The following is a 72,089-nucleotide window of genomic DNA, read 5'->3' as shown; positions in this document are numbered from 1 at the left end:
GACGGTTTCGAACCCTAGTTATTCTCTACTCGGATGTCAGAGCCATGAAGCTCAAGGCCCCAAGGCCCATGCTCTTACTTGGTGTGATCCACTGACTTCCTTGGTTTTCAGATACATGAAGGAGACGGGAGGATGCAGGTGGCACTCATTTTGTTCATTCATTCATTAACTTTATGTGGTTAATGAAAACCAAAAAAACAAAATCAAAACTGTGTTTTAAAAAGTAATAAATATTTGGTCACATGTAGTGGCCTTATTCAAAAGCTTTAACAATTTCATTAGTCACGCAGGCGTGGCCTGGACAGTTGGACTGAAAGCAATCTATATGAACATAAATTAAAAGCATCTACAAACCATAACAAAAAAAACCTTGTAACATAAGACTGTGTCTAAGTCGGTAAAAACTGCACAAGTAAAACCATAGTTACAAACTTGGAATCACAATAAACACTAAACATGGTCCAGTTAATCATGCCATGCAGCAATGTAATAATTGCAAGACTGGGGGATTATCATGAAGCCAATTTAGTACCCGTTCCAACACATTTATGCATGTTGTGGATCCTTCATTACATCTTCTAATTCCTTTCCTGTTGAATAGTGTTTTGTGGGCATGAGTTATGGTCAGCTTAGAGTTCTATGCATAAAGGCATGTGAAGGTAGTTCTCGAGACTACAAGAGTTTTACGGATGGTAGTTGGACCACAAAATGCACAAGACTGGTTGTTAATTTTCTGAAAGATTATTTTGCAGTGAAGGGAGGGGGTGCAATTTGGGTCCCAAGAAATGCAATGTTTTTTGACGGATGTGGTAATCAGTCACTTGAAAACTGCTGTATATTCACCACAAGCTAATCGGCTTGTAGAAAGGATGAACCAAGTGGTGAACTCCTCTGTTCCAGTGGTGCTGGATTCTAGGTTATCTCTGAAGGATATTCTTAGAGAGACTTGGTGGACATTTTGCACTATGCCTAACTATGTAACATTTAAGTCGCTTTTTAAAATCTTGAAGGGAAGAGTGGCTAGCTCGAAGTTCAATCCAGTTTGGAATTTTTTTGGGCAGAAATGTGAATAATGTCACTACGGAGATGAGAAGTTCCCTGCGAATGAGTTATCAATGCAACTATAAAGTAAGTTATGATTGCTAATACTCAGTTGAAAACCAGAAATAGAATGTAGATGTATAATGTAATGTATGGGTGAAGAAATCTGGTTGGGAAGATAAAGTGTTGACCCAATTTCTGGGTCTCTTTTCCTTTGTGTCCATTCGGAAAAATGCAGTCACTGTGGTTCTGGTGACACTTGGAGTATGTCAAGATAGATGAAATACTTTGACACTAATGTTTCACAAAGTAGAAATGACTCTGTGCTTCAGAAAGAAAAACTAGATGGCATGCTGCAACCGGTGAGTGGGTGTGGTATTCCAGTCTGCAGAAAGGATATCTCTCATGTGAGAAAAGGACCTGCACATTATGAAGATTATATAATGTATTGATCCCTTTAAGCATAGAGCTCTAAGCTGGCCATCATAGTTAACTCATGCCCACACACAGAGCTTTCAAGCAACAGTATCTCTGAGACCAGTACGAGGGTAAAACAGACAATGCAATTCTATCTTATATTCACATCCTATACAGCTTTGCCTCCCTTCGTTGTCTTTCTTGCTTGCCTGTAATTCTTGTAGGGGAAAGAGCCAAAACCTTCAATGTGCAACACGATGTTTTAAATGATAGGGTAGTTGAAAAAGAAGAAATGGTTGAAACGTAAACTTGGAATAAGTAGCTGCAATCATCTACAAAAATGCTGGTTAACATTGATCTTACGTAAATTGAATTTATGGGAGACCGGTTTAGACTTAGTGGTCACCAACTAATTTAATTTATACAACATACATGATTCTTATTTTAATCGGTAAGTTGGACGAGGCTTCGCTTAGGTATTGGCTTAGGTATTTAATATTTGGCTTGCTTGAAGACAAGTTAGGGTTCTGATCAGAGGTTTTCAGTGGTTCTAACCAAATAAATGATGTCAAGGTGCCCGCAAGTAATACTTTAAATTTAAAATGAGTTTTAAGAAAGATGCTTTATAAGTCTGTACTGTTCTACTCAATTTAAATTCTAATCGAGATGGGCCTGGGCCTGACATGTAGAACCAGAGAGACCAAAGAGCAAATGGCTTTTCTGCACCTCCAATCTCCATCTGCATCTCCCCTGTTAGCAGTGGGTCTCTGCAGACTTGCACTGATGGGGAACTGAAGGGGAAACGATCAAGCGGCGCTCACAGATCCGGTGTTAGGGTGAACCCAGCTTTCTGACCACAATCCACATCCGGAGAGAGCAGCTTAGGGTTACCAGGGGAATGGAAATGTGTATTGGGTGGTGCAGGATGGTGGCATAAGACCAATTATAACTTCAATTTGTTTTTAATATTGGGACTGGGTGGGCAGGAGCTTCGCTGAAGGTGAAGTGGGACAATCGCAGATCCTGGGTATTTGTGTTTGTGTGCATAGTAGGGTGGGGGGTCACAGGAATGCAAGTATTTTTAACCAAGGGGAGGCCTAGTACCCTCCCCAGGTTAAAAAAACACTTGACCACCCACTGAGGATGGCCGGACTTTCAGTTTTTTTGCAGTATTTGCTTGAAAAGGTTATGGCCAGAGAACGCTGGAGTGAGAGGTAGGAGACCGGGCAAGTATTCATTTTAAAGTACTGCTAGGGGAAGGACCCCTCAGAAATGTGAAGTCATGTGCATGACTACACATGACTGCTCCATACTGCTCCATACTTGAGCCATGGTAGCAAAATGGGAAAGAGGACTTTTTTTTGGGGGGGGGGGGCATACTTAGCACAGCAGTGTACATGAGTAGCTGTTAAAAAGGGTCGATTTTTCACCTCGGGGGAATTACAAGTTACATCATACAACTTGAGCTTTGCTATTGTTGCCTCCACAATTTCACTTTGGAACCCCTCAGTAAAAACTACCCTGTTATTGAAAGCCACACATCTATAAATCTACATGTCTTTGGGGACACCAGGTTTCCTACAACATAATTATGGGGTTACCTTCAAAATGCATATGTTAAATTATTTTAGATCTCAAGTATGGTTTTCTTATGTACAAACATCCAGGTCTTCCTTTACACCAACTGAAAGAGTTGGCATCTTTAGTGCAAACTGATGGCTATTTTTCATGATACAACTACTAGTGAGGGTGGCCCATCACTTTCTTCTTTCCTTCCCACCATCCACTGCTCCTGCCCAGGAGAAGGAGGTACATTGATACTTGGCAGCAAACTACAAGATTTGATGAATGTTTAAAACTCTAACAAAAACATGAGTTAACAAATATCCAAATACCTTTGGAATTCGCAATGTCCAAATGTGGTCCCGTACTTTCAATGACAGTGGATTTCATTTTATTAATTAACAGTTATTTTTAATTTATTTATTATGATTTTTTTTATTATTAATTACATAAATTATGTAATAATCATTTATTATAGTTACATTTCAGGTGAGGGTTCTGGGTTTGTGGGGTACAGGGTGGGAAAATAATTAAGTAATTATTAATTAATACATTATTAATTTATTATTCATTATCAGAGTGATTTTTAATTATGTACATTATAAAATACTAAATTATGTTAGTTATATTTTACTGTAGTTGCAGGTTTTTAGGTTTGTACAGATATACGGTAGGAAGTTTTTATACGGTTTTATATTTTCTCTAACACATTATGATTATGCAAATATGTAATGTGTTTGATGTGAAGTAGTTTACCTACTGTTGCTTAGATTAGAGTGGGAATACTAAGGGCATCATTATGAGTTTGGCGGTCCCACCATGAGACAGCCAAACTCACGGCTAGGATGCCACCATCATGGTGGTGACGTTCCTCCCCCAGTGTATTAAAATGATCCTGTCGGGCTGACTGGCGGAAACATTGTAATATACAATGTTCCTGCCTGGCTGCCCAGTGGGAACGGTGTTAGGATATTGGTCTTGAGCTCCTTTTAACACTCCAGCTCCCTAAGAACGCGCACTTTCTGCAAAGCAGAGAGTGTGCATTCCAACAGTGTTGAGCATGGGAGCTCCTGTGGCCCCCAGCACTGGCTTTCTGCCAGTCTTTTCATGGTGAGTTCTCCGCCATGAAGAGGCTGGCGGAACGAGGGCTTGTAATCAGCCAGGTGGCGATGAGTTCAGCACCGCCATGGCTGGTTACAGGCCCAACTGCTGTCACTTCATCAGGATCGTTGACCCTGGCATGGACGGTGGTCTTTAGGCGGGTCTGCCACCAATCTTGTAATGTGGTGGTCAGACCACCACAGCCACGGAGGTCCGACTGCCACTACAGGGCTGGTGGTCCTAGGACCGCCAGCCTCGAAATAAGGCCATTAATCTTACCCCTACAAAGTCCCATACTTTCCCACTTGTTGCTTAAACTGGATTGGGAATAGTAATTTTAACCCCTCCAAAGTCTAACACTTTCCCTACTGATGTACAGATCGGAGAGGGACTAGTTACCTGTCTGAAGTCCATTGCTTTCCTCACTATTGCTTAGATTGGAGTGGAAATAGTACTTTGATCCCCTCTGAAGTCCAATGCTTTCACTACTGTTGCACAGACTGGCTTGGGAATACTAAATTTTACACCTCCAAATTCCAATGCTTCTATACTGTTGCACAAACTGGAGTGGGAATAGTAAATCTTACCCCTCCGAAGTCCACTGCTTTCCCCACTGTTGCTTAGCCTGGAATGGGAATAGTAATTTTAACCCCTCCGAAGTCCAACAGTTTCTCTACTGTTGCACAGACTGGAGTGGGAATAGTAAATATTACCCCTCCAAAAATCAATGCTTTCCATAATGTTGCACAAACGGGCGTGGGAATAGTAGTTTTAACCCCTATGAAAACCCATGCTTTCCCTACTTTTAAATAGACTGGAGTGAGAATTGTCATTTGAACCCCTCCAAAGTTCAATGGTTTCCTCATTGCTGCACAGACTGTAGTGGAATAGTAAATTTTAGTCCCCCCAAGTACATCGCTTACCATATTGTTGCACAGAATAATATATTTAACCCCCTGAAGTTATACAGTTTCTCAACTGTTGCTTAAACTTGAGTGGGAATAGTGTATGTATTATTCTCATCCTTAAATACATTTTACTGATATTGGCCCTCAAAACAATCCTGGCGGTCGGTGATAAAGTGGTGGTAATATCGCCAACAGGCTGGCTGTAACTACAGCCAAATTATGACCATGGCGGTGCGAACTCAGGTAGACAGCCACTTTACCACACCGACTGCCAGGGTGGAAACAACAGCCACCATGGCGGTAGCTGCCTACAGCAGGGCGGAAGTCAATGTTCCACCCACCATTTTAAGACACAGTATTCCACCACCTTTTCTGGGGCGGTACCAACAACATCAAAAGACTGGCGGAAACAGATCTCAGAAGGGAAAGGACTCACCTTTGGAGACACAGGGAAGAACCACGCCACCATGGAGCCCGAACTTCAGATATTCCCTATGATATTCTACGTCCTGCTCCACCATGAACACCAACGATGGCAAAGATGACCACGGCGAGTACAGCCGCCTAGCACGCAGGGGAGGGAGGGAGGAAAAAGAGAGTGACACACCCCCGCACCACACACCCCAACACCATACACACAATCAGCTGCAGTAATAAAACATATTTACCCCGTACACTTTATGAATTTTACAAGGACAACAGGAATGTGATAAAGTGAGTGTAATAATATGAATACAGTAGAAATACAAAAATTCAAACTAATGGTATATACACATGTACAGTTCAAGGGACACTGCCCAGTCCTCATTGTGCGTGGGCCACAGGGCCACAGGCTAAAGTCCAAGGCCCCACTTGTCACCTGCAGCAACATGGAGAGAACATTGCAGAGACATCAGTTGCAAAATAGGCAGGCACCTCAGGGGGACGGGGAACCTCAGCCGGCAGATGGAACAAGACCACTGGTCCTGGAGGGGGCAACGTTCCCTGTGCTTGGTCCTGGGGAGTGCAAGGCCACAGTCCCTCGAGTGGGTGACTTGCCCACTGGTTCAGAAGGGGGCAACATGCCCTGTGCTTGGTCCTGGAGAGTGCAAAGCCACAGTCTCTCGAGTAGGTGACTTGCCACTGGTTCGGAAGGGGGCAACATGCCCACTGCTTTGTCCTGGGGAGTGCAAGGCCACAGTCTCTCATGTGGGTGACTTGCCCACTGGTTCTGTGGGGGACAACATGCCCATTGCTTTGTCCTGGGGAGTGCAAGGCCACAGTCTCTGGAGTGAGTGACTTTCCTACTGGTTCTGGAGGGGGCATTGTGCCCTGTGCTTGGTCCGAGGGAGTGCAAGGCTACAGTCTCTGGAGTGGGTGACTTGCCCAGTGGTTCTGGAGGGGGCAACATGCCTTGTGCTTGGTCCTAAGGAGCGCAAGGCCACAGTCTCTGGAGTGGGTGACTTGCCCACTGGTTCTGGAGGGGGCAACATGCCCTGTGCTTAGTCCTGGGGAGTGCAAGGTCACCGTCTCTCAGGTGGGTGTCATACCCACTGGTGCTGGAGTGGACAGGCCGCACAGCAGACCATGGAGACAGGATTACATACCATCCGCCGGCGGTGACGGCTGCTCAGTGGAGGTGGTGGTGCTGCTGGTGGGGGGAGGCTCCTGCCCATCCCCTGCAACCTTGGACGGCTGCTCAGTGGAGGTGGGGGTGCTGCTGGGGGGGGGGGGGGGAGGGCTCCAGCCCATCCCCTGCAAACTTGGAAGGCTGTACAACCATGGTTGGTGGTAGGGGCTCCATCAAGTTCCTATCCCAGGCCCCTTGGTCTTCCTGCCTGCTAGTGCAGGCTCCTTGCTCTTCCTGGCAGCAGGGGCATCCTTCTTTCTCTTCTTGTCTGCTGGTGCAGGCTCCTTGGTCTTCCTGGCAGCTGGGGCAGGCTCCTTTGCCTTCTTGCCTGCTGGTGCAGGCTCCTTTGTCTTCCTGGCAGCTGGGGTAGGCTCCTTTCCCTTCTTGTCTGCTGGGACAGGCTCCTTGGTCTTCCTGTCAGATGGGGCAGGCTCCTTTCCCTTAAGCCTGCCTGGTGCAGGCTCTTCACCTTCAGGACATGTGGCCTGGATCCTTTACCACCACAAGTGGGTGTGGTGAAGACTGGGCCCGTGGACTGGGTGGCTGAGGTGCTTGGCTGGGTTCTTCCAAACCTGCCCATACGTGCAGGACGGGAGGGGGGTAGGGAAGAGGTCAATAGTGGATAGGAGCAGTTTTTTAGGGACATTGGGGTGGGAAAAGGATGAAGGAATGGGAGTGGAGGATTCGGGAGTGGTTTTTGAAGGTGTCTGTCTGATGCTTTTGGGTGTAGGTGCATGGGTTGTATGCTGTTGTGAGGTGGATGGCTGTTGGGTGTCTGAGGGCTTGCGTTTGTGTACTTTAGGAGGCAGGGACATACATAGTGGGAGAGGACACAGGAGACATGTGCATGGCTGTTGTGGAGGTGTCTGCCAGTGAGGTGTGTGTTCTGCTTGGTATGGTGATGATGCTGGTAGTGGATGATGATATAGTGCATGCAGGTGTGAGTGTAGACGGAACTGGGAGGGAGGTGAGGAGGAGGAGGGTGAGACAGTGGAAATAGTGGATGTTGGTGTGTCTGCATCTGGATGATGTTTGTGTGAGTGCCTGTGGGATGAAGTATGGTGCTTGTGCTTGCCTGTACCACTTTTGTGTGTTGTCTTGTGTGCATGCTTGTCTGTCTGTGTGCTTGGGATGGGTTGGGGTTGAGGAGAATTGGCAGTGGAAGCCGGAGGGTGGAAACAGGGACAATGGCTGCCATCAGAGAGGAGGCCAGAGCCTGGATCGATCTCTGTTGGGCCGCCAATCCAGTGTGAATGCCCTCCAGGAATGCATTAGTCTGTTGCCTCCGGGCTTCCAGCCTCTGGATGACATTCACAGTGGTTGACTGCCCTACAGGGATGGATCTCAGGAGGTCAATAGCCTCCTCTCTCAGGGCAGCAGGGCTCACTGGGGCAGGCCCTGAGGTGCCTGGGGCAAAGGAGATGTCCACCCTCCTGGGTGAGCGGGCACAGGCAACTCGCAGAGGGGCTGCTGGGAGGGCAGTGCTGGTATGGGGGTGGCGGCTGTACCTGTACCTGGAGTGGTCACAGAAGTGTCCGCCACCACCAGGGAGCTTCCATCGGAGGAAGTATCTGTGTCAGAACTGTCCCCTCCAGTCTCTGCTGTGGTGCTCCCCTCACCCCCCTTTCCCACTGGTGCTCTCAGCGTCTGTGGACTCTGCCTCCTGGGTCCTGTGGGACGTAGCTCCCTCCATTGCCAGTGCTACTTCTCCTCCACCAGTCGATGCTAATGCACATAAAGACAGGATGACAAAACAGAAAGTGGGGAGGAAAGAGAAAAAGGATACACTGGGTCAATGGCTGCACCAACACCACCGTTGGAGTACACAGAATCCTCACACACAGGGAGTATGCCATAGCACTAGCAAAGAAATAGCTTGCCACCAAGGCATGGGGAGGGGGCACACACCACCAAATGCTGCACACCTGGGACCCAAGCAGCCCTGACCAGTAGTGGACGCCTGTGAGCTAGGTAGCAGGATTATCCCTTCAGAACCCTAGCCACCAGGGTACCTACGCTGCAATGTCAAGCCTGGCGTAGGGGCATCCACACATCCCCCACCAGGATACCACCCTCCCGTGTGTAAGTTGTAATGATGGGCAATGTACTCACCCCCTTGTGGCTGCTGTGATGCCCTCAAGCGCCCATCCAGCTTAGGATAGGCCACCGCCAGTATGCAGGCCATCAGGGGGGTCAGGGTTCAACAGGCACCCCTTCCTCATTGGTAGGCAATCCCCAGCTGGGCCTCTGCCATCTTCCGTGCCCAGCATCTCAGGTCCTCCCACCGTTTGCAACAGTGGGTGCACCGCCTGCCATAGACCACCAGGGTCCGCACCTCCTTGACGATGGCACGCTATATTCCCTTCTTTTGATGGGCACTGACCTGCAGAGTCAATACAGACAGGAAAATATAATTAGACAAAAAGTCCTGCCTGTTACACTTATGGCCCACCGGACCCCTTCACATCACCATTTACACACACATGGCCCAGCACACAACCTATATCCCGCCCAGAGGACATCCACCCACCCCCCCTTACATGAGGCCTTCACACACACCACTCCATGCATTCATGCCACAAGCATCGTGCCCACTGTGTACTCACCTGTTGGTTTAGAGGCCCATACAGCAGTCACTACTGGGGTAGTACCCCATCCACCAGTCTCTCCAACTCCTCCGAAGTGAAGGCTGGGGCCCTTTCCCCGATCACATGGTCCATGGTAGGTTCCAGACAAAGGTCACAGCAGCACATGCAGTGTAGGTCCTCTCCTATGGAAGGTCAGATAACAAGTGAGGAATCAGATAGGAAATAGCAGTTACGTCTGCGGCGTTGATCACCATTAGCCACTGTAACCCATAGGGCTAAATGTTAACCAATGAGGAGTTGCACAGCGGTTCCCGACCGCCTCCCGCAACGGCGCACAATGTTAGCGGAATTACCTCACTTCCACCTGGCCCTCCACACAGGATAGGCGGATGCCATTTCGGGGGGGCAGGCCCTGGAAAATAGCTGAGTCACTGGTAAAATTAGGAGTTACTGGACAAATCGCACTGACTCATTACAAATTAACAGTATGCAAAGTTCTGTTGTAGCTCCATTGTTCAATTTGTGACCGGCTCCTCACTCTTTTGCCCCATAGATACCTACCGCTGTGGATGAATAGGAGATGGAGACATACCCCCGTGTACAGACCCCTGGTGGACTTGGCAACACTGGACGACAGGCCCATAATAGTCACCTATAGACTTGACAGAGCCACAATCGCAGAGCTGTGTGCCCAATTGGAGCCTGACCTGATATCTGCTATGCGTCACCCCACTGGGATCCCCCCTCTTGTGCAAGTTCTATCAGTGCTCCATTTCCTGGCAACTGGTTCTTTCCAAGTGACAGTGGGCTTGGCAGAAGGAATGTCACTACCAATGTTCTCAATAGTGCTGACAAGAATGTTGTCTGCCCTGATTAAACACATGTGCAGCTACATCGTTTTCCCCCAGGTAGAAGATTTGGCCACAGTGAAGGCCAAGCTCTATGCAATAGGACATATCCCCAACATAATTGGGGTGATTGAAGGAACACATATTGTATTTGTCCCTCCCGCCAGAATGAACAGGTGTTCAGTTATCGGAAGAGTTTCCACTCTGTGAATGTACAAATGGAGTGCTTGGCAGACCAGTACATCTCCCACGTCACTGCTAAGTATCCTGGGTTGGTGCATGATGCCTTTGTCCTGAGGAATAGCAGCATCCCAAATGTGATAGGCCAACTACAGAGGCACAGGGTGTGGCTAATAGGTGAGCCCTGGTTCCCACCCAGTATATGTTGGTGTATGGGTATGGTGTGGACCATACGGGATAGTGTGTGGCTAAATATTGTTCCTCAATAATTGAAGGTGACTCTGGTTACGCAAACCTAGCTTCTGACCCCTGTGAGGAATGCCAGGACCAGGGCAGAAGAACGTTATAATGAGGCACTTGGGCAAACCAGAAGGATCATTGAGAGAACCTTTGTCCACCTTTGGCCAGGTTCCTCTGCCTCCATGTGACAGGTGGATCCATGTGCTACTCACCAAAGAAGGTCTGCCAGATATTGGTGGCATGCTGCATGTTGCATAACCTGGCCCTCAGACGCCATGTCCCATTCCGGCAGGAGGAGGAGGCTGGAGATGCCCATGTGCCAGCAGTGGACCATGTGGACAGTGAGGATGAGGAGGCAGGGGATGAAGACGAGGACAACAGGACATCAGTGATCAGGCAATGCCTCCAATGACACACAGGTAGGACAGTGTTACTTCACATTTCAATTACATTTCTGTGGCACTGGCATGCTGATATTTCCCACTTCTAGGCCCACTTACTGCTCTGTCAGGCAATTCATTTTGCAGATGTTGGTGACCTCACATACACTCCGGGTGTAATCACTGCAGCAAGCTACAGGTCATTCATCTATGCTCATTTTCTGTACAATTGTATTGCATTGTTTGTACCTGTTTCAATGCATACATAATTGAAAAACATCACATAATCTATTGAGGGGCAAGTGCAAGGGGATGGGGTTATGATGGAGGAAAGTCCAGGGTGTTGTTCCAGTCTGTTTGTAGCACTGGTGCATTGTCCAAGGGGACATAGGAAGGGGAGCAATGGCAGTTCAAGGTGGACAGGGTGACTGAGTGGGACACAAGGGTGACAATCAGGAGAGGCTCATTTCCTGGCGGGAGTCTTGGCAAGTGTCTCGGGCTTTTGTCTGGATCTCAGGGAACGTTTGCGGTGTGGTTCTCCTTCTGCAGCAGGAGGGGTGCTAATGGCCTGTGAGTCCTGTGGCGGGGCCTCCTGCCCACTAGCGGCAGCGGAGGTGGAAGGCTGTTCAGATGCCTGGCTCGTGGCAGGGGCCCACTGTTGTGTGACTGCCTCCCTCATAATGTTGACCATGTCTGCAGGCACCCCTGCTATGGAAATCAGGGTGTTGTTGATGGCCTGCAAGTCCTCCCTGATCCCCTGGTACTGTCCCTCCTGCAGTCGCCTGTTCTCCTGCACATTGTCCAAGATCTGGCCTATCGTGTCCTGGGAATGTTGATAGGCTCCCAGGATCTCTGCAAGTGTCTCCTGGAGAGATGGTTCCCTGAGCCTGTCCTCCCCCTGGCTCACAGCAGTCCTCCCAGTTTCCCTGTTGGCCTGTGCCTCTGTCCCCTGAACCGTGTGCCCACTGCCACGGATCCTGGGTCCCTGAATGTCTTGGGTATGAGGTGTGGCCTGGGGTCCCTGTAGAGGTGGACACACTGCTGATTGACGTGTCTTGGGGACAGAGGTGTGGGTACGGTGGGTGGGTGCTGTGGTGGTGGTTCCTGATGGGGGAGGCTCTGTGGTGGCGTGTGACTGGGCCTGGGTAACCGGCTGTCCAGAGGTCCCTGATGGGCCAGGTTGGTCATCCAGATCATGAAGACCAGAGTTGCTGTCATCACTGTGGGCCTCTTCAGTTGGGGGACTGGATATTGCTGGCACCTCTTCTCCACTGACATTGCTGGGATACCTGTGGAGATGTAAATGGTGTGTTATGGTTTCTGTTTCTGATATATTGTGCTTCCGTGGCTTGCCCTCTTTGGTTGTATTTTCCCTGGCAGCTTTCACTTGTGTATGTTGGTGTATGGTGGGATTGTTAGTTCTCTGTGGTGTGCATACTTTAGTGATGAGTGTCCATGCAGGGCTGTGAGTGGTATCCTTGCATTGGTTGAGCATGCAGGGCTTAGCATTGGGATAAGTGAGATGTGATGGTGGGGTGTGTGGGAAGATGTGGAGTGATGGAAGTGAGGGTAAGGGTGGGGGTATGTGCTGGCCTGCAGGTAGGGGGTTGTTTGAAGTAGAGAGTTGACTTACCAGACTCCAGTCCTCCTCCTACTCCAGCCAGGCCCTCAGGATGCAGGATTGCCAAGACTTGCTACTCCCATGCTGTTAGTTGTGGGGGAGGAGGTGGGGGTCCATCACCAGTCGTCTGTACAGCAGGTGTCTTGCTGCTATGGAACGTACCTTCCCCCGTAGGTCGTTCCACCTCTTCCTAATGTCATCCCTGGTTCTTGGGTGCTGTCCCACGGCATTGACCCTGTCCACGATTCTCTGCCGTAGCTCCATCTTCCTAGCTATCGATATCTGCTGCACCTGTACTCCAAACAGCTGTGGCTCTACCCTGATGATTTCCTCCACCATGACCCTTAGCTCCTCCTCTGTGAAACGGGGGTGTCTTTGTGGTGTCAAGGGTGTTGTGTGAGGTGTGTAGGTGAGGGTGTGTTGGGTAATGTGTTGGGGTGTGTGATGTTGAGAGCATGAGTGGTGTATAGGTGTGTATAGTGTGTGGCTCTGGGTGTGCCTGTGGTCTTGATGTCTCTCTATTGGCATTGGTTTGGAATGGTAAAGGGTTGTGAGTACTGTGGGTGTGTGTTTTATAGTGGTGTGTGTATGGGTTTCAGGTGTGTGTTGTTTGAATTGTCCAATGTGGCGTTGTTTTGTATGTGTGTGTCCATTTTGAGCGCGGCGGTATGTACCGGCAATGGTTTACCGCCGTTGAATGTCCGCCGTGGTGATTCGTGGGTCATAATGTGGTGGGCGTAGTTCTGTTGGCGTAATGGTGTCAGTTTTGATACCGCCAGTTTATCACTGACCTTTGGTGTGGCGGATTTGTGTGTATGGCTGAATACTGATGGATTGGTGTGTGTGTGTGTCATAATATAGTGAAAGGATATCCGCAGTGGTAAGTCAGCGTGGCGGTAAGTGGGATTTACGGGCAATGCCATAATGAGGGCCATAATGTTTGGAATTTAAAAAAAATATTTTTTATGTTTTATGAAAAAAACAATATATAGCTGACATATTTACATTGATAAATGTGCTTTTTATGGTCGTACATTTATAGAATTAAACAAAAAATTAATATATGGTAAGGTCTATATTTTTAACAATTTTTGCACTCATTATGGAAGGAGAATGCATGGATGCCTTCGTATCAGAAGGGGGTGAGTCAGGAAACACGCTTCTTGATTTTGCTAATTGAGAGCTGATGGAGCATTGATAGCGTAATGGTTTGGGTGCACCAAGATGCAAGTCTATACCCGTGGGTGTTGAGTTCCCACTACAAGCTTGGTTCCAGTTTTAGATCAATATGTTTGTGACATGAGATTTTTTCATCTTTCTATTCTAGATGGTAAAATGTTTGCATATTCTGTTTGTAAAGAGGTCGAGATTATGAGAAATACAACCAAATGTTAATGACATTTGTTATAGACCAAGGCCAAGATTCTGCGAGTATGATTGAATAACCATCACCAAAACAAAAATATAAACAGCGCAGTATAATAAGAAAGAAATCTCTTCTCTCTCAATTTTCGTTACAATAGATTTAAACTTTCAAAAAATTCACATATGAACACAAAAACAGAATAATCACGAATATTTATTCTAATAGCAGAAAAAACTCTAAATAAACTTCACATAGGACATGGAACACAAACGACCTGAATAGACACAGACAAGACATAAGACAATGTACATATACACAACAAATAAAACAGATTCCATCAAACTACTGATATTTACTTAATATTACACAAATACATCAAACTTATAAACACATCTATAATATATCACACGAAAAAGTAAGAATTCTACAAAATATCCAACAAATTAAAGAGATCTAAATGCTCCTTTTTGTCCACAGATTCTGTTCTTCACAGTCTTTAAATAATCCTACAATTTATTAAAAGTTTTCATTCCAATATTCTTCCATAGGCTTTGATCACATATATCCCAACAATTTTTATTTATATTCAAAGATCTTTAGACTTGTTGAACACTGAAACTTGGATAGCAATCTGTTTGCCAGCCAACAAATTCTGGTCACACAGCGCAGTAGACAAAAATGCTGGGCTGTGTGATGAGAGAGCAGGAGAGCTCCATATTCACATAGAAATGGCACTCACCTCACCTATCCTTAGCTCAGGTGCTGATTTCAGCAGCCGTGAGCCACACACACACACCTTAGCACCATAGTGCTAGGGTGTGCATGAGTCTAGCATAGGTTTTGTACAAGAAGGGTACCTTCCCTTTACAAAATACTTTGTTAGACAAGTGGAATGCTTTTCCTACATGTATGTGTGCTGTACAATGCAGCAAAGTCGGAAAAGCCGGGATAAATAAAAACATTTCTCAATTTGATGTCTGCTTTTCATTGGCCTTAATATTTGGTGCTGAACCCTTTCTTCTGATATTTCGGAATAGGGTTTAGCACCAAAAATCATGGGTGGTAGCACGGGTACACCCACGCCCACCCATGTAACTCCCCCCTTGATGCAAAGCAATGCAAAGCAGTGTGTTTGTGCTGCTTTGCATTACTTTGCCACACAAACCAGTACAAATACCAATTTGTGCTGGTTTGTGACTCACAAAAAAGGTTTCGCATCAGTTTAGTGTCACAAAAGTAATGGTAACCTGATGCTAAACCTTTGAGAATCAGGGCCCAAGTGGCAATGTAAATGGGATGGCCACGTTTCGTGAGGGTCTCGAAAGTGACTCAGTTTTGGGATTTTGGGACACCTGCTCAGTTTGAATTTGGCCAAATAGGCTCTTTGTGTCAGTTGGGTCTTAGTTAAGACCAGTATTGAAAAGGACGGAAGGTGTAGAAATGGTGGTATCTGGTGGTCAGTACGGGAGAGTGGCAGCGTAAATAAATATGGTACGTGTTGATCATTAGTAGGGAGTTGGAGATGCTATGTGGAAATTAATTGGTTATATTGTATGTAATTCTTCCTGGTGGTGTTTTCATTATAGAATGCGATTTTCACAGATCTTGGAGAATTTGGAGAACTTACATTAACACTGGAAGTAATTGCCCTTTAATGGAGGGTTAGAGGACGCAAAGAGTGTTGAACAGAAGGTGCAACGATGGAGGAGGGAATGGTATAACTACTAAGAGTGGAGATTAGTGCTAATGGTATGGCTGTAAGTAAGACTGAGACATGGGTGGTAGGAGATTAATAGCCCTCATGGAATAGGGTTTTGTCAAACTTTAGATGAATTCTGCTTTTATGGTGAAGATGAAGGTAGGGCAATTGTAGAATTGCGCTTGGCGGGAGACCTTTGTGTATAAAATGTTGCGTTCTTATGGGTGGTGATAGCACTTTGACAAAGGAAGAGCAGATATCCCAGCAGACATTGTGGGGATTCACAAACCAAACTACTTTTCCACAACATTAATTTTAGAAGTGTAGGGTCATCACTAGCAAAGTGGACATTAGAACAACTAGTAGGTTAATATTGCCCCACCTGCCCAGCAGCATTGCAATATTCACTGTCGGCTTTGCAGACAGTAAACATTGCGATGGTGCTGGTGCACCCTGCGGCCTACAGCATTGCAGCTGGCTCAATTAGGACCCAGTGACAATGCTGTAGCCTCTTTCCCGTTAGGCTGGTGGATGGAAACCGAGGTTTACGCCCACCATCCTAGCAGGAAACTCTTAAAGGGTCTGGCGGGGAGGTAGCCTGTGTGGGGGCAGCTCTGCCCTGGGAATATCATCCTTGTTCTCCACCAGCCTTTTCATGGAGGTAGAACAGCCATGAGAAGGCTGGTGGAGAACAGGTGCAGGGGGACCCCCTGCCCTGCACCTTCGCAATGTTTGACATTGAGAGGGGGCTGGTGTACCCTGCGGGATACGGCATTGCCGATTATAAGCCGGGGACAATGCTGTAATCTGTTTCCCGTTAGGCTGGCAGGCATAAACCGAGGTTTCTGCTAGCCAACTCAGCTGGAAATTCTTAATGGAGCAGGCGGAGAGGTAGCCTGCATGGCAGCAACCTCCCCGTCGGAAGTTCAGCGCACGGTGAAAACCATCCGTAGAACTCGTAATGACCCCCATAGTAACTCGCTGTCTAGGAATTGGGTGTATGACTTCAACTAATTAGTGGGTCTGAGTAACACCAATGTGGGTATCCTTAGGGAAATAAGCAATGTAACAATGCTTTCTCCTTTGTTATAGGGGGACAGGTTTTGTATTTTTTTATATATAGATGGATTGACCCCAAAATTATTTCTGTTTTTGTAGCCCTGAAGAAGTGGCATCTATTGCCATAAAACCCAAGTTGGCTGGAATTAATGGATCCGTCTAGGAATAAACCTTAAATTATTTATCAAGTGTATGAATTTCCTTATGTTTAGCTTTATGTTTACAAAGTAATAGAGGAACAATTAATCTATTACTGATGTCAGTGCTGAAAAGTAACCGGTTCTTGGAATACAACACATTATAGTCCACCTTTGCAATAAATGTGATGAGAAACTAAAGAAACTGTGTTTATGTGCTCCCTAGGAAACATTTAATTGTTTGCATGTATCAACTTGGCTGGGCACCTGTCTAGTAGGTGAGCTTGTGCAGAGCCATAATTATCTTTGCCCATGATTTGATGTCCACATATATGTCTCATAAATTAAACTTGCATTCAGATTATACAACAAAAATCCGAACGGTAGAACCGGGGATGTACAATTTCAAAGTTTTAAGTAAAAACAGTGCCTAGAAGCCTTAAGTGCCAACTGTGGTTATCTGGTCCAGCCAAACTGAAAGGCTTGCAATGCAAAGTCCTGTGTCGAAGTTGTGTTGCACACCGGCTGGTTCCAAAGAAGGCTTGCGATATGGAGTCTGGCATCGGGGAGGATGCCATGAATGAGAGTGGCTTTTGATGTGAAGGCCTTTGTCGAGGCTGCGTCATGCAGCATTGGTTCTGATGAAGCTGCACATTGTGATGCAAAGTCCTGTGTCCAAGATGCATCGGGCAATGGTTTCGAATTGAAGTCTTGTGAGTTGATACATCGTGCTGCTTAGGCTCTGCTGAGACCACAGCTGCACTAGCTGTGCAATTTCAGGCCCACTTCCAAGGGTCCAGGACTGGGTTGGCACCACTTTGGAGGGTAGGACTCAGAGTAGATAGAGTTCAGGTTTTGGGTTCAAGGTGGTTGGAGCCTTCTGTCCCTCAGGCTCTGGTGAGGAGGCCTGCCAACTAACCTTTGGAGTCACTCTGGTGGTCCGGGATTCAAGCTGCAGGTCCAGTCCTTCACTCAGGCAGCAGGACAACAGAGCAATAGAGAAGAAGTCCTTCAGACAGAGCAGCACAGCAGTCCTTCTGAGTCTTACACAGGTTCAGATTGTACTGAAGAGTTGGGTCTGACGGTCCAATATGTATACCTGGTGCTCACTTTGAAGTAAGATAAGGGTCTGAACGTCTCCACCCCCAGGGCTATTTGGAATTTACTGCCTCCCTGCCCTGGCCCCAGATTGTCTGGGTCACAATAGACAAGTGTAAAGCCCTTTGTGATGTGTTAGTATGGTAGGTGACAGCTCCTCCACTTATCAAGTCAGAGATGGCCCATCCGCCCAACACCTATTGCTCTTTGTTTCAATGTCTGGGAGCAGTACATAAAGACCAGCTGCTAGCTACATCTAGTCATGTGACCCAGGATACCGGCTGCAGACATCAAATGATTGGGACAAGAAAATGCCTTCTTTCTAAGAGTGACATTTTCATTGTTGTTATATAAAACATGACATTACCACTAAGGGATGCTTTCAATTACAATATTTTAGATGCCAAACTTGACATACTTACCTTCTCCCAATTATTAAATGCAATAATTCAGAGCAATGTTATCCTATGGCACAGACAGGCGTTCTAGTAGTGAAAAACTAATTTAAGAACTTTTCACTACCAGAACATGCAAACGTTAAAAGTACATGTCCAACCTTAAAAATACACTACACCCTGCCCTCTGGGCTGTGTTAGGGCCTATGCTAGGGATGACTTATATGTATTAAAAGGAAGGTTTAGGCCTGGTGAAGGGCTTATTTTGCCAGGTCGAAGTGGCAATTTCAACTGCACTCATAGGCTGCAATGGCTACTTAAGAAGGTGGCACAATCAATGCTGCAGGCTCACTAGTAGCATTTAATTGACAGGCCCTTGATACCTGTAGTACCACTTTATTAGGGACTTAGAAGTAAAGTGTAGGAAGTTGGCTCTGTATGTACTATTTCAAAGTAAGAAATAGTAAGCACAGAGTCCAAGGGTTCCCCTTAGAGGTAAGATAGTGGCAAAAAGAGATCATTCTAATGCTCTATTTTGTGGTAGTGTGGTCAAGCAGTAGGCTTATCAGAGGGTAGTGTTAAGCATTTGTTGTACACACACAGACAATAAATGAGGAACACACACTCAAAGCCAATTCCAGGCCAATAGGTTTTTGTGTAGAAAAATATATTTTCTTAGTTTATTTTAAGAACCACAGGTTCAAGATTTACAAGTAATACTTTAAATGAAAGGTATTTCACTTAGGAACTTTAAGAACTTTGAATTAGCAAAATATCATATACAGTTTTCACACAAGTGGCAAATAGCTATTTTAAAACTAGACAGTGCAATTTTCAACAGTTCCTGGAGGAGGTAAGTGTTTGTTAGATTTGCAGGTAAGTAAACCACCTACGGGGTTCAAAGTTGGGTCCAAGGTAGCCCACCATTGGGGGTTCAGGGCAACCCCAAAGTTACCACACCAGCAGCTCAGGTCCGGTCAGGTGCAGAGGTCAAAGTTGTGCCCAAAACGCATAGGCTTCAATGGAGAAGGGGGTGCCCCGGTTCCAGTCTGCCAGCAGGTAAGTACCCGCGTCTTCGGAGGGCAGACCAGGGGGGTTTTGTAGGGCACTGGGGGAGACACAAGCCAGCACAAAAAGTCCACCCTCCGTGGCACGGGGGCGGCCGGGTGCAGTGTGCAAACAGGCGTTCGGTTCGCAATAGGTTTCAAGGGGAGACCAAGGGGTATCTTCAGCGATGCTTGAAGGAAAGTGGGGGGGGCTCCTCGGGGTAGCCACCACCTGGGCAAGGGAGAGGGCCATCTGGGGGTCGCTCCTGCACTGGAGGTCGGATCCTTCATGTCCTGGGGGCTGCGGGTGCAGTGTCTGTGGGGGATCGGGGGGTCAACTCTTGCTACTCATGGTCTCGTAGTCGCCGTGGAGTCCTCCATGGGGTGTTTGTTCTCCACAAGTCGAGCCGGGGGCATCGGGTGCAGAGTGCCAAGTCTCACGCTTCCGGCGGGAAACGTGTGTTGTTTCAAAGTTGCTTCTTTCTTGCAAAGTTGCAGTCTTTGTGGAGCAGAGCCGCTGTCCTCGGGAGTTCTTGGTCCTTCTAGATGCACGGTAGTCCTCTGAGGCTTCAGAGGTCGCTGGACCCTGTGGAACGCATCGCTGGAGCAGTGTCTTTAGAAGTGGGGAGACAGGCCAGTAGAGCTGGGGCCAAAGCAGTTGGTGTCTCCGTCTTCTCTGCAGGTTTTCAGCTCAGCAGTCCTTCTTTGTCTTAGGTTGCAGGAATCTATCTTGCTGTGTTCTGGGAGCCCCTAAATACTCAATTTAGGGGTGTGTTTAGGTCTGGGGGGTTAGTAGCCAATGGCTACTAGCCCTGAGGGTGGCTACACCCTTTTTGTGCCTCCTCCCTGAGGGGAGGAGGGCACATCCCTATCCCTATTGGGGGAATCCTCCATCTGCAAGATGGAGGATTTCTAAAAGTCAGAGTCACCTCAGCTCAGGACACCTTAGGGGCTGTCCTGACTGGCCAGTGACTCCTCCTTGATTTTCTCTTAATCTCCTCCGGCATTGCCGCCAAAAGTGGGGTCGTGGCCGGAGGGGGCGGGCAACTCCACTAGCTGGAGTGCCCTGGGGTGCTGTAAAATAGGGGGTGAGCCTTTGAGGCTCACCTCCAGGTGTTACAGTTCCTGCAGGTGGAGGTGAGAAGCACCTCCACCCAGTACATGCTTTGTTACTAGCCACAGAGTAACAAAGGCACTCTCCCCATGTGGCCAGCAACATGTCTGGTGTGTGGCAGGCTGCTAAAACTAGTCAGCCTACACTGGTATTCGGTTAAGATTTCAGGGGGCACCTATAAGGTGCCCTCTGGGGTGTATGTTACAATAAAATGTACACTGGCATCAGTGTGCATTTATTGTGCTGAGAAGTTTGATACCAAACTTCACAGTTTTCAGTGTAACCATTATGGTGCTGTGGAGTTTGTGCATGACAGATTCCCAGACCATATACTCTTATGGCTACCCTGCACTTACAATGTCTAAGGTTTTGCTTAGACACTGGAGGGGCATAGTGCTCATGCACTTCTGCCCTCACCTATGGTATAGTGCACCCTGCCTTAGGGCTGTAAGGCCTGCTAGAGGGGTGACTTATCTATACCTATAGGCAATGTGATGTTGGCATGGCACCCTGAGGGGAGTGCCATGTCGACTTAGTCGTTTTATCCCCACTAGCACACACAAGCTGGCAAGCAGTGTGTCTGTGCTGAGTGAGGGGTTCCAAGGGTGGCATAAGACATGCTGCAGCCCTTAGAGACGACCTTCCCTGGCATCAGGGCCCTTGGTACCAGAGGTTCCAGTTACAAGGGACTTACCTGGATGCCAGGGTGTGCCAATTGTGGAAACAAAAGTACAAGTTAGGGAAAGAACACTGGTGCTGGGGCCTGATTAGCAGGCCTCAGCACACTTTCAAATCATAACTTGGCATCCACAAAGGCAAAAAGTCAGGGGGTAACCATGCTAAGGAGGCATTTCCTTACATAAAGTTAAAGTGCCAATTGGTTGTAAGCCAATTTTAAAGTGTTTAAAGGAGCGAGAAATTGCAATTTAGGGCTGTTTAGCAGTGTTAAAGTGAACAGAGTGATAACGCCCACAAAAAACAAAATTTGCAGAAATAGATAAGGAAGGCAAAACGTTTTGGAGACGCCCAGCCTAAGTCTGGCAGGCATAACAACATCTTATTATCAGTGCCAGGATGCTAAGAAAGAGACGATTTGATTTATGTACTTTTGATGACTGCTAGTTAATATATTGCACAGAGATGGCCACTGATCATAAGTGAATCCGTGATCAACTACCTTGCACACCTAATTCTACTTAATTTTTCTAATATTGTACATTTATTTGCCCTTTATTTCCCTTGTTAATGAAATGTTAATAAAATGTTATGAGAGAGTATGTTGGTAGTGGTTTCTCCTATTTTTTCTATGTATTCTACATTTTTGTGTAAAAATATGTTATGATGTTTGTGTAAGAAATTGGTTTGTTGGTTGACTGGGGTATGATCCCTGGTCAAGCTACAACCACAGTCCTGCCCAGGGAAGAAGCAAACCCTAAATTAAACCATGCTCAATCCTCTGGTAGCTTGGCACAGAGCTGTCACGCATAGCTTAGAGGCAATGTGTAAAATATTTGTGCAACACTTCAAACAGTAAAACAGTGAAGATGACCCACAAAAAAAAGAATCTCACACCAAGTAAGGAACATAGGGCGAGATGTATCAAAGGAGTTTGTCCATTCTGTCTCTATGGGAAAATGTGTTCATACATGTGGACCATAGAGTAAAGTATAATAAATTAAACAAGACCAAAAATCCAATCAGTAGAACCAGAGATATGCAATTTTAAAGATTTTAGTGAAAAAGAGGACCTAAATGCACAAAACAGCAACTGGGGATATCTGGTTGCGCTGGACCAAGCCAAAGTCATAAGTTCAGGCCAATTGTGATGGAGACCGGACAGCGTACAGGGGACCCAGCTAGGCCCACTGAACAAAGTACATTAAAACCTGGATAATGGAGCGTTATGAGGATCCATCAATGTGTCGGTTCTGAGATGAGGGGAGGCTGAAATGTGAGGGCCAGCATCATTGTCGGGATTCCGTCGATGGGACTTGCGATGTGATGTCTAGCATCAGGGATGCTTCACATAGTTCGGGTGATGCATTGGTTTGGAAGAGCTGTTGGGCTGCGATGAGAAGTCCGTCATCATAGAGGCTGTCATCAACAAGTGATGCGAGGACCTGCGCTGAGGATGCCTTGTCAGGGTCACACAACGTTTCCAAAGAGCTGCGATGCACTGCCGGTCTTTGCGAATGGTCCAATCCATGCAGCAGCAGCAGTGTGTCGGTTCTGCTTGGGTTTGCGCCTCCCAGCAGAGTAGATGTGTTGGTTCTGATGGATCTTCTGAGGCTAGTAAGCACCTTACGCCCACTTCTAAGGGTCCAGGACTGGGGTGGAACCACTTGGCAGGATAGACTCATAAACAGTAGAGTTCAGGTATGCCTATTAGGTTGTTGGAAGCCTGTCATGTCTCTGAGGGTTCAGATCAAACGGACAGCCAACTGGCCTCTGGAGTCACTCTGGGTTCTTGGGTTCAAGAGAGGTTCTAGTTCTCACCTAGTCAAGATGGCATATTGTCAGCACAGCAGGACAGCAGTTCCTTGAGAGCAGCACTCCAGAAGAATGGCAGTCCTTGTATCAGCATAGCAGTCTTTCTTCCTGGAAAAGAGTATTCACAGGTCCAGATGTGTACTAAAGTGGTGGTGTCTGAGGTCCAGTATCTATACCCAGTTGTGCCTTTAAAGTGGGACAAAGCTTCTAGAGGCATGCCTTTGAAGTGCACAGGTGCCCTGCCTTCCTGGCCCTGGCTCCAGACTAACTATAGGGGGTATGTAGCCCTTTTTGTGGAGCCGGGACACAGTCAATTCAAGTGCAAGTGGGGCTGGGCCCAGCCCTTCACTCCCATCCTGCCTGTGACACCCTATCCAGTCACACCTAAGCTTGTAATTGTGTGTGGCTGTCTAAGAGGAAGATACAAAGCTGAACTATCACCTACACCCGGTCATGTGACCCTAGAGACAGACTGCAGGCACCAATTGGCTAAAACAAGAAAATTCCAACTTTCTAAATGTGGCATTTTCAGAACTGTAACTGTATATCCAACTTCACCATAAGTTAGGATTTAAATTGTGATTCCAGAGACACCAAAAATGAACTGACACCTATTCCTATTTGCAAATTATACTTATTGTTGTAATAAGGTCATTCCACTGTTATCCTATGGAGAGGTAGGTCTTGCAGTAGTGAAACATTAATTTAAGAGTTTTTCACTACCAGGACATGTAAAACCTAAAAGTACATGTTCATCTTTTAAAATGCAAATGGCCTGCTCCCTGGGCTGTCCAGAGCCCACCCTAGGGATGACATATATGTATTAAAAAGGGAGGTTTGGGCCTGGCATCGGGTTTACTTTAACAACACAAAAGGATGATGGACGGAGTGCTGACAATGCAAACACTCACCCCCAGTCACAGATCTGGGTTTAATCCATCGTTCTATTGCTCACCATGCCACCCCAGTTTGGACCCAGCCATATGCAAATCAGTCTTGACCCTGTTCCTCATGGGAACAGTCCAGCCCGAACTGCCAGGCCAGGTCCTTCCTGGACCGGAAACAAGCATCCTGGGACCGGTTTCGGGGTTTCACCCCTCATCAGCCAGGCTAGCTTGATTCCAGTGGCACAGTGAGCAAGGGACCCACGTCTGGGCATACCCTTCCCACTTAGGGCAACTTTAACAACACAAAAGGATGATGGACGGAGTGCTGACAATGCAAACACTCACCCCCAGTCACAGATCTGGGTTTAATCCATTGTTCTTTTGCTCACCATGCCACCCCAGTTTGGACCCAGCCATATGCAAATCAGTCTTGACCCTGTTCCTCATGGGAACAGTCCAGCCCGAACTGCCAGGCCAGGTCCTTCCTGGACCGGAAACAAGCATCCTGGGACCGGTTTCGGGGTTTCACCCCTCATCAGCCAGGCTAGCTTGATTCCAGTGGCACAGTGAGCAAGGGACCCACGTCTGGGCATACCCTTCCCACTTAGGGCAACTTTAACAACACAAAAGGATGATGGACGGAGTGCTGACAATGCAAACACTCACCCCCAGTCACAGATCTGGGTTTAATCCATCGTTCTTTTGCTCACCATGCCACCCCAGTTTGGACCCAGCCATATGCAAATCAGTCTTGACCCTGTTCCTCATGGGAACAGTCCAGCCCGAACTGCCAGGCCAGGTCCTTCCTGGACCGGAAACAAGCATCCTGGGACCGGTTTCGGGGTTTCACCCCTCATCAGCCAGGCTAGCTTGATTCCAGTGGCACAGTGAGCCTGGCTGATGAGGGGTGAAACCCCGAAACCGGTCCCAGGATGCTTGTTTCCGGTCCAGTGAGGACCTTGCTTGGCAGTTCGGTCTGGACTGTTCCCATGAGGAACAGGGTCAAGACTGATTTGCATATGGCTGGGTCCAAACTGGGGTGGCATGGTGAGCAAAAGAACGATGGATTAAACCCAGATCTATGACTGGGGGTGAGTGTTTGACAATGTTCAGCATTTCGTCCATCACTTGTTGTTTTTGCTTTGTCGCCCTAATTGGGAAGGGTATGCCCAGACGTGGGTCCCGTGCTTCCCATGCCACTGGATTCAAGCTAGCCTGGCTGATGAGGGGTGAAACCCCGAAACCGGTCCCAGGATGCTTGTTTCCGGTCCAGTGAGGACCTTGCTTGGCAGTTCGGTCTGGACTGTTCCCATGAGGAACAGGGTCAAGACTGATTTGCATATGGCTGGGTCCAAACTGGGGTGGCATGGTGAGCAAAAGAACGATGGATTAAACCCAGATCTATGACTGGGGGTGAGTGTTTGACAATGTTCAGCATTCCGTCTATCACTTGTTGTGTTGCCTCATCGGGTTTACTTTGCCAAGTCGAAATGACACTTTAAAACTCCACACACAAGCTCTGGAATGGCAGACCTGAGACATGTTTTACGTATTACAGAAGTGGTTGGAAAAAGTAGTGTCTCAGACCCGCTTGTACCATTTCATTTACATTTATAGACCATGGGCACAGGTAGTGCCACTTTACTAGGGACTTACAAGTAAATGAAATATGCCAATTGGGTATAAGTTCATCTAAAATGTTTTAAGGAGAGTGCACAAGCACTTTAGCACTGGTTAGTAGTGGTAAAGTTCACAGATTCCGAAGGCCAACAAAAATGGATTCAGCAAATATGGAGGTGTGAAGGCAAAAATATACGGAACGACCCTGCAGAAAAGGACAAGTCCAACAGTATGTTTTATGGAAACAATAATTAAACATTTTTGGATTGGTTAACTTGAAAAAGTCAAACAAGAGTATCAGTCTGAATTTTAATGGTATTGTCAGTTTTTAGTTTAGCCTTTGTGTATGGAGTTGAAGGATCTCTAAAAGTGCATGTACAAATCATACCATGTGCACTTTAAACACAGCTCCACTGATTACTTAACTACATAAAGACTGTGTCCAAGAAACTTAACATTGTGCGGGTGCGAGGCAATTTTATGAATTGGTACACATTCTTGAGCAGAGACATACTGGCAGTGCTTAATTTGTGATTGTTGTTTCCGGTGCTGAGCACCGGCACTTATTTTTAAGGGCCGGGGCTTATTTTTCTTCCTCAAGCATTTACTGCCAGCAAAAGATGCATATGGGAAAGACGGAGGAAGAGAAAAACGAAAAAGCGTCACAATGGGAGAAAGCAGAAAGCTGCAAGCGTGAGCTGAAGGGGCAGGGAGTGGCTGTAAATGGATTGAAGAGGCCAGAGATGGTTTTAGGATTACGCTGCCTCAGTAATCAGCATTTGCACATTTAATTGCAACAGCCGCATGTTTAAGAGGAGAGCTTTGGACACCTTTTTATTTACAAATTAAGCACTGCATACTGGGTATTGCTCTCCAAGGGACTGTGTTTTGATTTAGTTTTACTTATCATAGTCTCTCACCTGGAAGTCACTTTACAACATACCTTGCACAACAGCAGCATAGTGTGCCTAATCATAAACGTAAATGTAAAGGTACTTTTTAAACTCTCTTCAAGTGTTCACAAACAGTGGGAGTGATTCTTTGAGAAAAACAACTCTATTTTTAGCGTCACCTTTAAAGTGTTGATACTTTGGATAGAGAAGACCACCAAAGAATTGATTGTGAATCTTGTTTTTGGGAACATCTATGAGGGGTGTGGACACCCGGAATATATTTATGCTGATTACACTCTGTAGGCATTGATGTTCTTAACTGTCATGGGTTATTAATGCTCACTACAGCATGGGGTTATTGAAGCTCATTAACATCTAGACCCTTTCTTGGTCATTGCACTCTGGGGACACTGGTCTTTGTTATTGCCATTGGCCAATAATGTTCTGTAATGCTGAGGTCAATGATGCTCCTTAATGCTGCTCTCATTAGCACTTGTTACTAATAGCCAGTGATGCTGCTGCCATTGGCACCTATTTCTAGTAGTCAGTGATGCTTATTACTGATTTAGGCCATGATTATAATGGCTGGGACTATTGGCCCTTATTAATGGTGGAAAGATATTCATCGCTACAACCCATATTAATGTTTCATGTTGGCACATCACATGCTTAGGCATTATTGCTTATGCATGCATGAGAACGTTATGGATCATTCCTAGGGGGGTGGTTACATTCGCACAGTGGGGTTCTCTTTATAGGCACAAAAAAACAACACAATTAACTGGAAATTTTTAGTAAAGGTTTATTTAAGTTTGACAGAAGGTAATTAATGCCTACAGGACATACCCTCAAAATAAAGGTGATACATTGACTTTAATCCCCACTAATGCTGTTAAATCTGAAACATGGAAAGCAAGTGCCAATAAAAATCCGAGGGGGCATTTAAGTTTTAGAAATCAGCCCGCATATGTACATGATTGACAGTGTCTGTGACCGTCAACCACTATTGAAGGACTTCTTGCTACGCCTAGAGTTCTGTGCAGGCCTTGAAGGAATTTCTATTCTGAAGATTAATTGCAATCCAGGCATGACAGATATGATTCTGGGGTGCTGCCAGAATCAGGGAAAATGCTCTAATGCATAAAAGATGGTGACTCTGTGGCAGATGGGTCATCACTTTTGATTGGCCGTGGCTCCAGCAGTAGTCAATCGGTTGTTACCATGCTCTAAAGGAGGGGTGGTTGGGAACCGTGAATTTGATGGGCTGGAAGAGCTGCTGATTTACTCCTGATTTGCTCCTTTAGTAATTGATTCATGAAATTGGTGGAATCACAAATTAACCAAATTGGTAACTACACAATTGCATGCCTGTGGTGGGTACAAATGTCATTTTCCAAATATATCTCGTATTGACAAAATATTCACATGTTTGCTCGTGAAATCTCATCATTTGTTTTAATTAATTTTATAGATGTTGGTATGCATTTATTTTTGGTACTGTAGGCTTGTGTTCAACATTTTATTAATTTCTGAATGTGATTTTATTTATTTGTGAAGATTAGTTAACATAGTTTATGGGTGTAATAATGTTGGAGAGAATGTAAATGGTATGGCCGGGTTCTGGATCAAAAAGAGAATAAATAGCCGAAACAGAAGAACATTCAATCACTACTAATTTTGAACAAATTAACATAATTGTATCACAACAATTCAACAGCACACTCAATGGGGTAATAATGAAAGTTCAAATATCCCGTAGCTTACTTTGACAGAGGTGCTTCTTGCAGGGGTGTAGCTATCATTGTAAAGCAGGTATGGCAGTACAATTGAAACGGCATCACAGCACTCCTGACACTACTTTTGTTGTCATTTGAGTGTGAATGACGGAACCCTTTTGGCTCCTAAAGAACTCCATGCAGCTCAACTCCAGCCGGTGTGAAGTGTTTCAAGATAAAGAAAGCTTCACTGAGAAGTCTATGTATTAGTGACCAAGAACCTACTAGCAGCGCCATACAGACAGGTACAGCACTGCTACACAATATTAAGCTATACAGTGAACAGAGTGATAACTCTAAAGGGGACCACAAAGATGCACGGAAAATAGTGTTAGCTGACAGAACAGTTGATAACAAAGCATACTGTTGTAACACTTACCAGAGCCTCGAGCTGAAGAGCTCTACGGCATCAGTGGCGGGCGAGGAGACCCAAGAAGAAGCACAAGGCTTGTGCTTACTAAGCTGTTCATTGCTGGAACAGCACACCACCAAAGCTGCTCGATGCCAGCTCAACACAACTCTAGAAGTCGCCAGAGAGTGAAGAGCTCCAATGGAGACCAAGAAAGAGGTCAGAGTTCCACAGACTGTCCAAGATTTCAGAGGTGCCAGCCCATCACAAGGCCTCAGAGATGGTGCGCATGAACAAATTCATCAAGACTGCCAAGAGGAGTCAGAGAGAACTCCAATCCCATGAACAGTTAGACTGCTGCCACCTTCCTGAAACGACCACCACCATTTGATGCCACCAAAAAGCAAAATATTGGTGATAGATGGACTGCTTGGATAGAGACATTTGACAATTTCATTAATGTGCTAGAAGAAGCAGACAACAAAAAGAATATCAGATACCTGAAGAATCGTGCTTGTAATTGTGTAAAAGAAGTCATAATGAAAATGTTGTGAGCTAATGGAGTTACGTTCTGTCAAATTAAATAAGCCTTGAATTTCAAGTTCAATCCAATGCCGAGTGTGGATTATGAAAGGTAAATTCTCAGTCTAGAATGACAAAGAGTTGCTGGAACCATAGACACATTGGTTGAGAAATTAGATATGCTCATCAAACACTGTAAGTTCAATTAATTTAATGATGAGGAAGCAATATGACTCAGAGGTATTGATGGATGTCTGTCGGATTCATTCAGATGACGAATGCTGTGAGAAACTCTTAGTCTGAAGCAAGTTCTGATGGCTGCCAGAGCTGCAGTGCACGCGACTCGACAAGCTGCTGACATTGAAGCCGGAGGTGTACAAAGTGAGTCAGTCATCAACATGAAAAGCAGCAGAAACATAAAGCTGAAGGACACTAGGTGATATCTCCAAGGGAAAAAAAGTTTTGTTTCAGGTGTGGATTGTCGATTCTACATAAAGGTAAATGACCGGCTATTGGACAGATAAGCAAAGGCTGTGGAAAAGAGAACCATTTTGTAAAGGTTTGCAAGGAGAAGGGAAAAGTAAGTGCGTCACAACAAGAAAACAAAATTGCTGACCAAATGTTTCAGAAGCAATTTTCAGTGCATGCCCACAAGGCCAGGGGACAACATCAGTTGAGACAAATAAACAGCCAACGAAGTTGATCATCATCTAAGTCATCATCTAAAAGTTCACCATTATAAACATCAAGTAAAAGTGAATCAGATGGTTGCAAAATGTTGATGATTACCTTGGAAAAATGTGTTCATGCTGTACTGGCTGCATGTGAAAATAAATACTAGTCAAAGAGAAGTCGGTATGAAAAAGCACCAAAGTCATTCAAACATTGTCAGAATATTACTCTGAAAATAAACAGCTGTTCAATACCTTTCATTGTCAACAGGGGTGCGCCGATAAATATTATGCCTGAGGAGAAATATAATTAAATATCTCCATTGTCACCTTTGACGCCATCAAAAACTAAAGCGTACACATAGGCTTCATCGATCCCTTGAAAAGTAAAGGTTTATTCATAGCGACGATGAAACAGAAGAAAACAAAAGTGATTCAACGTATGGTGTCAAGTACCTGTCTACTTAGTTTCAGCAAAGCTGATGATATGGGATGATCTCACTGAACCATACATGAATGCTCATCACAAAATAGTAAGTCAGTTCCCTTTGTTGTTTCATGGGTGAGGAAAACTTAAGACTACTAAAGTACGATTGCGTAGTAATGAGGATGTCCCTCCTGTTGCTCAAAGAACTGCATTTCAATTACAAGAAGCTGTGGAAAAGGAGCTTGAATCATCACTTAAAGATGATATCATTGAGCATTCTAATGGTCTGTCCCATGGGTTTCTCCCATTGTGGTAGTGCCCAAAAAGGACAGTGAAGGAGAGGTAAGCATCTGAATGGATATGCGTCAGGAGAATAAGACAGCTGAAAGAGAATGACATCCAGGCCCCCATATTGTTGGCATGAGAACGCCATTACATGTTGCAAATGTCTTTTTTGCATACATTTAAATAAAGGATATCATCAGTTGAAACTCAAGGAGAAGTGCAAGTACATTACTACCTTTTTGATAAAAAAGACTAGGTTACTGTATATCATCAGATGCAGAGATTGTTCAATATGTTATTCAAAGTATCATACAGCCTGTCGTAAATGCTTTCAAGTATAGGGATGACATATTTGTTTTCGGAGCTACAGAGAAGGAGCACGAAAAAACTCTCCGGCAAGAGTGTGGTTTACTTGTTGATGCATGTTCTACGATGAATGCTGAGAAATGTGAATTCAACAAGACAAAGCTAAAATTATTTGAACATATCTTTTCTGATGGGGGCATAACAATAGATCCAGCTAAAGTTCCAGTGTTGTCAACTGCCAGTCTCCCACAAGATGTTTCCATTTTGCAATCATTCCTTGGCATGGCCAGTTACTGTTCCAGATACCTACGAGACTTTGGGCCAGATGTACGTAACTTTTTGCATGGCACAAACAGCGAATTTCGCTGTTTGCGACATGCAAAAAGCACATCGCAATGCTCATTCCCATTTTGCAAGTCAGTAACCTGGTTACCGACTCGCAAAATGGGAATGCGAGTCACAAATAGGAAGGGGTGTTCCCCTTCCTATTTGCGATTCGCATCGCGATGCAGAATTGCTTTGTGACCGCGAACACGGTCGCAAAGCAATTCACAGTTACTACCAGTGTCACACTGGTGGTAACCCATTCGCAAAAGGGAAGGGGTCGCATGGGACCCCTTCCCCTTTGTGAATGGCTCTGAAAAAATGAAACAAAAATGTTGAATTTTTTCGTTGTATTGCAACTCGCTTTTCATTAAGGAAAACGGGCTGCAATACAAAAAAAAAAAACTGCTTTATTTAAAAGCGTTCACAGACATGGTGGTCTGCTGTCTCCAGCAGGCCACCATCCCTGTGAGTGCTGCGAATCGCAATGGGGTCGCACCTCATTAATATTAATGAGGTGGGTCTTTGCGACCCCCAAGCGATTCGCAGATTGTGTCAGGGACACCATCCTGCATCTGGGTTTGCAAGTCACAAATTGCGAGTCGCAAATTTGGATTTCGCTACATCGGGCACTTTGCCTCTGTAAGTGCTCCATTGAAAGACTTGACAAAAAAATAATGTTTCATTTCACTGGTCACATGAATGCGAGCAAAGTTGTAAGAGAATTAAACAAGCTATTGAAAATACTACTGAAATGGCGCAATTTTGATCCGAAGCCCCATACAGGAGTTGTTGTTGACGCTAGCCCGGTTGGGTGTAAGTGCAATCCTACACCCAAATGCTCAAAGGTGCACAGTGGACACCGAAATGTTGAAAGAAGTATTTGGCATATGCAAGCAAATGTTTGTCCCAGACTGAATGTCCTTATTCAAAACCTGAAAAAGAGATTTGTAGCAGTGGTGGTTGGTTGAGAATATTTCCACGTATTCCTTTACAGTAAACCTTTTACACTTGTGACAGATAATCAAGCATTGCTGACCATCCTTGACAATCTAAAGGCCAAGACGCCTCCTGTAATTGAACATTGTGTCCTATGATTACAAGAGTAAAACTACACAATTTTACATCATCCAGGGAAGAATCAAAACCCTGCTGACTATGTCTCCAGAGTGCCTGTGAAATGTCAAGGTACCCCTTGTAAGACAACTGAAGCGTACATAAATTTAATTGTGAAATCAAACATGCCTGCTGCCATTTCCTTGGAAGAAATTGTCACTGCCATGATTCAAGATAGTGACATGTTAAAATGGAAAGACATTATTACACATCAGTCATGGAATCAACAGGCTCGACAGAGAACACTAGACATTTAAAAATGTCAAAGAAAAGGCATTATCCTGAGGGGTAAGAGAATTATCATTCTGGATAGTCTGTGACAACAGATAATTTAAGTGCCCCATGAAAGTCCTCGTTGAATTGGTTCCACAAAACAAGCTCTCCGGGATTGAGTTTGGTTTCCTCATACCAATGAAAGAGTTGAAAGAGAATTAAAGGCTTGTCATCTATGCAACTACCTGTCATTCAGAATCACTCGCCACCCCTTAAGCATGTCAGAATTGCCAAAGCATAACTGTGAAATAATTGCTGTTTACTTTTTATGTTCACTTGACAATGGTCATCCCCTAAAGGTGTTCGCGCATGAATTCTCCTTTTTACCATTAGTAGAAGATCTCTCATCTATCACTCAAGAAAGAATAATTGAGAGACCAGATGGCATCTTTGTGACATGGGGCATTCATGTGATTTTAAAATCTGACAATGGCCTACCATTCAATAGTCAAGAATTCAGAGATTGTGTCAATCTGCTTAATGTGAAGCGTTAGAAGATTACTCCTCTTCGGCCATAGGCTAACAGCTTTGTTGAATGTTCCATGAGCAGATTAAAGAAAGCTGTTCAGTGTGCTGCATTGGAAAAACTGAACCTCAAGACCGTCTGTAATTCTACCCTACAAGCTTAGTATTCAACTCCTCACTCCACCACAGGTGAAAGCTGTGTAACATTGCTGTTTGGGAGAGCAATGAAAACCAAGTTACCTCAATGGACCAACACAAGACCAAGGACTGAGGAAGAAACTCATATAAAAGACTTGGGTTGTAAAAAGAAAATGAAGGCCTATGCAAACAAGAGGCTACATGAAGTGCTCTTCTGTCAGCCGAAATAATGCAAATCCAATGCTCCATTTGATGCTGAGCCATTCCATGTCATAACCAGCAAAGGAAACAAGGTGATTGCCCAAAGTACTTGAAAATCCTTTACATGAGCTTCCTTGCATTACATACGTGATTCACCACTCGTCAGATGCTGATGTCACTGTAGAGACTGGTTCAGAACAGACAATTGGACTGCTGTTTTCCCTACATCGTTAATACAGATCACAGACACTCCTGTTGCTGATTCACAGTTTCCGAAGACACGATTACGACGAGTAATCAGAGCACCAAGAAGGTTCATTGAAACGCTATGATTGTGTATATGTTTGTAAAAAATTCACATTTTTTATTGAACAGAGGGGAGATGTAGTGTTGTGTGAGTGTGAATGTTGGAACCTTTTCGGCTCCTTAAGAACTCCGTAGAGCTGTGATGTAAGTATTAGAATGTAGTGAAGTGAATGCAGGTTTAGAATGATGAGTTAATGGTTACACGCAGAGTTATAAAGACGTGTAATACATAGCTCCGTGAGTGGCATACTTATTGGCAGGTAACTAGGCTGAGGAGAACACTACACTACTGTCTTTTACTACCGAACAGGCAGTTGTGGAACCAGTTTCCTTCTTTGCATAAGGACCCTAGGCTCCCTTGCTACAACAGTTGCTTTCAGCACCTATGGGATGACACCTCTTGGAAGAAGTACTGGTTTTTACTATATTGAGCACATGCAAGGCGAGTTCAAATGCAATCCCAGGCTCAGACAAGGCTAAAGATTGTGCTTTTTTATGTCTAAATATGCAATACATCAATAAAGTTGTCTGTACTTTTGTTTTCCGGTGTATACCACTCTCTCCCACTACCACCTCTCATCTGAGCTGTGCTAACTGGTAGATGGACCAAGTAAAGATGGCGCCACAAGTTTAACTTCTTCCTATCTTTATTAGATTAGAAGTGGATTATCTCTAGAGAATAGCTAATAAAACTGATTTGAATGTCATATCTCCCAGAACATCCCATGAAAGAAGAACTGGATTACAATGGAGACACCAGGTAAAGAGATATCCTCTCTTTCCTTGTGCATGACCCATACTATAATGCTTTTAAAGGTATCTAATATCAAGGATCGGGCTGATATCCAAAAGAGCTAAGCAAAATGCTTCTACTTAATAATGCTTTAACTCCAGTCAATGATATTCATTAGAGGAACCTGTGCCAACTATGGCTTCTTTGATGCTCAGATGTAGAAAACTACCCCCACCAAAGGCCATGAAGACATCATTCCCGTCCCCCAAGCCCTTCTGAGATTAGACTGACATATCAGCATAGCGAGTATTTCTCTGTTTCATTTCGGTGGTGGTGTGCCTGATCCCCCTGGAATAGGAACATTAAGGGCAATACTCGCCCTAACAATGCTAGAACATTTTTGAGGGAAAGGTTCTAATCCAGACGTTCTGTTCTAAACGACTGGTTGCAAAAGGTGGCAGCAAATTGCACACCAACTTTTCGCAATTTTGTGATATGGCCTTTGTACTAATAGGTTGCATCACAACACGTCTGGTGACAGAGGGTCACAGAATGATCTGCCTAATATATATTAATTAGTGTAGGAAGTTGGCTCTGTATGTACTATTTCAAAGTAAGAAATAGCATGCACAGAGTCAAAGGGTTCCCCTTTGAGGTAAGATAGTGGCAAAAAGAGATAATTCCAATGCTCTATTTTGTGGTAGTGTGGTCGAGCAGTAGGCTTATCAGAGGGTAGTGTTAAGCATGTGTTGTACACACACAGGCAATAAATGAGGAACACACACTCAGAGACAATTCCAGGCCAATAGGTTTTTGTATAGAAAAATATATTTTCTTAGTTTATTTTAAGAACTACAGGTTCAAGATTTACAAACAATACTTTAAATGAAAGGTACTTCACTTAGGAACTTTAGGAACTTTGAATTAGCAAAATAGCATATACAGTTTTCACACAAATGGCATACAGCTCTTTTAAAACTAGGCACAGTGCAATTTTCAGTAGTTCCTGGGCGAGGTAAGTGTTTGTTAGTTTTGCAGGTAAGTAAACCACCTACGGGGTTCAAAGTTGGGTCTAAGGTAGCCCACCGTTGGGGGTCAAGGGCAACCCCAAAGTTACCACACCAGCAGCTCAGGGCCAGTCAGATGCAGAGGTCAAAGTGGTGCCCAAAACGCATAGGCTTCAATGGAGAAGGGGGTGCCCCGGTTCCAGTCTGCCAGCAGGTAAGTACCCGTGTCTTCCGAGGGCAGACCAGGGGGGTTTTGTAGGGCACCGGGGGGGGGACACAAGTCAGCACAAAAAGTACACCCTCAGCGGCACGGGGGCGGCCGGGTGCAGTGTGCAAACAGGCGTCGGGTTCGCAAGAGGTTTCAATGGGAGACCAAGGGGTCTCTTCAGCGATGCAGGCTGGCAAGGGGGGGCTCCTCGGGGTAGCCACCACCTGGGCAAGGGAGAGGGCCACCTGGGGGTTGCTCCTGCACTGGAGGTCGGATCCTTCAGGTCCTGGGGGCTGCGGGTGCAGTGTCTTTACCAGGCGTCGGGTCTTTGAAGCAGGCAGTCGCGGTCAGGGGAAGCCTCTGGATTCCCTCTGCAGGCGTCGCTGTGGGGGATCAGGGGGGTCAACTCTGGCTACTCACGGTCTCGTAGTCGCTGGGGAGTCCTCCCTGTAGTGTTTGTTCTCCACAAGTCAAGCCCTGGGCGTCGGGTGCAGAGTGCAAAGTCTCACGCTTCTGGCGGGAAACGTGTGTTGTTTCAATGTTGCTTCTTTGTTGCAAAGTTGCAGTCTTTGTGGAACAGAGCCGCTGTCCTCTGGAGTTCTTGGTCCTTCTAGATGCACGGTAGTCCTCTGAGGCTTCAGAGGTCGCTGGACCCTGTGGAACGTGTCGCTGGAGCAGTGTCTTTAGAAGTGGGGGAGACAGGCCGGTAGAGCTGGGGCCAAAGCAGTTGGTGTCTCCGTCTTCTCTGCAGGTTTTCAGCTCAGCAGTCCCTCTTCGTCTTAGGTTGCAGGAATCTATCTTGCTGTGTTCTAGGAGCCCCTAAATACTCGATTTAGGGGTGTGTTTAGGTCTGGGGGGTTAGTAGCCAATGGCTACTAGCGCTGAGTGTGGCTACACCCTCTTTGTGCCTCCTCCCTGAGTGGAGGGGGGCACATCCCTAATCCTATTGGGGGAATCCTCCATCTGCAAGATGGAGGATTTCTAAAAGTCAGAGTCCCCTCAGCTTAGGGGCTGTCCTGACTGGCCAGTGACCCCTCCTTGTTTTTCTCATTATCTCCTCCGGCCTTGCCACCAAAAGTGGGGCCGTGGCCGGAGGGGGCGGGCAACTCCACTAGCTGGAGTGCCCTGGGGTGCTGTAAAAAAGGGGGGGAGCCTTTGAGGCTCACGCCAGGTGTTACAGTTCCTGCAGGGGGAAGTGAGAAGCACCTCCACCCAGTACATGCTTTGTTACTAGCCACAGAGTGACAAAGGCACTCTCCCCATGTGGCCAGCAACATGTCTGGTGTGTGGTAGGCTGCTAAAACTAGTCAGCCTACACTGGTAGTCGGTTAAGGTTTCAGGGGGCATCTCTGGGGTGTATTTTACAATAAAATGTACTCTGGCATCAGTGTGCATTTATTGTGCTGAGAAGTTTGATACCAAACTTCACAGTTTTCATTGTAGCCATTATGGTGCTGTGGGGTTCGTGCCTGACAGACTCCCAGACCATATACTCTTATGGCTACCCTGCACTTACAATGTCTAAGGTTTTCCTTAGACACTGTAGGGGCATAGTGCTCATGCACTTATGCCCTCACCTATGGTATAGTGCACCCTGCCTTAGGGCTGTAATGCCTGCTAGAGGGGTGACTTATCTATACCTATAGGCAGTGTGAGGTTGGCATGGCACCCTGAGGGGAGTGCCATGTCGACTTAGTCGTTTTATCCCCACTAGCACACACAAGCTGGCAAGCAGTGTGTCTGTGCTGAGTGAGGGGTCCCCAGGGTGGCATAAGACATGCTGTAGCCCTTAGAGACCTTCCCTGGCATCAGGGCCCTTGGTACCAGGGGTACCAGTTACAAGGGACTTACCTGGATGCCAGGGTGTGCCAATTGTGGAAACAAAGGTACAGGTTAGGGAAAGAACACTGGTGCTGGGGCCTGGTTAGCAGGCCTCAGCACACTTTCAAATCATAACTTGGCATCAGAAAAGGCAAAAAGTCAGGGGGTAACCATGCCAAGGAGGCATTTCCTTACACAACTCCCCCCAAACGAAAGAGGATGAGACTAAAGTTTCCCAAGAGAGTCTTCATTTTCTAAGTGGAAGAACCTGGAAAGGCCATCTACATTAGCATGGGCAGTCCCAGGTCTGTGTTCCACTATAAAGTCCATTCCCTGTAGGGAGATGGACCACCTCAACAGTTTTGGATTTTCACCTTTCATTTGCATTAGCCATCTGAGAAGTCTGTGGTCAGTTTGAACTACAAAGTGAGTACCAAAGAGGTATGGTCTCAGCTTCTTCAAGGACCAAACCACAGCAAAGGCCTCCCTCTCAATGGCACTCCAACGCTGCTCCCTGGGGAGTAGCCTCCTGCTAATGAAAGCAACAGGCTGGTCAAGGTCATCATCATTTGTTTGGGACAAATCTGCCCCTATCCCATGTTCAGAGGCATCAGTCTGCACAATGAACTGCTTGGAGTAATCTGGAGCTTTGAGAACTGGTGCTGTGCACATTGCTTGTTTCAGGGTGTCAATGGCCCGTTGGCATTCTACAGTCCAGTTTACCTTCTTGGGCATTTTCTTGGAGGTATGTTCTGTGAGGGGTGTCACTATAGATCCATATCCCTTCACAAACCTCCTGTAGTACCCAGTCAAGCCAAGGAATGCCCTGACTTGAGTCTGGGGTTTTGGAGCTGCCCAGTCCAGAATAGTCTGGATCTTAGGCTGGGGTGGCTGAACTTGGCCTCCACCTACAAGGTGTCGCAAGTAAACCACAGTTCCCTGCCCTATCTGACATATGGATGCCTTGATAGAGAGGCCTGCTGCTTGCAGAGCCTTCAAAACCTTCTTCAGGCAGACCAGGTGAACCTGCCAACTGGAGCTAAAGACAGCAATATCGTCAAGATAAGCTGCACTAAAGGACTCCAAGCCAGCAAGGACTTGATTCACCAACCTTTGGAAGGTGGCCGGGGCATTCTTTAAACCAAAGGGCATAACAGTAAACTGATAATGCCCATCAGGTGTGGAGAATGCTGTCTTTTCTTTTGCTCCTGGTGCCATTTTGATTTGCCAATACCCTGCTGTCAAGTCAAAGGTACTTAAGTATTTGGCAGCACCTAGTTTGTCTATCAATTCATCTGCCCTTGGAATGGGATGGGCATCTGTCTTGGTGACAGAATTAAGTCCTCTGTAGTCCACACAAAACCTCATCTCTCTCTTTCCATCTTTGGTGTGAGGTTTGGGGACTAAGACCACTGGGCTAGCCCGGGGGCTGTCAGAGTGCTCAATGACTCCCAATTCCAGCATCTTGTGGACTTCCACTTTGATGCTTTCCTTAACTTGGTCAGACTGTCTGAAAATTTTGTTTTTGACAGGCATGCTGTCTCCTGTGTCCACATCATGGGTGCAAAGGTGTGTCTGACCAGGGGTTAGAGAAAAGAGCTCAGCAAACTGTTGGAGGACCTTCCTACAGTCAGATTGCTGTTGGCCAGAGAGGGTGTCTGAATAGATCACTCCATCTACTGAACCATCTTTAGGGTCTGTGGGGAGGAGATCAGGGAGAGGTTCACTCTCAGCTTCCTGGTCCTCATCTGTTACCATCAACAGATTCACATCTGCCCTGTCATGGAAGAGTTTGAGGCGGTTCACATGGATCACCCTTTTGGGGGTCCTGCTAGTGCCTAGGTCTACCAGGTAGGTGACCTGACTATTCCTCTCTAGCACTGGGTAAGGGCCACTCCATCTGTCCTGAAGGGGAAACATCCTTTTTTACGACTTTCTTTTTACGAAAGTCGTGGTTAACGAAAGCGCAACAACGCTTTTTTTAACCACAACTCCGTTATTTTGTGTCTTAACTACGTATGTTCTGAACAACGAACATGCGTGGTTAAGGTACAAAGAAGGGAGTTGGCGAAGGAGGACGACGCAGGTGACAAGGGGTCGACTAAGGTAAGTGGTGGGTTTAGGTTTTGTGGAGGGGGTAGGTGGGGGGTTTTAGGTTTTGGGGTGGGGTGGGGGGTGGGGCGTTTTTGGTTTTGGGGAGGGGGTGGGGTTAGGGGGTTTTAGGTTTTGGGGTGGGGTTGGGGGGTGGGGGGTTTTTGGTTTTGGGGAGGGGGTGGGGGGTTAGGGGGTTTTCGGTTTTGGGGTGGGGTTGGCGGGTGGGGCGTTTTTGGTTTTGGGGAGGGGGTGGGGGGTCAGGGGGTTTTAGGTTTTGGGGTGGGGTTGTGGGGTGGGGCGTTTTTGGTTTTGGGGAGGGGGTGGGGGGTCAGGGGGTTTTAGGTTTTGGGGTGGGGTTGGGGGGGTGGTGCGTTTTTGGTTTTGGGGATGGGGTGGGGGTGGGGGGTTAGGGGGTTTTATGTTTTGTGGTGGGGTTGGGGGGGTGGGGTGAGGGATGTAGGGTGAATGGTGCCTATTACTAATGCTTTTATCAGGAATGCCTTTACAACGAAATATCGTTGTTAAGGCATTCGTGGTAAAATCATTAGTAGTAAGAACGAGGTCAGTGTTCCGACCTCGTTGTTAAGGCAGTAGTTGTTTTTAAAGTCGGTGTTCCGTCGTACAATCGTCCTGAAGTGCCCGGGGAGCCACAGGCTCCAGAACCCAGACTTTCTGCCCTGACTGAAACTCAACCATAGCAGCCTTTTGGTCATACCCAAACTTCTGGAGTTGTTGGCTGGCCTCAATGTTTTTGCTTGCCTTTTCCATATACTCTGCCATCCTTGAACGTAGGCCTAGTACATAGTCCACTGTGGTGGTCATTACAACCCTGGTGGACGGTGTTAAAGCTGCGGTAATACCGCAAACAGGCCAGCGGACAAAAAAAGGGAATTATGACGTGGCGGAAACCGCCAACATAGACAGCCACTTTAACACTCCGACCACCACGGCGGTACAGACAAGCAGCGCGGCGGTCACCGCCAACAGACAGGCGGAAGACAATGTACCGCCCACAGTATCACAACCCGCCAATCCGCCACCTTTTCCAGGGCGGATTCACTGAGGATAAAAACACAGCGGAAACAGCTATTGCAATGGGAAAACGCTCACCTCAACATACTCCCCGAGGAAGGAGGCCACCATGGAGCCCGAACTACAAATACTCCCTGCGCTTGTCTTCCTGCTCCTCTATGAACACCAGCAACGTAGGCGTCGAAGACAACAGTGAGTACTGCACCTACGACATAGGGGAGAGGGAGGCAAAAGTCAGGGACACACACACGCAACACCCCCACCCCCACCCCGACCCTCACCCACTACAACACACACACCAATGCATTTCCAAACATAACAGTAAAAACCCCAATACCCCCCGGAAGAATGCAAAGACAAAAGGAAATGAGTTCAACCATTATAATGTATCAAAATACAGTAACCAAATATATACAGATATATAAAAACAATCAAAAATCATACATCACGATTAGAACTGCAGCTATGCACATATCAATGTCCGTGGACCACTGGGCCCACAATGCATGGGCCCACACTAGATATCTGTCCACAAACGGAGAGAACACTGCAGGGCATCAGATAGAAATACAACAGGCACCTCAGGGGGAAGGGAAGGGGGGGCACCTCAGCCGGATTACAGCACCACGCCAGATCCACGACGGGGCTCCATGCCCATTGATGTATTCTGGGGAGTGCAAAGCCACAGTCTCTCAAGTCTCACAAGTGGGTGGGTTGCCCACTGCTTTATCCTGGGGAGTGCAAAGCCACAGTCTCTCAAGTCTCTACAGTGGGTGGTTTACCCACTGCTTTATCCTGGGGAGTGCAAAGCCACAGTCTCTCAAGTCCCTACAATGGGTGGTTTGCCCACTGTACCATCCTGGGGAGTGCAAAGCCACAGTCTCTCAAGTCTCTACAGTGGGTGGTTTGCCCACTGCTTTATCCTGGGGAGTGCAAAGCCACAGTCTCTCAAGTCTCTACAGTGGGTGGTTTTCCCACTGTACCATCCTGGGGAGTGCAAAGCCACAGTCTCTCAAGAGGATAACAGTCTCCACTGGTTCTGGAGGGGGACTGGTGCCCAGAGTGCTTCATCCTGTGAAGGACAGACAGAGTGGATGCAGGTCTCCACTGGTTCTGGAGGGGGACTGGTGCCCAGAGTGCTTCATCCTGTGAAGGACAGACAGAGTGGATGCAGGTCTCCACTGGTTCTGGAGAGGGAATGGTGCCCAGAGTGCATCACGCTCCCCGTGACGGTCCCAGTTCCGTCACTTTCCCAGCTGCACATGGGCTAACAATGCTTGATTTGGTGGTCTTTGCCCTGTTCAGCGGTCTTCACCATGGCGGTCTTTGCCCTGTTCAGCGGTCTTCACCATGGCGCCCTTTGCCCTGTTCAGCAGTGCTTGCCTTTGCTGTGTCTGACCTGTTCAGCGGTGCTTTGCCATGGCGGTCTTTGCCCTGTTCAGCGGTGCTTGCATTTGCTGTGTCTGACCTGTTCAGCGGTCCTTTGCCATGGCGGTCTTTGCCCTGTTCAGCGGTCTTCACCATGGCGGTCTTTGCCCTGTTCAGCGGTGCTTGCCTTTGCTGTGTCTGACCTGTTCAGCGGTGCTTTGCCATGTTGGTCTTTGCCCTGTTCAGCGGTCTTCACCATGGCGGTCTTTGCCCTGTTCAGCGGTGCTTGCCTTTGCTGTGTCTGACCTGTGCAGCAGTGTGTGGCATGACGGTCCCTCAGTGCCCAGCGGGGCTGTGGGGCCCTCCAGGTCACTGACTCTGGCGGTGGTCTCCGGACCAGTGACGACAGTGCTGCCCTCCAGGGCACTGACACTGGCGGTGGTCTCCGGACCAGTGACGATACTGCTGCCCTCCAGGGCACTGACTCTGGCGGTGGTCTCCGGACCAGTGACGATACTGCTGCCCTCCAGGGCACTGACTCTGGTGGTGGTCTCCGGATCAGTGACGATACTGCTGCCCTCCAGGGCACTGACTCTGGCGGTGGTCTCCGGACCAGTGACGACAGTGCGGCCCTCCAGGGCACTGACTCTGGCAGTGGTCTCCGGACCAGTGACGATACTGCTGCCTTCCAGGGCACTGACTCTGGCGGTGGTCTCCGGACCAGTGACGACAGTGCTGCCCTCCAGGACACTGACTCTGGCGGTGGTCTCCGGACCAGTGACGATACTGCTGCCCTCCAGGGCACTGACTCTGGCCGTGGTCTCCGGACCAGTGACGATACTGCTGCCCTCCAGGGCACTGACTCTGGCCGTGGTCTCTGGACCAGTGACGACAGTGCTGGCTGTGGCGTCCCGGCCGGCGGGGAGGATGGCGGCCTTCTCAGCCGTGCTGCTCTTACCAGACTTTGGAGACTTCTTCTGCCTCTTCACCACCTTGGGAGGAGTCACAGCTGACTCGGCACTCACCCCGGGACTCTTGTGAGCTGTTTTGCCGGCAGGAGTCTTCACCCTCTCCCATCGGCCACTTTCCAACTTAAGGTGCTTTACAGGGGGTGGACTGGCAGTGCTTTGGCTCTGTGTCACACTGGCTGCCCTGGTGGCCGGTGCACTCCACACACCTTTAACACGCACCACTGGTACCGGACTTTTTTTGGCTGAGGTGCTACTACGTGACCTATGAATTGGAGGGGTGGGGGTGGTGGGAAAGAGGTCAACATTGCTGAGGAAGAGTTTCTGACGAACACTGGGACGGGTAGCTGGAGGGGGTCTGGGAGTGGAGGAAGAGGAGGTGGTTGTAGGAGGTGTAACTTTAGGTGATTTGGGTGCAGGTGCAGGTACTGGAGGCTGTGGTGAGGTGGATGGATGTTGGGTGTGTGGGTGCCCGCGCTTGTGTACTTTGGGAAGGGGCGTCACAGACACACTGGGAGTGGACACAGGGGACGTGTAAATGGTAGTGGGGGTGGTGAGTGCAGGTGAGCGGGGTGTGGTTGTGAGTGTTCTGGTGCGAGTCCTAGTGCCTGTAGATGTAGTGCTTGCAGGTGAGAGTGTAAACGACACTGGGAGGGAGGAGGGAGACGACGAGGAGGGGGACCCAGTGGAGGCTGTGGATGTTGCTGTGTCTGTATGTGGGTGATGCTTGTGTGAGTGCCTATGGGATGTGTGGTGCCTATGTTTGCCTGAGCTAATTTTGTGTGTTGAGGTGTGTGCATGCTTGTCAGATGGTGAGCTTGGGATAGGCTGGGGTACAGGGGATTGGGTCTGGGTGGAGGAAGTTGGAGGGGGGAGGCTAGACACAGGGACAATGGCTGCCATCAGTGCTGAGGCCAGAGATTGCAGGGTTCGATTATGGGCAGCCTGACCAGAATGAATGCACTCCAGGAATGCATTAGTGTGTTGCAACTCCCTTTCTACACCCTGGATGGCATTCACAATGGTAGACTGCCCAACAGTGAGTGACCTGAGGAGGTCAATGGCCTCATCACTGAGGGCAGCAGAGGTGACAGGGGCAGGGGCTGAGGTGCCTGGGGCGAAGGTGATGCCCACCCTCCTGGGTGAGCGGGCACAGAGCGAAGGCTGAGGGGCTGCTGGGAGGGCGATGCTGGAAGGGGGGGTGGAGGCTGTACCTGTTGAAGTGGGGGGCACAGTTGGTGCCGCCACCAGAAGGGAGCTCCCATCGGCGGCCGAGTCTGTGTCGCTGTTTGCTGATCCGGTGACCGACGTGAAGCTCCCCTCGCCCTCCGTCCCACTGGTGTATTAAGAGTCTGTGGTGTGGCCCTCCATGGCCATGTGGGATGCAGCTCCCTCGTGCTCTGGTGCCACTGTACCTCCGCCTGATGATGCTGATGCACAAACGAACAGGGAGAGCCCAAAAAGGTGGGGGACGACAGAAGAAAGACAGGTTGAGTGCATGGCTTACTGCTACCGTTGGCGGACAAAACAGACACAGCAGCCCCCTGCACTACACCGTGCTCTTGGCCTCTACAGATGCAATTCCTGGGATATGGCCTACATGGCTATGAGTGTCATCTGTCCACATAGATGACACAGGGGTATGTATACCTGTACTTGGCACTCTATAGAGGTGGGGTGGAGGGAGGCCACAGGGCCATGCCTTACGAAGGGGCCTAGCCTACGTAACTCGCCCTGGCCTAGGGAAACCCACAGCCCTCCTCCCCCACCCAGACCCCTCCACTGCGCGCAAAGTCATGAGAATGAGAGTGTACTCACCCCCTTGTGTCTGCTGTGATGCCCTCAAGTGCCCATCCAACTCAGAGTAGGCCACCGCCACTATCCGGAACATCAGGGGGGTCATGGTGCGACGGGCACCCCTCCCACGTTGGGAGGCCATCCCCAGCTGAGCCTCTGCCGTCTTCTTGCTCCAGCGGCGAATGTCCTCCCATCTTTTACGGCAGTGGGTGCCCCGTCTCTGGTGGACCCCCAGGGTCCGTACGTCCTTGGCGATGGCACGCCAAATGTCCTTCTTCTGGTGGGCGCTGACCTACATGACATGTACAGGGGAAGAAGGGAAGTAATTACCAACTGCACCGTCGAGGTGAGTGGCCCCCATCCCTACCCTTGCCATGTGGCACATGCATTCACAGTCCTTCATGGTCGCAGAACTCTGCCCCCTTCCTACTGACATCCAGCCCTCTCCACCCAGCATAGCCCATACAACGTGCTCCCTGTGTACTTACCTGTTGGTCTGGAGGACCGTAGAGTATCGTGTACTGGGGGAGGACCCCATCCACGAGCTTCTCCAACTCCTGAGCAGTGAAGGCAGGGGCCCTTTCCCCAGACGCAGCAGCCATTGTCTCTTCCAGACCGAGGTCACAGCAGCACTTGCAGTGTAGGTCCTCTCCTGTCGAAGATCAGGTATCGAGTGATTGAACAGATAGAAAATGGCGGTCACTTAGGTGGCGGTGACGTCCGCGGCGGTGCGTACCATCACCTCCGGCGCACTTCATCATTGGCTCCTGGGACCCATAGGATCCAATGTTAACCAATGCAGCATTGCGCCGCGGGCTACGACCGCCTAGCGCGACGGTGTACAACGCCAGCGCAGATACCTCACATCCCATTGTTCCACTTTAGAGGTCAGGCAGCCGCCATTTCAGGGGCCCACATGGCTTCATTTACTACTGCGTCACACATACCTAGGCCTACACTCAACACACATACAGGAAGAGTTTTGTATTTGGTGTCGTGTTCTGTGTAGCTGTGGGTACATACCTGAGAATTTGTTGACTCTGTGCTCGCTGTTGTCCTTCTTAGGCACCGTCAGCTGGGACATTTGAGGAGATGGCGGAATTCTCCAGTGTACCGACCGCTGGTGGACCTGTTAACAATGGAGGAGCGACATTTGATCATCACCTACAGGTTTGACCGTGCCACAATCCAGGAACTGTGTACCCAGTTGGAGTCACCAATCCGCCATCCCACAGGAATACCCCCTGAAGTACAGGTGCTATCAATGCTCCATTTCCTTGCAAGTGGATCATTTCAAACAACAGTGGCCATGGCATCAGGGATGTCCCAGCCTATGTTTTCCAACGTGTTGTCCAGAGTGTTGTCTGCCCTGCTGAAACACGTTAGGAGCTACATCGTTTTCCCTCAGGTGGAGGATTTGGCTACAGTTAAAGGTGACTTCTATGCCCTGGGACATATCCCTAACATCATAGTTGCCATTGATGGGACCCATGTAGCTCTGGTCCCCCCACGCAGGAGTGAACAGGTGTACAGGAACCGGAAGAGTTATCATTCCATGAATGTACAGATGGTATGTTTGGCAGACCAGTACATCTCCCAGGTAAATGCTATGTTCCCTGGCTCTGTGCATGACGCCTACATCCTGCGGAATAGCAGCATCCCTTATGTGATGGGTCAACTCCAGAGGCACCGTGTGTGGCTATTAGGGGACTCTGGTTACTCCAACCTGTCATGGCTACTGACCCCAGTGAGGAATCCCAGGACCAGGGCAGAGGAACGCTACAATGAGGCCCATGGGCGGACTAGGAGGGTGATCGAACGCACCTTCGGCCTCCTGAAGGCCAGGTTCAGGTGCCTCCATATGACAGGTGGTTCCCTATTCTACTCACCAAGGAAGGTATGCCAGATCATCATCGCCTGCTCAATGCTTCACAATCTTGCTTTCCGACGCCATGTGCCTTTTCTGCAGGAGGATGGTCCAGATGACGGTGTTGTGGCAGCTGTGGAGCCTGTGGGCAGTGATGAGGAGGAAGCTGAGGAAGAAGACATAGACAACAGGGAGTCAGTCATTCAGCAATATTTCCAGTGACACACAGGTGAGAACAATTTTTTTACTATTACATTCACTTTCACACTTCTACCTCTATCCTGTCTGTCAATTAGAAGCAGTATTTGGTAACTGAGTTGTACATTTCCATTATGGTTTCACAGGTGTGGTTACCAACGTGTGTCATCTGCTGGCATCCTTCATGGACTTGTGATGTGTGACATAGGTATGTTGGCATTACATTTGAAAACGCATTTTGTCACTGTCAATGCTAATACACATTTTCAAAATCACAGACTGACTCCAGATTGTATTGTGGTTCACGGGTGTTTATTGAAGTGCTAATTATTGGAGGGGGTGGCAAAATGGTGATGGGTGATGGAGGAGGAATGTCCATGGCAGAGTCCAGTCTATTAGTCTCACAGGTGCACTGCCCATATGGGCATAGGAAGTGGAGCTGGGGCAGTTCCAATCTGGACAGGGTAACAAAGTGGGACAGTGGGATGACAATCAGGGTGGTCTCATTTCCTGGCGGGAGTCTTGCCATCTTGGTCTGTCCTGTTCCTGGATCTCAGGGACCGCTTGCGGGGTGGTTCTCCGTCTGCAGGGGGTGGGGTGCTGGTGTGGTGGTCCTGTGGCGGGGTGTCCTGTCCACTAGTGCCGGCGGAGGTGGTGGGCAGTTCATCATCTAGGCTAGTGCCAGGGGCCCCTTGGAGTGCCACGGTGTCCCTCATGGTCTTTTGCATGTCCTTCAGCACCCCTACCATGGTGCCCAGGGCGGAGCTGATGGTTCTGAGCTCCTCCCTGAAGCCCAAATACTGTTCGGCCTGCAGGCGCTGGGTCTCCTGAAACTTGGCCAGGACCGTAGCCATCGTCTCCTGGGAGTGGTGGTAGGCTCCCATGATGGATGAGAGGGCCTCGTGGAGAGTGGGTTCCCTTGGCCTGTCCGCCCCCTGTCGCACAGCAGCCCTCCCAGTTCCCCGGTGTTCCTGTGCCTCCGTCCCCTGGACTGTGTGCCCACTACCACTGCCCCCAGGTCCCTGTTGTTGTTGGGGTGGTGGGTTATCCTGGGTTCCCTGTAGTGGTGGACACACAGCTGATTGACATGTCCTGGGTACGGAGGTATGGGCCCACTGAGTGGGTGCTGTGCTGGTGTTACCAGAGGGTGGAAGGTCAGTGTTGGGCTGTGCCTGTGCGAGGGGAACCGACTGTCCCGAGGCCCACGATGGTCTGGGCTGGTCATCTGGATCCAGTTGGCCAGAGCTGCTACCGTCACTGTGGGCCTCTTCTGTGGGTGGAGTGGAGATGTCTGGACCCTCCTGTGTGGTGACGTTACGTAGTGGTCTTGCAGGGGTATAAGAGCATGATTATTGCATGTGTGTGTGTCATGGTGTGCAATGGGTGGATGTGCGTGTACCCCAGTGCAAGCATTCCTGTGTGGGGGCTTGTGTGATGATGGTTGGGGGGGTGTTCTGGGTATGTGCAGTGGGCATGCTTTAGTGATGGGTGTCCATGCTTAGTTGTGTCATGCAGGGCTTGTTGTTGGGATGTGTGGTTTGTGTTATTAATACATTAGTGAGGAGTTGTAGTGATAGGGGAGGGGGTGAGGGTGGAGGTGTGTGATAGCATGCAGGTAGGGTGGGGGATATGATAGTTAAGATTTGACTTACCAGTGTCCATTCCTCCACCGACTCCTCCGAGGCCCTCTGGATGCATGATGGTCAAGACCTGCTCCTCCCATGTTGTTAGTTGTGGGGGAGGAGGTGGGGGTCTGCCGCCAGTCCGCTGAACCGCGATGTTGTGCCTGGAGACCACGGAACGCACCTTCCCCCTAGGTCGTTCCACCTCTTCCTGATGTCCTCCCGATTTCTTGGATGCGGTCCCGCAGCGTTGACCCTGTCGACGATTCTTCGCCATAGCTCCATCTTCCTGGCTATGGAGGTGTGCTGCACCTGTGCTCCAAATAGCTGTGGTTCTACCCGTAAGATTTCCTCCACCATGACACTGAGCTCCTCCTCAGAAAACCTGGGGTGTCCTTGGCGTGACATGGGGTGGTGTAGGTGATGTGTGGGGTGGTGTATGTGTTCATGAGTGTGGTGATGTGTGGTGGTTTGTGGTGTTTTGAGCGTGGATGTTGTATGGGTGATGGTGTTGTGTGCCTCTGTGTGGTGGGGTTGTCTATTGCTGTAGTCTCTGTCTGTCGCCTTCGTCTTTAGTTTTTGGTCGTAGGGGTTTGTGGGTGATGTGGGTGTGTGTTTTATATTGTGTTGGGTGTGTGGGAGTGGTGTTTGTATGTGTATCAGGTGTGTGTATTTGGAATTGTCCAATGTGGCGGTGTTTTGGAGATGTGTGCGTATTTTGAGCGCGGCGGTGTGTACCGCCAATGGAATACCGCGGTTGAAAGACCGCCGCGTGGATTCGTGGAGGTTTTGTTTTTGCCAGTTTATCACTGACCTTTGGTGTGGCGGACTTGTGTGGGTATCTGAATTTAGGTGGATACCGAGATGTGGGTCATAATAGCCGTGGCGGAATTCCGCGGCCGCGGCGGTGTATTGGTGGTCTTCTGCACGGCGGTAAGCGCCTTTTACCGCCAATGTTGTAATGACCCCCTATATCTTGTTTAGGTTCATTAAGAGGTCTCTCCCAGCCTTCTTTTACAAGAGCTAGTGGTCCCCTTACAGGATGGCCAAACAGAAGTTCAAAGGGGGGAAACCCTGCTCCCTTCTGAGGCACCTCTCTGTAGGCGAAAAGCAGACATGGCAAGAGGTAATCCCATCTCCTTTTGAGTTTTTCAGGGAGCCCCATGATCATGCCTTTCAATGTCTTGTTAAATCTTTCAACAAGACCATTGGTTTGTGGATGGTATGGTGTGGTGAATTTGTAAGTCACCCCACACTCATTCCACATATGTTTCAGGTATGCTGCCATGAAGTTGGTACCCCTGTCAGACACCACCTCCTTAGGAAATCCCACTCTGGTAAAAATACCAATGAGTGCTTTGGCTACTGCAGGGGCAGTAGTCGACCTAAGGGGAATTGCTTCAGGGTATCTAGTAGCATGATCCACTACTACTAGTATGTATTGGTTCCCTGAGGCTGTGGGAGGTTCAAGTGGACCCACTATGTCCACACCCACTCTTTCAAAGGGGACCCCCACCACTGGAAGTGGAATGAGGGGGGCCTTTGGGTGTCCACCTGTCTTACCACTGGCTTGACAGGTGGCACAGGAGACACAAAACTCCTTGACCTTCTGGGACATGTTGGGCCAATAGAAGTGGTTGACTAATCTCTCCAACGTCTTGGTCTGTCCCAAATGCCCAGCAAGAGGAATATCATGAGCTAAGGTCAGAATGAACTCCCTAAACTCCCGAGGCACTACCACTCTCCTAGTGGCACCAGGTTTGGGATCTCTTGCCTCAGTGTAAAGGAGTCCATCTTCCCAAAAGACTCTATGCGTTCCTGTTATTTTGCCATTGGACTCTTCAGCAGCTTGCTGCCTAAGGCCTTTCAAGAGAGGGACAGGTTTCGTGCCCCGAGAGTCCCCCTGGGCCCAGGAGCTCAACCTGTTAAGGTTCTAACTCCATGGGCTCAGTTCCCTCAGAGGGCAGAACTTCTTCCTGGGAAGAGAGGTTCTCTTTCTCTTGTTGTGTTGAAGCTGGTTCCCCAGTCTTCTTTCCTTTTCTTTTGGAGGGTTGGGCCCTTTTTCCAGGCTCCAACACCACTTTTTCACCCTGAGCCTTGCACTGTGCCCTTGTCTTGACACACACCAGTTCAGGGATACCCAGCATGGCTGCATGGGTTTTGAGTTCTACCCCATGCTGAGGACTCCAGGTCATTTCCAAGCAAACAGTCTACAGGGATATTTGAGGAGACCACCACCTGTTTTAGGCCATTGACCCCTCCCCCCTCTAAAGTTACCAAAGCCATGGGATGTACTTTAGTCTGATTGTCAGCATTGGTGACTGGATAAGTTTGTCCAGCCAGATATTGACCAGGAGAAACCAGTTTCTCTGTCACCATGGTGACAATGGCACCTGTATCCCTCAGGCCTTCTACACTTGTCCCATTAATTAAGAGCTGCTGCCTGTATTTTTGCATGTTAGGGGGCCAGGCACCCAGTGTGGCTAAATCCTCCCCACCCTCAGAGACTAATGTAGCTTCAGTGTGAACCCTGATTTGCTCTAGGCACACTGTTGATCCCACTTGGAGACTGGCCATTCCAGTGTTAGCTGGAGTAGAGTTAGAAGTGGAACCTTTCTTGGGACAGGCCTTGTCTCCAGTTTGGTGTCCTTGCTGACTACAGCTACGACACCAGGCCCTTTTGGGATCAAAGTTTTTACCCTTGTACCCAAAATTGGATTGTGAAGAGGCTCTGGGCCCTCCCTCCTGAGCAGGTTTTTGGGCCCTATAGAAGACTCTTTACCTTTTCCTTTGGATGTCTCAACACTCTTCCCCTGGGGAGTCTTTGTGACCCCTTTATTTTGGTCACCCCCTGTGGAAGTCTTGGTCACCCTAGTCTTGACCCAATGGTCCACCTTCTTTCCCAATTCTTGGGGAGAAATTGGTCCTAGGTCTACCAGATGCTGATGAGGTTTATCAATGAAACAATTACTTAACAGGTATTCTTTCACAAATAAATTGTACAGCCCATCATAATCATGTACACCACTGCCTTGAATCCAACCATCCAGTGTTTTCACTGAGTAGTCAACAAAATCAACCCAAGTCTGGCTCGAGGATTTGTGAGCCCCCCTGAACCTAATTCTATACTCCTCAGTGGAGAATCCAAAGCCCTCAATCAGGGTAGCCTTCATGAGGTCATAGGATTCTGCATCTTTTCCAGAGAGTGTGAGGAGTCTATCCCTACACTTTCCAGTGAACATTTCCCAAAGGAGAGCACCCCAGTGAGATCTGTTTACTTTTCTGGTTGCACAAGCCCTCTCAAAAGCTGTGAACCATTTGGTGATGTCATCACCATCTTCATATTTAGTTACAATCCCTTTTGGGATTTTCAACATGTCAGGAGAATCTCTGACCCTATTTATGTTGCTGCCACCATTGATGGGACCAAAACCCATCTCTTGTCTTTCCCTTTCTATGGCTAAGAGCTGTCTCTCTAAAGCCAATCTTTTGACCATCCTGGCTAACAGTGGGTCATCTTCATTGAGGTTGTCCTCAATGCTTCCAGAGTTGCTGGACTCTCCTGTGAGAGAAGCAGCATCTCTGACTATCACATTTGGAGTCAGGGTTTGAGGGACCCTGTTCTCCCTAACTAGGACTGGAGGTGGGAATTCCTCCACATCACTAGCTTCCCCCTCTGGGAGGTTATCCTCAGAGGGGTTGTTCTTAGCAAACTCTGCCAAAAGCTCCTGGAGATGTGCTTTGGTAGGGTTTGAACCAGTTTTAATCTTTTTGGTTTTGCAGAGAGACCTTAACTCTGACATCCTAAGATGCAGGTAAGGGGTGAAGTTGAGTTCCATCACATTCTCTTCTGCATTAGACATTATGGGCCAGATGTAGCAAGCCATTTGCGCCTCGCAAACTGCGAAAAAGGCAGTTTGCGAGGCGCAAAAGGCCAAACGCGATGCACAACCTCAAATTGCGAGTCGGTACCGACTCGCAATTTGAGGCTGCGACTCGCAAATCGGAAGGGGTGTTCCCTTCCTATTTGCGACCGCATCGCCATGCAGAGTTGCTATGGGACCGCGAATGCGGTAGCAAACCAACTCGCAGTTACCATCCACTTGAAGTGGATGGTAACTCATTCGCAAAAGGGAAGGGGCCCCATGGGACCCCTTCCCCTTTGTGAATGTCATTAAAAATATTTTTTCTGAGCAGGCAGTGCCTACTCTGAAAAAAACGAAACCAAATGGTTTCGGTAGTTTTTCTTTTTGCAGCTCGTTTTCCTTTAAGGAAAACGGGCTGCAAAAAGAAAAAACAAATCTGCTTTGTTCAAAAAGCAGTCACAGGCATGGTAGTCTACTGTCTCCAGCAGGCCACCATCCCTGTGAGTGCCCAGACTCGCTATGGGGTCGCAAACTGCGACCCACCTCATTAATATTCATGAGGTGGGTCTTTGCGACCCCATAGCGAGTCGCAGAAGGTGTCTGAGACACCTTTATGCATCTCATATTGAGAGTTGCAATTTGCGAGTCACTATGACTCGCAAATTGCAAGTCGCAATTGAATACCTACCTACATCTGGCCCTATGTTTCTAAAAGTTGGAATACTTTTTAAGAATCTAAAACTATCTCTAGAACTTAATTCAAACTTTTACAAAACTTTTAAACTCTAAAAGAAATGCTAACAGGGACTAACACAAGGCCCTAGCAGGACTTTTAAAAATTTAGAAAAAAAGCTAAAATTTCAAAAAATCTGTTTCTAATGACAATTATTGGAATTTAGTCGTGTGATCAGGTATTGACTGAGTAGTCCAGCAAATGCAAAGTCTTGTATCCCACCGCTGCCACCAATGTAGGAAGTTGGCTCTGTATGTACTATTTCAAAGTAAGAAATAGCATGCACAGAGTCCAAGGGTTCCCCTTAGAGGTAAGATAGTGGCAAAAAGAGATAATTCCAACGCTCTATTTTGTGGTAGTGTGGTCGAGCAGTAGGCTTATCAGAGGGTAGTGTTAAGCAATTGTTGTACACACACAGGCAATAAATGAGGAACACACACTCAGAGACAATTCCAGGCCAATAGGTTTTTGTATAGAAAAATATATTTTCTTAGTTTATTTTAAGAACCACAGGTTCAAGATTTACGAACAATACTTTAAATGAAAGGTACTTCACTTAGGAACTTTAGGAACTTTGAATTAGCAAAATAGCATATACAGTTTTCACACAAATGGCATATAGCTATTTTAAAAATAGACACTGCAATTTTCAACAGTTCCTGGGGGGGGTAAGTGTTTGTTAGTTTTGCAGGTAAGTAAACCACCTACAGGGTTCAAAGTTGGGTCCAAGGTAGCCCACCGTTGGGGGTTCAGGGCAAACCGAAAGTTACCACACCAGCAGCTCAGGGCCGGTCAGGTGCAGAGGTCAAAGTGGTGCCCAAAACGCATAGGCTTCAAAGGAGAAAGGGGTGCACCGGTTCCAGTCTGCCAGCAGGTAAGTACCCGCGTCTTCAGAGGGCAGACCAGGGGGGTTTTGTAGGGCACCGGGGGGGACACAAGTCAGCACAAAAAGTACACCCTCAGCGGCACGGGGGCGGCTGGGTGCAGTGTGCAAACAGGCGTTGGGTTCGCAATAAGTTTCAATGGGAGACCAAGGGGTCTCTTCAGCGATGCAGGCAGGCAAGGGGGGGCTCCTCGGGGTAGCCACCACCTGGGCAAGGGAGAGGGCCACCTGGGGGTCGCTCCTGCACTGGAGGTCGGATCCTTCAGGTCCTGGGGGCTGCGGGTGCAGTGTCTTTACCAGGCGTCGGGTATTTGAAGCAGGCAGTCGCGGTCAGGGGGAGCCTCGGGATTCCCTCCGCAGGCATCGCTGTGGGGGGTCAGGGGGGTGAACTCTGGCTACTCACGGTCTCGTAGTCACCGGGGAGTCCTCCCTGTAGTGTTTGTTCTCCACAAGTCGAGCCGGGGGCGTCGGGTGCAGAGTGCAAAGTCTCACGCTTCCGGCAGGAAACGTGTGTTGTTTCAAAGTTGCTTCTTTGTTGCAAAGTTGCAGTCTTTGTGGAACAGAACCGCTGTCCTTGGGAGTTCTTGGTCCTTCTAGATGCAGGGTAGTGCTCTGAGGCTTCAGAGGTCGCTGGACCCTGTGGAACGCGTCGCTGGAGCAGTGTCTTTAGAAGTGGGGGAGACCGGCCGGTAGAGCTGGGGCCAAAGCAGTTGGTGTCTCCGTCTTCTCTGCAGGTTTTCAGCTCAGCAGTCCCTCTTCATCTTAGGTTGCAGCAATCTATCTTGCTGTGTTCTGCGAGCCCCTAAATACTCGATTTAGGGGTGTGTTTAGGTCTGGGGGGTTAGTAGCCAATGGCTACTAGCCCTGAGGGTGGCTACACCCTCTTTGTGCCTCCTCCCTGAGTGGAGGGGGGCACATCCCTAATCCTATTGGGGGAATCCTCCATCTGCAAGATGGAGGATTTCTAAAATCCAGAGTCACCTCAGCTCAGGACACCTTTGGGGCTGTCCTGACTGGCCAGTGACTCCTCCTTGTTTTTCTCATTATCTCCTCCGGCCTTGCTGCCAAAAGTGGGGCCGTGGCCGGAGGGGCGGGCAACTCCACTAGCTGGAGTGCCCTGGGGTGCTGTAACACAGGGGGTGAGCCTTTGAGGCTCACCGCCAGGTGTTACAGTTCCTGCAGGGGGAGGTGAGAAGCACCTCTACCCAGTACAGGCTTTGTTACTAGCCACAGAGTGACAAAGGCACTCTCCCCATGTGGCCAGCAACATGTCTGGTGTGTGGCAGGCTGCTAAAACTAGTCAGCCTACACTGGTAGTCAGTTAAGGTTTCAGGGGGCATCTCTAAGATGCCCTCTGGGGTGTATATTACAATAAAATGTACACTGGTATCAGTGTGCATTTATTGTGCTGAGAAGTTTGATACCAAACTTCACAGTTTTCAGTGTAGCCATTATGGTGCTGTGGAGTTCGTGCATGACAGACTCCCAGACCATATACTCTTATGGCTACCCTGCACTTACAATGTCTAAGGTTTTGCTTAGACACTGTAGGGGCATAGTGCTCATGCACTTATGCCCTCACCTATGGTATAGTGCATCCTGCCTTAGGGCTGTAAGGCCTGCTAGAGGGGTGACTTATCTATACCTAAAGGCAGTGTGAGGTTGGCATGGCACCCTGAGGGGAGTGCCATGTCAACTTAGTCGTTTTATCCCCACTAGCACACACAAGCTGGCAAGCAGTGTGTCTGTGCTGAGTGAGGGGTCCCCAGGGTGGCATAAGACATGCTGCAGCCCTTAGAGACCTTCCCTGGCATCACGGACCTTGGTAACTGGGGTACCAGTTACAAGGGACTTACCTGGATGCCAGGGTGTGCCAATTGTGGAAACAAAGGTACAGGTTAGGGAAAGAACACTGGTGCTGGGGCCTGGTTAGCAGGCCTTAGCACACTTTCAAATCATAACTTGGCATCAGCAAAGGCAAAAAGTCAGGGGGTAACCATGCCAAGGAGGCGTTTCCTTACAATTAGTCATATCAATATTTGTGAGCCGATGACACTGGGATAGTGGCTTGCAAGGAACAGTAGATAATCCTTCCTGTCTTTACTATCCCAAACAGGAAACATTTTTTAAAGCATCCATGTTCCTTAAAGGAACTGGTGCTGCTTAAAAAAAAAGTATCCAGCTAGGGAACACAAATGATGAAGCAGGCATTGGTCATGCTGGCCACTGCCTTCTTCCTCTGACCGCCCCCCAAGAACAATTCCCAAAGGGTAGGCCAACTAATGGGGACAACTTCACCTTTGAAAATCTGTCACCACGTTATTTGAGTAAAGAGTAACTGTTCAATGATTTGCCACTACAATTGCAGTAAAAAACTATTGATATGTAACATACAAAATATCACTCCTAATGCACCTCCTTAATTAAGATTCGGACTAGCTTGCTAAACCGATTTTGTAAGTAGAAATGCCTTTCAACTTGCAAAATTGTTTTCATAATACCCAAAAGCTGTATATCTATTTCAAAATATGTGAATCACTGGGTTTGTGACCACAACATGGCTTTGCACACCTGGTCTTGGTCTGCAGTTTCACAGAACATTCACCCTGCTTTTCAGGGGTCTTGCTTACAGCTTGTTCTAACCAAATTGCACTGATAGTTATAACAGGGATGGGTAATGTTGGCCCACAAGGTCTGACACGGAGGCACAGTTTCATTAACCCCTTCGCTGCCAGGGCTTTTCCCCCTCCTGTGCTGAGCCTTTTTTTTGGCTATTTGGGGCAGTTCGCTCTTAGGCCCTCATAACTTTGTGTTCACATAAGCTACCTACGCCAAATTTGATATCAGCAACAGGCAGACTTGTATCAGAAAACCCAATTTTTCAACTCAATTTTGGCATTTTACTGGGACATACCCCATTTTTACGATTTTTTGTGCTTTCAGCCTCCTTCCAGTCAGTGACAGAAATGGGCATGAAACCAATGCTGGATCCCAGAACCGCAACATTTCTAAAAAGTAGATAAAATTTTGAATTCAGCAAGGGGTAATTTGTGTAGATTCTACAAGGGTTTCCTACAGAAAATAACAACTGAAAAAAAACAAATGTTGAAATTGAGGTGAAAAAATCTGCAATTGTTCTCTATGTTTTACTCTGTAACTTTTTCCTGCAATGTCAGATCTTTGAAAGCAATATGCCGTTACGTCTGCTGGACTCATCTGGTTGTGGGGATATATAGGGCTTGTAGGTCCATCAAGAACTCTAGGTACCCAGAGCCAATAAATGACCTGCACCCTGCAGTGGGTTTTCATTCTATACCGGGTACACAGTAATTAATTTGCTGAAATATAAAGAGTAAAAAATAGCTATCAAGAAAACCTTTGTATTTCCAAAATAGGCACAAGATAAGGTGTTGAGGAGCAGTGGTTATTTGCACATCTCTGAATTCCGGGGTGCCCATACTAGCATGTGAATTACAGGGCATTTCTCAAATAGATGTCTTTTTTACACAATCTCTTATATTTGGAAGGAAAAAATGTAGAGAAAGACAAGGGGCAATAACACTTGTTTTGCTATTCTATGTTCCCCCAAGTCTCCCGATACAAATGATACCTCACTTGTCTGGGTAGGCCTAGCGCCCGCGGCAGGAAATGCCCCAAAACACAACGAGGACACATCCCATTTTTTGACAGAAAACAGAGGTGTTTTTTGCAAAGTGCCTACCTGTAGATTTTGGCCCCTAGCTCAGCCGGCACCTAGGGAAACCTACCAAACCTGTGCATTTTTGAAAACTAGAGACCTGGGGGAATCCAAGATGGGATGACTTGTGGGGCTCTGACCAGGTTCTGTTACCCAGAATCCTTTGAAAACCTCAAAATGTGGCTAAAAACACATTTTCCTCACATTTCGGTGACAGAAAGTTCTGGAATCTGAGAGGAGCCACAAATTTCCTTCCACCCAGCATTCCCCCAAGTCTCCCGATAAAAATGGTACCTCACTTGTGCGGGTAGGCCTAGCGCCCATGAAAGGAAATGGGCCAAAACACAACTTGGACACATCCCATTTTTTTTACAGAAAACAGAGGTGTTTTTTGCAAAGTGCCTACATGTAGATTTCGGCCCCTAGCTCAGCCAGCACCTAGGGAAATCTACCAAACCTGTGCATTTTTTAAAACTAGAGACCTAGGGGAATCCAAGATGGTGTGACTTGTGGGGCTCTGACCAGGTTCTGTTACCCAGAATCCTTTGCAAACCTCAAAATGTGGCTAAAAACACATTTTCCTCACATTTCGGTGACAGAAAGTTCTGGAATCTGAGAGGAGCCACAAATTTCCTTCCACCCAGCGTTCCCCCAAGTCTCCCGATAAAAATGGTACCTCACTTGTGCGGGTAGGCCTAGCCCCCACTAAACGAAATGGCCCAAAGCACAACGTGGACACATCCCATTTTTTTAAAAAGAAAACAAAGGTGTTTTTTGCAAAGTGCCTACCTGTAGATTTTGGCCCCTAGCTCAGCCGGCACCTAGGAAACCTACCAAACCTGTGCATTTTTTAAAACTAGAGACCTAGGGGAATCCAAGATGGGGTGGCTTGTGGGGCTCTGACCAGGTTCTGTTACCCAGAATCCTTTGCAAACCTCAAAATGTGTCTAAAAACACATTTTCCTCACATTTCGGTGACAGAAAGTTCTGGAATCTGAGAGGAGCCACAAATTTCCTTCCACCCAGCGTTCCCCCAAGTCTCCCGATAAAAATTGTACCTCACTTGTGTGGGTAGGCCTAGCGCCCATGAAAGGAAATGGGCCAAAACACAACTTCGACACATGCCATGTTTTTTACAGAAAACAGAGGTGTTTTTTGCAAAGTGCCTACATGTAGATTTCGGCCCCTAGCTCAGCCGGCACCTAGGGAAATCTACCAAACCTGTGCATTTTTTAAAACTAGAGACATAGGGGAATCCAAGATGGTGTGACGTGTGGGGCTCTGACCATGTTCTGTTACCCAGAATCCTTTGAAAACCTCAAAATGTGGCTAAAAAACAAATTTTCCTCACATTTCTGTGACAGAAAGTTCTGGAATCTGAGAGGAGCCACAAATTTCCTTCCACCCAGCGTCCCCCGATAAAAATTGTACCTCACTTGTGTGGGTAGGCCTAGCGCCCACGAAAGGAAATGGCCCAAAACACAACATGGACACATCACATTTTTTCACAGAAAACAGTACCTACCTGTGGATTTTGGCCTCTAGCTCAGCCGGCACCTGGGGAAACCTAGCAAACCAGCACATTTCTGAAAACTAGACACCTAGGGGAATCCAAGATGGGGTGACTTGTGGGGCTCTGACCAGGTTCTGTTACCCAGAATCCTTTGCAAACCTCAAAATTTGACCAAAAAAACACCTTTTCCTCTCATTTCGGTGACAGAAAGTTCTGGAATCTGAGAGGAACCACAAATTTCCTTCCACCCAGCGTTCCCCCAAGTCTCCCGATAAAAATGGTACCTCACTTGTGTGGGTGGGCCTAGCGCCCACAAAAGGAAAGGGCCCAAAACACTTTTTTTGGCCTCTTGCTGAGCCGGCCTCAGGGGGGGCAGAAATGGCCTAAAATAAATTTGCCCATCCCCTCCCCCCCGGGGAGTGACCCTTGCCTACAAGGTCGCTCCCCTTGCGTGACGGCGCAATAAAAAGATCCCTGGTGCCTAGTGGTTTCACTAAAATCGGCCAATCTGCCCCCAAAGCGGGCAGAAATGGCCTAAATACAATTTGCTCCTCCAGGGGAGCGACCCTTGCCTAAGGGGTCGCTCCCCATCTCTAAAAAAACAACAACAACAAAAAATTGCCCTAGCGCCTCGAGGTTTCTGCCGCCCATGGGGGCAGATCGGCCTAATAACAATAGGCCGATCTGCCCCCAAGGGGAGCAGAAATGGCCTAAATATAATTTGCCCCCTAGGGGAGCGACCCTTGCCTAGGGGATCGCTCCCCACCTCAAAAAACAAAAAACTAAACAAACAAAAAATTATCCAGGGGGGGCAGAAAAGGCCTTAAAAAAAATGTTGCCCAAGGGGTCGCTCCCTTATGCCAATTTCCTTTTTTCAAAAGACATCCCTGGTGTCTAGTGGGCATTTTGACAGCCGGATTGCTTTCAATCCGGCTGCCAAAACGCAGAGAGAGACTTCAAAGAGAAGGAAATACATTTCCTTCCCTTTGAAGCCTCTCTCGGCCTCCTCCACGTGATCGGAAGAGAAATGCCAAGCATTTCTCTTCCGATCAGTGGGGGAGGCTCTGTGATTTTCAGCGCCCGCGCACTCGCGCGCTGACGTCACAGGGGGGGTGGGGGGGTTGGGGGTGGAAGGGCTTCCCCTTCTATCCCTGACTTGGGGGGTGGGGGGCAACCCAACAGAGGGAGCGTTAGCGCTCCCTCTGGGCTGGGTGCCCAGGACGTAATGGTTACATCCTGGGCACAGCAGCGCTGTGCCGCAGGACGTAACCATTAGGTCAGCGGCACAGGACCGGTTAGATCTAACATGAATTAATTTCCCTGACAATTAATCTAAATAGCAATTCTTCGAATAGCCAGTGGATAAAATGCAAACTAGCACTCTTCAAGCTGTTTTAACCCTAAGCTGGACATTCGTGCTCCAGTCAAGCCACTTACCTGCTCATTGGACCAGCAAATACTAAGAAGAAGACTGTGCCATATTACCTAATCAGGAGAAAACTGTGTAGAGGATCATCTAATGAGGGTAAAACTGTGTGGGGTCAACAGATGAGTGCACAGTTTTCCCTAGCTCAACCCCACCACCAAGAGGGGCAGTGCATGTGATTCTGCTGAAGAAAGGATTGTGTATAATCACACACTGATCATAAGAGTCATGCAGGGGAACCTTGTGTTCAAGATATTTCCTGTTAGGAACTTTGGCCCTCATTATGAACATGGTGGTCTGGGCATGTCACTGCCTGATATATGGGCAGTGATACGAGCGACGGGTGCTGCTGCACCCGCCGCACTGCTACATTGCCGCTGGCTCCATATGGAGCCGGCATCAATGTACAGGCCCTGCATCCTGCTGGGCTGGCTGGCGGAAACACTGTTTCAGCCCGCCGGCCCAGCGGAATGATCATTATGTGGCTGGCGGGGCCTTCAACGTGCTGGTGGCCTTTTGTAGACCGCCAACGCCGAACTCGGCGGGTTTTCCCACCAAGTTCATAATGAGGGCCTTTGTTTGTGGGATATAGTTTAATAACACCAACTGTGGAACACCACCATCTGTCAAAGGAAAATAGAAAAGCTCACTTAGGAAAGGTTTGCCTTCTATCTAAGGGTAAAATGTGTAGACATGCCATATTCAATTGGAAGAATTGTAAAGGCCTAGCAGAACTGCTAGATTAAGTGTCAGAATGATGACTTCAGGGTATGGTGCAAAAATCAAAAGGGACCCTAATTTAACTGACAGCAGTGATAGTCACTTTTATATCTCTTTCTCTGTCTCTGATAGTCCCTTTTATATCTCTTTCTCTGTCTCTTGCCCTCTTTTGGAGGCTTATTGCTTGTGCACCCTACCTGTCCACGGGACCCGAGCATCACATATAACCTTTGGCCGCTATCAATTGATCAGCTTTCTTTAAACCACAGATTACCAAACTCGTGATGGCCTTCTCTCTCTGTTGTGGAAGGAGTTATTTCATACAGACTGGTTGATGGCAGGCACCCTGTAGTGGATACCCATCTACTTTACAGGCCATCTGCAGGTGATCGAGAATGAAGCCATTCGATTCTTGAGTCTAACCTATTAGGAATCTGTTCATTCTCATCTTGCAAATTACAGTGCCCCCTTATTGCCGAAAGTCTGCAGTTGTAGTCTATGTTATTGTGCCATTCTTAGCATCCTGCCACACTTTTGTCAAACATATTTCTCTTTTTACAGCCCAGCATGTGCCCTCCAATCTACCTCATCATGTACAAACAATCAGGGACGTAGCTTACAACCCCCCAATAAATGTATTTTCTGGTAAATAGTTGGGTGTGCTTTCAGTCGGGTATTGTGAGATATCACTTGGAATCTCACTCCTCAAAATATTGTGTTTTCTCTTTTAGTAGTCCTACCAATCAACATCCCTCTCCCTTTCCTCTGCCCCTTGGGCACCTCTCATGCACCCTACTTGTTGTATAATGTCTTTAAAGGGAAACATCCTGAACAACTAGGTCTAAACCACTACTTGCCTGAACCACTACTGCTAAACAACTAAAAGTCTCTACAACTAAGTACTGAACAACTACTGTCTAAACAACAATTGTACCTGAATAACAATTGCCTGAACAACTAATTTTAAGGTAAGGTTTTCTTTTTGGTTTTTATGGTTTATTAGTTGTTTAGAATATATATCAAAATTAGTTGTTCAGGCAATTGTTATTCAGGCACAATTGTTGTTTAGACAGTAGTTGTTTAGTAATTAGTTGTAGAGACTTTTTAGTTGTTTAGCAGTAGTGGTTTAGGCTATAGTTGTTTAGGACATAGTTGTTTTGTCACATATTCGTCTTTAAACATTGTGGTGGTCATTACAACCCTGGCGGACAGTGTTAAAGTGGCGGTAAGACCGCCAACAGGCTGGCGATAAAAAAATTGCAATTACGACCGTGGCGGAAGCCGCCAACAAAGACAGCCACTTTAACACTCCGACCGCCACGGCGGTACAAACAAGCAGCGCAGCGGTCACCGCCAACATACAGACGGGAGACAATGTACCGCCCACACTATTATGACAGGCCAATCCGCCACCTTTTCCGGGGCGGGTTCACCGTGGATAAAAAGACGGCGGAAACAGAAATCCCGAAGGGAAAACGCTCACCTCTACACACCCCACGAGGAACGAGGACACCATGGATCCGGAACTCCAAATTCTCCCTGCAATAGTCTTCCTGCTCCTCTACCAGGAGCACGAACGCCGGCGGCGAAGACCACAGTGAGTACTGCACCTACGACACAGGGGAGGAGGGAGGCAAAAAACAGGGATACACACATGCAACACGCAACACCCCCACCCACTACAACACACACACTAATGAATATCAATACATCACAGTTACACCCTCCAAACCCCCCGGAAGAATGCAAAGACAATAGAAAATGAGTGTAACCATCGTAATATATTAAAAGCAAGTAGGCAGAAATATATATATACACCATGTACAAAATATATACCAAGCATAGTAGTCCAGGTAGTGCTCTAATAAAGTCTGTGGAACACTGGGACCACACGGAATGGGCGAGGCCCACACAAGATCCCAGACCATGACAGAGAGAACACTGCAGGGGAATCAGAGAACAACTAAACAGGCACCTCAGGGGAGGCAAAGGGGGGGCACCTCAGCCGCTTGAGTGCACGACGCCAAATCCACGAGGGGGCCACATGCCCACTGTTCCATCCTGGGGAGTGCAAAGCCACAGTCTCTCAAGTCTCTACAGTGGGTGGGTTGCCCACTGTTCAATCCTGGGGAGTGCAAAGCCACAGTTTCTCAAGTCTCCCAAGTGGGTGGTTTGCCCACTGTTCAATCCTGGGGAGTGCAAAGCCACAGTCTCTCAAGTCTCTACAGTGGGTGGGTTGCCCACTGTTCAATCCTGGGGAGTTATAAGCCACAGTCTCTCAAGTGGATAACAGTCTCCACTGATTTCTGGAGGGGGCATGGTGCCCAGAGTGCTTCATCCTGCTAAGGACAGAGGTAGTGGATGACAGTCTCCACTGGTTCTGGAGGGGGCATGGTGCCCAGAGTGCTTCACCCTGCTAAGGACTGAGGTAGTGGATGACAGTCTCCACTGGTTCTGGAGGGGGCATAGTGCCAAGAGTGCACCATTCACCCCGTGACGGACTCAGTGGTGTCAGTCCCCTTGCCGCTCATGGGCCAGCGGTGCTTGAGATGGCGGTGCCCTGCTCAACGGTGCTTGAGATGGCGGTGCCCTGTTCAGCGGTGCTTGAGATGGCAGTGCCCTGTTCAGCAGTGCTTGAGATGGCGGTGCCCTGTTCAGCGGTGCTTGAAATGGCGGTGCCCTGTTCAGCGGTGCTTGAGATGGCGGTCTCCATTGCAGGGACTCAGCTGCTGGCGGTCCTTCATGGCCCAGCGGGGCTTTTGCTGGCGGTCCTTCATGGCCCAGCGGGGCTTGTGCTGGCGGTGGCCTTCTGGGCAGGTGGGCTGGTGCTGGCGGGCCCCTCCTGGGCAGCTGGGCTTGTGCTGGCTGGCCTGTCCTGGACAACTGGGCTGGTGCTGGCGGTCCGGTCCTGGGCAGCTGGGCTTGTGCTGGCGGGCCTGTCCTGGGCAGCTGGACTGGTGCTGGCGGTCCGGTCCTGGGGAGCTGGGCTGGTGCTGGCGGGCCTGTCCTGGGCAGCTGGTATGGTGCTGGCGGGCCCCTCCTGGGCAGCTGGGCTAGTGCTGGCGGGACTGTCCTGGGCAGCTGGGCTGGTGCTGGCGGGCCCCTCCTGGGCAGCTGGGCTTGCGCTGGTGGTCCGGTCCTCGGCAGCTGGGCTTGTGATGGCGGGCCTGTCCTGGGCAGCTGGGCTGGTGCTGGAGGTGGCCTCCTGGGCAGCGGGAATGATAGCGGTCTTCTCCGCAGTGCTGCTCTTCCCAGACTTGCCGGGTTTCTTGTGGCCCTTCCCCACCTCAGATGGTGTCACAGCTGACTCCACACTCCCCTGGGAGTGGCTTTGGTGGCTGGAGTCTTCCCCCTCTCCCGCCGGGCACTGGCCAACTTCTGATGCTTCGCAGGTGGGGGACTGTCTGTGCTGTGGCTCCCTGCCACACTAGCTGCCCTGGTGGCCGGTGCACTCCAGATTCCGGTGACTACAGGCACCAATGGTCCTGGAGATGTTGTGGCTGAGGTGCTAGTTCGGGACCTAGGAGACGGACGGAGTGGGGGAGATGTGGGAAAGAGGTCAAGGTTGGACAGGAAAAGTTTTTGGGACACACTGGGACGGGTAGCTGGAGGGGGTTTGGGAGTGGAGGAAGAGGTGGTGGTTGTAGGAGGTGTTCGTTTGCTGACTTTGGGTGAAGGTGCATGCACTAGAGGCTGTCGTTAGGTGGATGGCTATTGGGTGCGTGTGTGCCTGCGTTTGTGTATCTTGGGAGGGGGCGTCACAGACACACTGGGAGAGGACACGGGACGTGTGAATGGTAGTGGGGGTGGTGACTGCACGTGAGCAGGGTGTGGTGGTGGGTGTGCTGGAGAGGGACGTAGTGGCTGTAGAGGTAGTGCATGCTGGTGTGAGTGTAGACGAGACTGGGAGGGAGAAGGGAGACGAGGAGGAGGGGGACACAGTGGAGGCAGTGGATGTTGGTGTGTCTGCATGTGTATGATGCTTGCGTGAGTGCCTGTGGGATGTGTGGTGCTTATGTTTGCCTGAGCTTCCCTTGTGTGTTGAGGTGTGTGCATGCTGGTCTGTAAGTGTGCTTGGGATAGGCTGAGGTACAGGGGATTGGGCCTGGGTGGAGGAAGTTGGAGGGGGGAGGCTAGACACAGGGACAATGGCTGCCATCAGTGCTTAGGCCAGAGTCTGAAAAGCTCGCTGAAGGGCCGCCTGACCAGAATGAATGCCCTCCAGGAATGCATTTGTGTGTTGCAATTCCCTTTCTACACCCTGGATGGCACTCAAAATGGTAGACTGCCCAACAGTGAGGGACCTGAGGAGGTCAATGGCCTCCTCACTGAGGGCAGCAGGGGTGACTGGGGCAGGGCCTGAGGTGCCTGGGGTGAAGGTGATGCCCACCCTCCCGGGTGGGCGGGCACGGGGCGAAGGCTGAGGGGCTGCTGGGAGGGCGGTGCTGGAAGGGGGGGTGGCAGCTGTGCCTGTAGATGGGGTGGCACATATGTTGCTGCCACCACAAGGGAGCTCCCATCAGAGGACGAGTCCGTGTCACTGGTGTCAGCTCCTGTCCCTGCCGTGGAGCTCCCCTCGCCCTCAGTCCCACTGGTGAAGTCCGAGTCCGTAGTGTGGCCCTCCATGGCCATGTGGGATGCAGCCCCCTGGTGCTCAGGTGCCACTGCTCCTCTGCCTGATGATGCTAATGCACACAAGAACAGGGAGACCACAAAAAGGGGGGGAGGACAGAAGAAAGACATGTTGAGTGCATGCATTACCGTTGGCAGACACGACAGACACAGAAGCCCCCTGCACTATGCTGCGCTCTTGGGCTCCCCTGTTCAATTCCTGGGAAATGACCTACAAGGCTATGGACGACATCTGCACACATAGATTACACAGAGGCATGACTAGGTGCACTTGGCACTCTACAGAGGTGGGGTGCCACATGGCCTGCCTTACGGAGGGACCTTGCCTCCGGAACTCGCCCTGGCCTAGAGGAACCCACAGCTCACCTCCCCCACCCAGACACCTCCACTGCGCGCACTATCAGCAGAATGAGAGTGTACTCACCCCCTTGTGGCTGCTGTGATGCCCTCAAGCACCCATCCAACTCTGGGTAGGCCACCGCAAGGATCCTGAACATCAGGGGGGGTCATGGTGCGATGGACACCCCTCCCACGTTGGGAGGCCATCCCCAGCTGAGCCTCTGCCGTCTTCTTGCTCCAGCGGCGAATGTCCTCCCATCTTTTCCGGCAGTGGGTGTTCCGTCTGTGGTAGACCCCCAGGGTCCGGAAGTCCTTGGCGACGGCACGCCAAATATATTTTTTTGGGTGTGTGCTGACCTACATGAAATGTACAGGGGGAAGAGTAAGTAATTACCAACTGCACCGTCAAACAGATTGGCCCCCATCCCTACCCTTGCCATGTGGCACATGCATTCACCGTCTTTCATGGACGCAGCACTCTCCCCCCTTCCTTCTTGCATCCAACCCTCTCCACACAGGCATAGTCCATCCAACATGCTCCCTGTGTACTTACCTGTTTGTCTGGAGGACCGTAGAGTAGCGTGTACTGGGGAGGACCCCATCCACGAGTTTCTCGAACTCCTCCGATGTGAAGGCAGGGGCCCTTTCCCCAGACACTCGAGCCATTTTCTCTTCCAGACCGAGGTCACAGCAGCACTTGCAGTGTAGGTCCTCTCCTGTCGAAGATCAGGTATCGAGTGATTGAACAGATAGAAAATGGCAGTCACGTCCGCGGCGGTGTGTACCGTCACCGCCGGCGTACATCGTCATTGGCTCCTGGGACCCATAGGGTCCAATGTTAACCAATGCAGCATTGCGCCGCGGTCTTCGACCATCTACTGCGACGGTGTACAACGCCAGCGCAGTTACCTCACATCCCATTGTCCCACTTTAGAGGTCAGGCAGCCGGCATTTCAGGGGCCCACATGGCTTCATTTTCAACTGCGTCACACATAAATAGGCCTAGACTCCACACACATACAGGCCACCTTTTGTGTATGAATGGTGTTCTGGGTAGACTCTGGGTACGTACCTCTGAGTTGTTTGACTCTGTGCTCGCTGTTGTCCTTCATAGACACTGTCCACTGGGACAAGTGAGGTGATGGCAGCATCCTCCGGTGTACCGACCGTTGGTGGACCTGTCGACAATCTAGGAGCGACATGTGATTATCACATACAGGCCTGACCGTGCCACAATCCAGGAACTGTGTACCCAGTTGGAGCCAGACCTGATGTCAGCAATCCGCCATCCCACAGGAATCCCCTCTCAAGTGCAGGTGCTGTCAGTGCTCCATTTCCTTGCAAGTGCGTCTTTTCAAACAACAGTGGCCATAGCATGAGGGATGTCCCAGCCTATGTTTCCAACGTATTGTCCAGAGTGTTGTCTGCCCTTCTGAAACACATGCGGAGCTACATCGATTTTCCTCAGGTGGAGGATTTGCCTACAGTGAAAGGTGATTTCTATGCCCTGGGACACATCCCCAACATCATAGGTGCCATTGATGGGACACATGTGGCTTTGGTCCCCCCGCAGGAGTGAACAGGTGTACAGAAACGGGAAGAGTTATCATTCAATGAATGTACAGATGGTATGTTTGGCAGACCACTACATCTCCCATGTGAATGCCATGTTCCCTGGCTCAGTGCATGACGCCTACATCCTGCGGAATAGCAGCATCCCTTATGTGATGTGTCAACTCCAGAGGCACCGTGTGTGGCTATTAGGTGAGCACCTGGAAGCAAGACAGTGGGAATGGTTGTCTGGGTCTGGGGATATCCCTACAGGTTAGTGCGTGTCTAACAGTCCCTCACCATTTGCAGGTGACTCTGGTTACCCCAACCTGTCATGGCTACTGACCCCCATGAGGAATCCCAGGGCAAGGGCAGAGGAATGCTACAATGAGGCCCATGGGCGAACTAGGAGGGTGATCGAGCGGACCTTCAGCCTCTTGAAGGCCAGGTTCCGGTGCCTCCATATGACAGGTGGTTCCCTATTCTACTCACCAAAGAAGGTGTGCCAGATCATCGTGGCCTGCTGTATGCTTCACAACTTGGCTTTGCAACGACAGGTGCCTTTTCTGCAGGAGGATGGTCCAGATGGCGGTGTTGTGGCAGCTGTGGAGCCTGTGGACAGTGAAGACGAGGAAGCAGAGGAAGAAGACATGAACAACAGGGACTCAGTGATCCAGCAATATTTCCAGTGGGACACAGGTAAGAGTACGGACCTGCCTACTACATGTACTTTAACACTACTACCTCTCTACTGTCTGTCGTTTTCATCCAGTGTATGGTCACTGAGTTGTCACTTTCCCTTACGATTTCACAGATGTGGGTCCCACTGTGTGACATCTGCTTAGATTCCTCATGGACTAGAGCTGTGTGACATAGGTATGTTGACATTACAATTGAAAGAGTATTTTGTCACTCTAATTGCTAATACACTATTTCGAAATCACAGACAGACTCCAGGTTGTTTTGTGCTTTAAGGGTGTTTATTTAAGTGCTCAATATTGGAGGGGGTAGTGAAATGGTGAGGGGTGATGGTGGAGGAATGTCCATGGCAGAGTCCAGTCTATTAGTCTCACAGGTGCATTGCCCAAATGGGCATAGGAAGTGGAGCTGGGGCAGTTTAAGGATGGACATAGTGACAAATGAGACAGTAGGATGATAATCAGGGTGGTCTCAATTCTTGGCGGGGGTCTTGGCATCGTGCTCTGTCTTTTTCCTGGATCTCAGGGACCGTTTGCGGGGTGGTTCTCCCTCTGCAAGGGGTGTGGTGCTGGTGTGATGGTCCTGTGGCAGGGCATCCTGTCCACTAGCGCCGGCGGAGGTGGTGGGCAGTTCATCCTCCATGCTAGTGTCAGGGGCCCCTTGTAGTGCCACAGTGTCCCTCCTGGTGTTCACAAGTTCCTTCAGCACCCCTACGATGGTGCCCAGGGTGGAGCTGATGGTTCTGAGTTCCTCCCTGAAGCCCATATACTGTTCCTCCTGCAGGCGCTGGGTCTCCTGAAACTTGGCCAGTACTTTTGCCATCGTCTCCTGGGAGTGGTGGTAGGATCCCATGATGGAGGAGAGGGCCTCGTGGAGAGTGGGTTCCCTTGGCCTGTCCGCCCCCTGTCGCACAGCAGCCCTCCCAGTTCCCCTGTGTTCCTGGGCCTCCGTCCCCTGGACCGTGTGCCCACTGCCACTGCCCCCAGGTCCCTGTTGTTGTTGGGGTGGTGGGTTAGCCTGGGTTCCCTGTAGCGGTGGACACACAGCTGATTGATGTGTTGTGGGGATGGAGGTATGGGCCCACTGGGTGGGTGCTGTGCTGGTGTTTCCAGAGGTCTGTGGCGGCCTGTGACTGGGTGAGGGGAACCAACTGTCCAGAGGTCCCTGATGGGCCGGGCTGGTCATCTAGATCCAGTTGGACAGAGCTGCTGTCATCACTGTGGGCCTCTTCTGTTGGTGGTGTGGACATGTGTGGACCCTCCTGTCCAGTGACGTTGGGTAGGGGTCCTGCAGGTGTATAAAAGCATGATTATTGCATCTGTGTGTGCCATGGTGTGCAATGGGTGGGTGACCGTGTATCCCAGTGCTTGCATTCCTGTGTGGGACCTTGTGTGATGATGGTTTAGGGGGTTGTGTGGGTATGTGCAGTGGGGGCATACTTTTGTGATGGGTGTCCATGCTTTGTTGTTGCATGCAGGGCTTGGTGTTGGGATGGGTGGTTTGTGATGTTGGGACATATGTGATGAGTTGGAGTGCTGGGGGTGCGGGTGAGGGTGGGGGTATGTGCTGGCATGCAGGTAGAGTGGGGGATGTAATAGTTAAGATTTGACTTACCAGAGTCCATTCCTCCACCTACTCCTGCGGTGCCCTCAGGATGCAGAATCGCCAAGACCTGCTCCTCCCATGTTGTTAGTTGTGGGTGAGGAGGTGGGGGTCCGCCACCAGTCCGCTGAACCGCCAGGTGGTGTCTTGAGACCACGGAACGCACCTTCCCCCGTAGGTTGTTCCACCTCTTCCTGATGTCCTCCCATGTCTTGGGTGCTGTTGCACTGCGTTGACCCTGTCCACTATTCTTCGCCATAGCTCCATCTTCCTTGCAATGGAGGTGTGCTGCACCTGTGATCCGAATAGCTGTGGCTCTACCCAGATGATTTTCTCCACCATGACCCTGAGCTCCTCCTCTGAGAACCTGGGGTGTCTTTGCCGTGCCATGGGGTGGTGTAGGTGATGTGTGGGGTGGAGTGTGTGGTGATAAGTGTGCTGATATGTAGTGGTGTGTTGTGTGAGGTGCGTGGAAGTTCTGTGGGTGATGGTGTTGTGTGCATGTGAATGCTGTTGTTCTTGCTGGTGCTGTCTCTCTCTGGCCTTCTTTCGGAATTTTTGGTCTATGGGGTTTGTGGGTGATGTGGGTGGGTGTTTTATATTGTAATGGGTGTGTGGGAGTGGTGTGTGTATGTGTATCAGGTGTGTGTATTTTGAATTGTCCAATGTGGCTGTGTTTTGTAAAAGTGTGTGTATTTTGTGCGCGGCGGTGTGTACCGCCAATGGAATACCGTGGTTGAAAGACCGCCGCGTGGATTCGTGTGTCGTGATAGTGTGGGCGTATTTCTGTTGGTGTGACGGTGGAGGTTTTGTTTTCGCCAGTTTATCACTGACCTTTGGTGTGGCGGACTTGTGTGGGTGTCTAGATTTTGGCAGATTCCGAACTGTGGGTCATAATAGCTGTGGCGGAATTCCGCGGCCGCAGTGGTGTGTTGGCGGTCTTCTGCACTGCGGTAAGCGGCTTTTACCGCCAATGTTGTAATGAGGGCCTATATGCCAGACTGATTGTCGGAAAATCTGAAGCTCATATCCCCATATCTTACTGACCACGTTACACCCATGCAAAGAATACTCTGCAAGACGCAAGACTGGCATCATAGATTGCTCATTTTCTTTTCTAGTATCCAGACTTAGTGAAAGTCTTTCTAGCTAGACTTATAAAACTATTTTTCACAAAAAAAGAAACGTGTTGCTTTTTTCTTGAGCCTTTTTTGCTATATGTTTGCACTTGGGTCCTGCTAACTGTAAAAGTGCCAGGGTGTAAGTAATTGACCCAAAACGTTATGTGCTAAGGTAGTTTTATTCCGTATTAGCGCCCCAACCATCGGCTGCCAAACGCTGCTCCAACCGTCGCTGTTGCCGGCCTGTTACCATGGTAAATGACTCCATTCGATAATGGAATCATTTACCACTAAACACCACACATCTCCTTTCGACATTTAATAAATACAAATAGTAACATTGAATTCTGGACAATATAACAAAGTATGTGATAAGTATAACATCACAAACCGGAAACTGATAACCAAAATCAAACATGAAATATACTAAATATATATTGGATAGAGAAAACAACAATATTTATTATGACATCATCTCTAACATAAACTCTAGCAGGACAGTCCTTTGATCACCATCAATTCAATATATAGGCCCTCATTATGAACATGGCTGTCCGTTCCGCACCGCCGGCAGTGGCGGCAGAAACCGCCAACAGAGGAGCGGACCGGACCGCCAAATAATGAACCAAACAAAACTCATGCATCCCGCGCACCACCCACCGCTAGGAAAGGATTCCCGCTGACGACGGCAGAGGCCGCCCACAGGCCGTTGGAAAGGCCCAACCCGCCCATCAAATTATGAAACACCATTCCGCCGCCAGTTCCGGGGCGGGAACCATCGCCACACAAAGCCAGGCGGAAATGAAACAAATAGAAGGAAACAATCACTGGACCTCAACAAACATGCAGCGGGAGCCATGGACAGAGAGCTGCAGATCATGCCAGCCTTGCTCCTTGCCATATATCTACACGACCAAGACCGCCGATGAAGACGACGACGGTAAGTGCCGCAACCTACAAAACAAGGGAGGAAAGGGCAAAGTTACATACCCACCTACTCCACCCACCCCGCAAAGCCCCCCCAACCCTACCCAGCAGCAATAGTCAGACACCACACACCAAGAGGGACGTACCCGACCGAAGGCCACTGCAACTTGGCCATAGGACATACAATAGCACCACAGCCATAAATTA

Source organism: Pleurodeles waltl, chromosome 6 (assembly GCF_031143425.1).
Source record: "Pleurodeles waltl isolate 20211129_DDA chromosome 6, aPleWal1.hap1.20221129, whole genome shotgun sequence".
NCBI classification, from domain to species: Eukaryota; Metazoa; Chordata; class Amphibia; order Caudata; family Salamandridae; genus Pleurodeles; species Pleurodeles waltl.
This window is presented reverse-complemented; position numbering follows the sequence as displayed.